The sequence below is a fragment of the Miscanthus floridulus genome, chromosome 16, assembly GCF_019320115.1.
Source record: "Miscanthus floridulus cultivar M001 chromosome 16, ASM1932011v1, whole genome shotgun sequence".
NCBI classification, from domain to species: domain Eukaryota; kingdom Viridiplantae; phylum Streptophyta; class Magnoliopsida; order Poales; family Poaceae; genus Miscanthus; species Miscanthus floridulus.
Window position 1 is genome coordinate 36,063,487 of NC_089595.1, and position 72,089 is coordinate 36,135,575.

The window sequence follows — 72,089 nt, forward strand, 5'->3', positions numbered from 1 at the left end:
TTGTAAGGGACTGTGACGCCTAAGAGGGGGGTTGAATTAGTCAACTTAAAACTCTAACTCTAAACTATGGCCTCTTTTTTTATCCTTAGCAAAAACCTATGCAAAAGATAAATTATCTAAATGTGCAACTACGGTTTTACTAGTGTGTTGCTATCTCTATCGCAAAAAGGAGTTATGCAACCTAGGTTCCAAACCTATCAACTAGCCTATCACTAAGGTAGGAAAGTAAAGCACAATCCAAGATTGCAATGTAAATGTGGAAGCTAAAGACTAAGGTAGAGATATGCAAACTCCCATCGATGACTTCGGTATTTTTACCGAGGTATCGAGGAGCGTGCAAGCTTCCCCCTAGTCCTCATTGGAGCCCCTCATAAGGAATCCCTCGCAAGGGCCAAGATCCTAGTTAAGTAACTCCATGGATAGCCCAAGGCCTTCCCCACATGCAAGTGGGTCTCCTATGTGCCTTTTGGCAAGCTTCTCCTGGAGCGCTCCCCGTTGTCTTCACTATCAAGCTTCTGGCCGAACTGCCACGGGCCTTGTTTCCTTTGGTACATGGTGGCGGCCACACCACAAACGCGGTTGGTGTGATCTCGCAAGACTACAAGCCCCTCTGATGTATAACAATGGCGCATGCAAGCACCAAGTGATAAGAGGTGTGCAAACCTCACTAAACACTAGGCCTAAACCTAAAGCAAGCGCATAAGCGGTGGTCTAATCAACCTAAGCACTTCGCAAAGCACCTACGCTAATCACCTAATGAATCACTAAGCACTATGTAAGTGGAGATCACTAAAATTGTATATCAACACCCTTGGTATGTTTCCTCAGCTCCCCACCTCTTAAATGGATGGTTGCGGAGTTTATTTATACGCCCCACAGAGAAAGTAGCCGTTGGGGGCGCAACCCAACTTTCTGCTATTAAGCGGACACTGTTGTCGTCATGACCGGATGCGTCCAGTCATCCCGACTATTGAGCGCACGCATAGAGATTGGATGCACTGCCGAGTCCGGTGATCATCGACCGGACGCATTTGGTCGCATTTGTGCCGCTCTGGAACCTCTCTGGACATGATCGGACGCTGCACTTTGTGCGTCCGGTCATCTAGTGCCACTGCATCCAGTCCTCACTGAGTTGTTGCCGCGATGATGAACAATGAAGTTTGTGCATCCGGTCACTGCCTCGCTCAGCGTCTGGTCACTACTTCACTTAGCATCTAGTCATAGCTGCTAACACCTGCTATTGCCAAGTAACTGATCAGACACGTCCGGTCCTCCTAGGGCCATGTCCGATCACCTCTACCGAGCTCATTTCTTCACGATCTTGCGTCCAACTTGGTTCCCATCTTCATGCTTGGACTTTGCTTGATATCTTGGGTCTTCTCTTGTGCTTCTAGGGTCTTGCTTATGGTTTTGATCATGGGATCATCATGTCGCCTTCGTCTAAGTCACATCTTGCACCCTATCAAACTACAAAACAATTACTTGCAAATTTATTAGTCCAATTTAGTTGTGTTGATCATCAAACACCAAAATCCAATGTAAATGGGTCTAGGGTCCATTTTCCTTACAATATGGACAAGTGTCTGGCAATCCTCTTGGATCAATCGTCCTCTGCTTTCTAGCTCTCTCAATCATACCCTTATCATGATAGTTCACTCTAGCAACATATGTGGGTACATGAGCATAATGTGTCTGAAGAAGTCCAAGGTGCATCCCCTATGTTGGCTGTCCTCCCTGAGGTGGGTGCTAAACTGGAGGAACCTCCTCATCCACTATCTCATCATCTAAGCTCACATTAGAACCTCTATCAGTGCTCTTCCTCTTCCTTGGCTCTACTCTAAAGTCATGTGTGTCAGTGTTAGAGGAAGGACTGCTGTCACCATCATCTCTATATTGTGGAGCTCTGGTAGCTATTGTAGTGGGCCTCCTACTGCTCTCCTCCTCACTAAATCTAGGGTGAAGGTCCTGCTTCACTTTCTTTTGCCTCTCAAAAGCACGGTGGTCATGCTTGCCCTTAGACCGAGGCTCCATCTAACCATGTCTCATAGTTGTTGCCCTGCATCCAAATAATTTTGCAATGAATCTTAGAAGCATGCTCAATAGATACCTCTCTTTAGTTGAAATATAGAAATAAGATCAATTATCCAATGTTCTGCAAGCACCTCAACCACACCAAGGTCACAAGGTTCACAAAACACCATAGACAAATAATCTTAGCCCAGAGATCAACCATTGGAAAAATTGAAAAATTGGAGCAGAAAACATGCTCTGCTAGCCAATATCGGACGTGTCTGGTACCCATACAGCGTGAAACAGCCCTAACCTAGGGCCTTTGGTTTAATCTCAACCAATTCAATCCAAACTTTGTACATTGCTTCTAGATGTCTAAAGCAGCAACTTGACTAATGGAATTAACAAATGAGGCCACATCCAATAGATCGGATGAGTTCTAGGATTTGAAATACCTAGGTTGAAGAAGATGAGACCGATTTCAAATCCAACAAGGAGGCCTTCAATTTCTGATGGAGAAGACAATCCAATCCTCCTCCTTTCTCCTCTCCCTCCTTCTCTTTACACTATGAGTGGCATAGATGGCAATGCGGTGGTGGCTATGGTTTATGGTGGATGTGGGCAGGTGCTATAGAGAAGGAGTAGCATGCAAGTAGGGAGATGGAGGCATAGAGCACATCGCCAGCGACAAGGAGATGGCTAGAGGGGCTTGATCGGCGGCATGAGCCATGGAGGCATGGCATGGAATAGTAGCATTAGTGGTTGTAGCTGGGAGAGAAAGAAAGGACCATGGACCTGGACCGAAGGGGTATGGGACTTTATCCCCTCGCACATACCAGACACGTCTAGTATTTACGGGCGATGTCCAATTTTTCCAAAACTCAACATCTTGATTCCAAACGCCTTCACAATCATTTTCTCAAAAATATGGGCTAGGGGTACCTACACCACCCATATATATGACTACCACCCAAGCTATCGGCCCAACAACTATCAAGGAGGAGGCCCATAAGGGCTGACGTGATCAACCAACGTGGAGATTAAGGCAAACCAAGGCGGGTGTATCTGGACGATAACAAGGATCAATCTGTTGTAACAAACTAAGAAACAATTTGTTAGCCTGATTGCCCTCTCTGTAACCCTACCACTCCTTCCTATATAAAGGAGGGTAGGGACCTCGGCCTCAGGATCCAATCTTCCACCAATTCCATCTACCTCGTAGCTAGGAGCAACAACCCATATCTCTATGGCACCAGAGGAGTAGGGATTAGTGTGTACCACGCCCTGAACTAGTATAAATCTCTGTGTCTCGTGTGCTACCATCTGATTTCATCTACCCGATTATGTTGCTTGATATTGCTGGAGCAAAACAATTGGATAGTTGGTGCGCCAGGTAGGGGCCTTTTGTGTTCAGACTAATTTTGTGTTTCAGATGGGAGTCATCTTCAACATCGGCGATGAACCGGAGTAAGAGTAGCCAGGTAAGAGGATCAACTTCGGCAAGCTCGACTTCATCGCCGATCGGTTTAGGGACCTGTGCCTTTAGGAACCCGAGCCAACCGAAGGAGAGCAGTCCCTCTAAATCTGTGCTTTCGTCATCAGGCTAGAGGAGGCTATGGATGTTGTACCTAACATCCTCGCAGTATACCTAAAGCATTACGCTCATCTTTTTGTCGAAGACGGACGAGAAGGTGAGGTCATCCCCATTTTCACATCAACAAAACCATAGATCTTGACTCCACATCAGATCTAATACATACGCCTCACCATGATGCCCCTCAATCTTCGACAAGATCGAGGCACACAATGATAACCCATGGTGTGACAATCTCATAGGCTGCAGTGGAACCCACCAAACCTCCACGGAGGAATGCCAACCGCAGGGACTGACGAACCATGACAACGCTAAAGACACCTCGATCAATAAGATTGGTGGGACGATGCCGATGTCTTTGGACTCATTGATCCAGAGGCCTTTCGTTGTTTTCTCTATGGCTACGACCAGCTACTCGAGAACTTGGACTCTAATGGTGACGATGATGAAGCCATCCCATGTATGTCGGACATCAATACCGAATCATCACCGGACAAGCAACCGAGACTCAGACGGTCCCCATCAATGAAAGGGTAAGACCTTTCCCATAGCCGGGAAGGGTAATAGGGTAGTGCGGCTGACTACTCAGGCGTCGACCCTACTTTAGGATACTCCCAACTCAAGCTACACACTCGCATCTGGTGGACCATGACCGTGGGTAAGAGGGGGCTATTGTCCCTCCCTTGACAAGAAGGGAACCCCCATTAGGCTATAGGTCATCAAGCAGAATCACCCGGCAGCACCCCTAAAGTCAAGCAAGGTCGAAGGCTCTATGAGCCAGCCTACACGCATAACTATGCGGCGGCACCAGTCGTCTTGTTATGTTCTTGCCCATCGAAAGATCTAATCATTCTTGACTCGTCCGTTCTTTAGGGTTGGGAACCTAAACGCATCTCCCCTCATCGATAAAGAGGCTACCCTCAAGTGAGACAGATAGTGAAGGGCCACAAGGATGGGTCCAATGGCGACCCCTGCTCCCAAGGACACAGCCTGGCAGTAAGAACTCAACAAGCATTTGGACAATCATCAACAACTATCGGTTATGTCTAATTCACCTTTATTGGTTTATGTCTTTTTCTTGTGGCACTTCATTCTGTAAGAACTCACATATATCCATTTGATGCAAATGTATATCAATACCTCCCGAGCACCCCGAGGACGATATCCTCAAACCACTTAGGGGCAGGCTGTATCAGACTAATCTAGTTATAAACATCTATAGTTGTTATGATCGAAGGTTACACTAACCTACTATTACAATCGTGGAACTACAAAGGCCATCCTATGGACCACACACCTATTCCCCTTTTCTTCCACCAATCAAAGTCTTATAGGCCTTGAAATGGTATAAGTGACTTAACAAGACCTTGCGTGGACTCAACCTAGACATTTCTTTCGGGTCAAATAATCCCCAGGTAGTCAGTCTAAAAAGCTTAAACCAACATCAAACACTAAAGACGAAGGAAGACGAAAAATAAAAAGGCACGCAGTCTATGCTAAACAAGAACTTGCTCCAGGCAATATTGTTCTAGCCCAAACAAGTCAGGTGAACCACCTGAATTTGATCGAAACTCACTATGAACCAAAGCTTCACTCTCTCTCCCTAGATTGAGTAAAGCCTTGGTCCTACATGACAAACTCCTTAAAGCATCTTGACCTTGAGAATACCATGAGATACATGTGGGTCATGATGCCAATATCAACATAGCTATGCTAACCGATTAGCACACCATTTGAAGTTCGACAATAACTAGTCGAATGATGCCTGAGTGAGCCGCTCGGGGGCTATACGTGCACGACAATACTTGTCACAGAATCAAAAGATGGTCTTGGGATGTCAACTACCCTATAGGTTCATGATGATTGTGATGTGACTCCAACCCTCGGGTGCACCATGCCAACCCACCCAAGTGTTCGGGGGCTACATACTATCACACACAATGACCATGCAAAGCCTGAACTTTATTACACCTTCTTTCACAAAGAGGTACAGAATCTTCTCCTATAGGGGGAACACCCTAGTGTTAAGCATTACATTTGGCACTTGCATTTCATGAGCACAAGCATCATCCTAGCATTCATGAGCATGAGCATATGAAATTTCATCTTATTCTTACATATTATCACATGTGATGTTGATTATATACATGCATATGCTTATGACAAGGTGTGACCAATGCAAGAGATGGTTGTGAGGTCACAAAAACACCTTAGACACATCTAGGATGGTAAATGGAACAATGTTTGTATTGATGACATGGGCCAATTTTACTTCTAAGTGTTGGTTCACTTTGAAATGCCTTTTACATGATGCTAGTTTGACCAAAGTTGAACAATAGCTTAGAGTGTTTGCATGGCAGTGCACCCTTAATAAAAGTTGTAGTCCATGACATGGGGAACAAACTTTATTTAAGGCTCATGAGCTAATTTAGTGCCTAGCATGGTTAAATAGAGCCTACAATTAGCAATGAAATGCTGTTTTTAAACATAGAAATTTTGCTAAGGCTGGTTTTCAGTTTCAAAGTAGCCTACTTTGGAGCATTGTAGTTTGAAAACCATTGCGAATTAGGCAAAACTCCTTTAAGTAATCTTGTAGTACTCATGTAGCTCTACAACTTTTACTAATACAGTTTTCAAAAAGTCACCACGGATTAGGAGGTAATTAGGCACAAAGTTGGCCCGTCAGTCGGCCCAAATCGACCCATCGTCGCGCCGTGGTGGCCAACCGTGGACAGGCCGCGCATGCCACATGGCAGATGTATGCTGGCTTTAGCCCACCTTGCCGTGCCACAAAGGTGAGCACTTGGTCGCCCTCATTCTCACATGCTCATTTACTCTCTCGCCCTCTCCATCACGCTCACATGCGGCTCCAGAGCATAACAAAGCGCAGCGCCGCCAACGCCGCATTGTCGCCGGCCAAGTGCGTCACCACCATCGCACCGTCACCTAGTCCACCTCGCACGTAGCTCTACCATGTGCCGCTCCACTAGATGAGCACTGGTAAGGCCACATTATCGTGCCACCATCGCTACGATGGCCACGGTGAGCCGCTGGGCATGAGCTCGCCCATGGCCAGCCATAACCCATGTATCTCCACTCTTTCTCTCCCTCATTTGGTCTTCATTGTAGGTCCTAGAAGCTAGATCCACCATCTGTTTAACCGCTACCACCTCATTGGTGATGGAACACACATCCGCACCGTGCGCGCCTGCCATGGCCACGAGCATGAGCTCGCCGCGGCCAATGCCAACCAGTCACCCTTAGTTCCCTCTGGTGCCTATTATCAAGTCGCCTTGAGCTCTAGATCCATAGCCCCCTTATCGGAATGGCAAGCACCGCTGCCGCACAACCGGGCGCCGCCTGGCTCCATACACGCGGTCGGACCTCACCACCGCTCTGTCGTGGCTTAGACCTAACCCGAGAGCTCTGCTAGAGTCCGTGGAAGCCATAGCCATGCTTACTTTAATGTGTCATCATCGGAGATGGTGAGTCCACCACAGCACGTCACCACCGAGCCACCATGCTCGCCGGTGTGATAGCTCCGATGAACCGCTGAGCCAACCAAGGGCACCAGTCGACGCGAGATGTTGAGTAGGTCATGACGGTGAAGACGCTACCGTCGGCGAGCTCTAGCCGGTCAGCGCCGTCCTCTGATCCTGTCTCGCTAATGGGTTGGACCCATTGACCTACGGGCCTCGCTATCAGTCACAGTGGGTGCACTGGACCGGGTGCACCTAGCAGCTGAGCTCGATTTGAAATTGATTTTCTTTATTTATTTTCACAAATTTGAATGCATACTTCAAAAATTTATATCTTGAGTTAGGAGTGTCCAATTTGGATGATCCAAATTTTGTTGGATTCATCATGAAGTGTACTATTTGATAAAAATATGAAACCTACTATTTTAGATATTTTTCTAGGGGATTAAATTAGGCTAGATAAGTGCTTTCAAAATTGTTTCCATCTTATAAAATGCACATCTTGATCTAAGGAAGTGTAAAAATTGTGATTCCAATTTTTTAGGTCTTGTGTTGGCATGATCTAGCTAGGAAAAATACTAAACCAATAGTAGACATACTTGGAATATGGTCTTCCTATTTAATCTTAAACAATTTCTAGTTTCTAGTACAAATAAATGGGGTAAAAATGTATAACATATGATCATGCAAATTTTTACACAGTGTTCTGATGCTAGGATGAAAGTAAGAAAAATATGAAATGTGTTGTTTGACACTTTTCACTAGGCTAAACTATTTTTCTAAAATAAGTATTTGTAACTTGTCATTTTTATAGAGATGGTTATACTTATCAAATTGGCATGAATTTTGTACAGTAGACTTTTGGGGTCATATGTAAGCTACTATAATTGTTTTAGAATTTATTGAGCACTAAAAATATTTATCCTTTAAATCACCTTATTATATAAGGAAATTAATAAATGAATATAAATAGATTAGTTGGGCTTAACCATGAGGTTTTCTGTGTTGCTTGTGATTCATATGATCCATTGATGTTATTAGTTGAGATTAGAAGTAATTGGTTATAGGCAGCTAGTTAATTATTGCTTTATAATTCAACTAAATGGCTGCATGAGTAGTTTCTATTGTGTTGAGAAATTCATGATGATAGTGCCCTTTTCTATGAATCTTGTTAATAACGAAGTTGTATATAACTTACTCATCTTGATTGTCCTAAAATTTCATGGTCATAAATCTAATGGTTTAAGAGTAACAGCTATTAGAAGTCTGCTATCAGATTTGCTTGTCCTCTGGATAGATCTAAAAGATTGAATTATTTGACCTAGATAGCTACTAAAATCACCTTAAGATGATTATAAGAAAGTTGTATACAATTTCATAAGCTTTTCATAAAGTCCACAACCATATTGTTTGGATGTGTATAACTTTAGTTATGGTCAAAACAAGTGGTTGTTGTCTTGCAGCCCAGAAAATGTTTAAATATGTGTTTGTTTAATTACTAGAGATGAGTTATGCACCTACTCAGTGAAAGAAGTTAATCTTGTTATCACCCTAATACCTTGCTGCTAAGAACACTCATGATTATGCATTTCATTATATCATATCATCCATGTCAGTACCTATGCATCCATGATATCTCATTCGTGCTCATGCATATAGGATCGCTCAAAGGAGTAACCCTACTAGAATTCGAAGAAGAGGTGGAGGACAATCAAGGGACACCCCAAACCATAGCTCCTAAAGGAGAGGAACCGGCCACTAACAAACTTCTAGAGTGCCCTAACCACCGACCCACTTCGTTCCTAAAAGGCAAGCCCCGGAGCATTCTAAGCCTCCTATGTTTTTATAAAATATCACTTGAGTCCTTTATGTTTGATGCATTAGGTTATACGAGTTGATTTGGAAACACTTGATGCATAGAACTACCTTGTCCAGTTATATACACCTTAAACCCTGTGTAGGTCTAGGATAGAATATATGCTTAGCCATGCTTAGACCGGTAGAAGTCAGGTGATTTCCTGTCACCTACGAGATATAGGTGGATACTAGAGCATGATTGGCTATATTTGCTATCATGGAAAATAACCATGGGATGTTATCTAAGTGGAGATCGGGTAGGATCTTATATGCACATAGTGTGGGTTGGCTATGTTGATCATGTCTGTGTCTATTAAGGACCGTACCATTGTTGGCGCTTCTGTTGAAATTGAACGCATGTCTCTCACTTAGCTAGCCGGATAACTCATTTCGACTACGAAGCCGAGTAGCTCAACTCAGGCTAGGCCTTGTTCTATTAGAGTGTGCACTTTGGATGGTAGTAAGGATGTGCAGGGAGCTAGACATGAGCCCAAGGGTAGGTCGGGCCTTAACATCCTATCAGCTGGTTGTCCCTAGTTGTGCGGCGCTGATCGAACCCACGAAATATGGACCTGAGTTGTACCAAAGGTGACCCAACACGACCCAGACGGGGGAAGTGTGGGTTTGTGTTAGGAATAACTTCTCAGCTAGTTACAACTGATTCTAATCATCGTCTCTCCTGAATAGTGAGAAACTCGACTAGTCCTAGCAACATAGTAACTGGATTACGGAATTTTATGGTTATATTGGACATGGGATGCTACTAAAACTAAGAGAGTACAAGTAGAGAGAGGTGAGGTGTAGCTCCAAATGGTGAGCTCCTCCTCTTCTTTATATAGTGAAGTGTGGTTGGTTTGGTGCTAATAAATGAGGAAACACCTGGGAACCGCCTATGCATGGTGGCATGCAACCGCTAGAGAAGCATGGGCCTGAGAGGTGGTGGTGGGGGTGCGGGTGCACCTAGGGTGCAGCCACACCCTGGCTAGCCCCGCTCGCCACCACCTTACTCCTATGGGCTCTTGGCTAGGCCTAGACCCCTCTCATGGTGGTGCTCAGCCCAAGCTTGGCGTGTAGATGGGCTTTTCTGTTTATTCTCTTTGTGCATTTCTACTTTATGTTTTCTGTTCTGCGCCTTTTTCTAGGTTTTCCACTTGTATTCGAATATGAGTCCTATAAAACATGTTTTCTGCAATACAAGTGGAACTAGGTAAATAGTAAAGGCATATGTGTCAAAAGATTGTTCATATCTCCCGTTTTGGACTTTATTTGGTGGTCGGATTTGATCGTTAGTGACCGTCAATAAATCCCCCAAGCTTAACATTTGCTCGTCCCGAGCAAATAGCTAAGTACTTGGTTGTTGATCAGGAGTTGCTATTATGCCGATACAATTCACAAGAGCCATGCCTATAACAAAGTATTCTTCCATAATTTAAATAAGTTGGTATTTTATCCACCCTTTACCTAGATCCTTGTGGGGCGTATAGCTTTTCCAAAGCGGTTGCAAGATAGAACGGTTATAACAGAATCACCAATAATTCATTCTTTGATGAACCATCTATCTAGAAGTTTTATGAGTTTTGTAAAATAAATATAAGTTCCTCAAATAATTCTCTCGATCGCTCAATGTGTATGAAACCTCAATAAGGCATTTGATATTTGCCTCCTTTTTCATATCCTACCACTAAGGCTTTTAAGTGGAGTTTTGGGTAGGTATGAAAGTGGGGCATACTTGCATCAGATATTTTGCTAAGTCAAAAACTAGACCTCAAGGAGATGCAAGTCATACACTTTGATAAAGAAGTGCAAGTGTGTGAAATTTTTCATAAAGTCCTAATTCTAAATATTTTTTCATACTCCTTTGATTCATGAATCTCTTTCTTTTTGAATGAATGCATTTTATTTGAAAGTATAGGTTATCTTTATTTCTTTTCTTTTTCTTTTCTCTTTTTTCTTCATGCTCTTTGGTATGCATATTTTTTTCTCTCATGCCTTTTGGCACGGATATTTTTTTCTTTTTCTTCTTTTTTTAGCACAGCCCATACTATTCTTTTTGGCATATAAAAATCTTTGAGAGAGAGACACATGATAAATGAATGGAGTAATTATTTGGTGGACGAAAAAAGCATGTTATTGCGTAACTCTTAGTGTAAGAGTCAGCAGTTTATTTGTGGGTGTACGTGTGTCTTGATCATGGGTGCATGACAAGAATCTCAACAAGGGTCACAACAATTTGACAAAGCTCAATGCAATAACAAGTAGCATATGACTGAGGTTTTGAATTTAAATATCATGTCATATGGCCTTGGTAGATAGTCATAATCATTGAGGAACTTTAGATTTTAGCATTTTTGAAAGTAAAATCTCCGGATACCAAGTTTCTCTTAGAACAAAATCATAACAAATTCTATTTGTACCATAACATAACTCACAACAACTTAGAAAATGAGCATGCATTTGCAACCCACAAGTTTTCAAGTTTTTAGGATGAGACACTTTTAGCCAACAAACTTAAATCTTGGCGAATACTAAGTTATAGCCTAGGCACAAATGAATTATAGATAGAGCAACTATTCAGCATTTCAACATAGGAAAAACTGAACATTCTTAAAACACATATGAGAGTGGAATTCATATTTTTGGTATTTTCATCATATCTTATTTTTATAAACAAAAATAAATGTAAGAAATATAAGTGATAAATACATGTTACCTTTACGAGGCCCTCCCCCAAGCTAGCTTATGGCTGGTTGCTTGGTGATGACTCTGAGGTAGCTTTATTATTTTTATTTATATATTTTTATTTGGTTTTGAACTCAGCCATGTCTATACTTAGCAAATTTTTTGTTCAATGATCAAACTAAACATCATGTTTTAATTTGATCAAGGTAGACTAAACAACCTAAGCACCATGCTTAAATTGATAAGACTACGAGAGTTTAATTGCACATTAACCATACTTCAAACCAAAATGTACTTTTGTATAAATCATAGAAGAGAAATTTATTCTAGATATATTAAAGACAAACTAATTGTTTTTATTTTTAAGCATAATTTAAAGCATAGTCAATAGTTTTGTAATATAGAAATTTTAAGCAAATTATAAAGTATAGCTACCGATTTACCTTTGGCAAGGGCTCATCGTTTAAAGTCTAATGAGCTGGACTCTTCTCCTTTCACTTTTTGCTTGATGATGGGACATCCGTGTCCAGAGGAGTAGGCGTAGATGATTGCACCTTCTTTGATCTCCACACCATTTTGTTTGATTTTTGTGGTGTGGTGGTGGACTTTGGAGCTTCTTCTTTATGTTTCCACACTGTTTTCTTGGGTGGTGTGGGAACAACCTTTGGCTTTTCTTCTTTTTGTTTTAGGTTGTTCTTCTTTGGCTCCGGACTCTTTTTATTTTCTTTGTTTTTCTTGGCGAAGTTGTCCACCAGTTGAGGTTGTATTTCAACCTCCTTTATGGCTTGTGGATTCAGCCCGTATTTAATTCTTCTCATGGAGCATTGCTCCTACCTAGGCCAAAAGTCAAACTTTTCCTCTTTATCATTGATGTTGAAGCGGATTTCTCTGGCTCCAACATCAATTTGTGCTCCTGCGGTGCTAAGGAATGGCCGCCAAGGATGAGGGGCGACTCCTTTGTTGTTTTCATGTCCAATACCACAAAGTCAACTAGGATGAAGTATCCCTAGATTTTCACCAGGATATCTTTAGCAATCCCAGCTAGATAGCAGACCATGGAATCGACTAGCTAGAGCATCATCGGCGTAGGTGCGAGGTGGGTGAAGTTCAGTTTGTCAAACATGACCTTGGGCATCACACTTACGCTAGCCCCTAGGTCACACAAGGCATGATCAAACTATTGGGTGCCAATGGAGCATGTGATCGTGGGGCACCCAAGGTCTTTCTTCTTCTTAGGTAGATGGTTGAGCATAGCTGTGCTACACTATTCTATCAGCTTGACGACCTCTATGGATGGCAAAGGTCGTTTGTTGTTGATGATGTCTTTGATATATTTTACATAGGAAGGTTCATGTAAGACGTCCATTAGTGGGACGCTCACATGTATCTTCTCTATCATCTCCACAAAATGAGTGAATTGCTCATCCATGGCCTGCTTCCTTTTCCTTGTTGGAAACAACAAGTAGCTTGTATCAACAAAGTCTTGTGGTGTCGTTTCCTCATCTTCTTCTTGATCTTTTTGTGTTTTTGATGGTGAAGGTCTTTCTTCCTGTTGCCCTTGTGCTTTGCCTGCTTTATTGTTAGGATTTGGTGGATCACGAGTGGACTTACCGCCCCTCGTGGTCACCACATTAACTTTTTCAAGGAAATTCTCAGGTTGCCCTGGGATCTTTCCTTCATTATTAATAGGAACAACAGCAGCAATTTGAGCTAATTTTGTTTCTATCATTTTATTAAAGCTCAATTGATTTTTAACAGAGGAAGATAAACCTTCTATTTTAAAGTTAATATTTTCTAGCATTTTGTCATTATAAGTTAGTTTTTTAGTGAGATTTTGATTTATTTTTACTTGGCCTAGGACCAAGTCTTTCAAGGAAGATTGATTCGAATTGAAATTTGAGTTGAAGTTTGAATTACCTCCTTGTGGGAGGGACTAATTGTTCCACCCGTTATTGTTACCTTGTCGGAACCTATTGTTTATGTACGATGCTTCTTCATGGATTTTGGGGCAGTTGTTCCCCAAGTGTTCGACCTCACCACAGACTTCGTAGGTCATTACTAGTCTGTGGCCTGTATAGTGACCTTCGTTGCTTCCTTCTCGTGGGCCCTCTCATTCAGTTGTAATAACAATAAGTCTATTTTTGCGACAAGCATATCCGTCTCCTTCACGGTATGCATGCCTTTTTGTTGTTTGTGTTCCTCTCCTTAGCTTTGGTTTGCCACCATCTTCTTGATGAGGGTTGTGGCATCAGTGATGGTTAGGGAAAGGAATGCTCCTCCAGCAATGGCATCTACATGCCCCTTTGACATGGGCATAAGCCCCTCATAGAAGTTCTGGAGCACGAGCCAGTTCTCCATTCTGTGGTGCGGGTAGGCCTGAATGTAATCCTAGAGCCTTTCCCATGCCTCAGGGATGGATTCGAGTGATGATTGCTGGAAGTTTGAAATTTTCTCCCTTAGGGCATTGGTTTTGCCTATTAGGAAAAACTTTGCGAGGAATGCCGTGAAACATTTGTCCCACATACTGACAGCTTCCTTTTCCTTATAGAACCATTGTTTCACCTTCCCTGTGAGGGAGACAGGAAACAGACTGAGCCTGATGCTCACTGGTGCGATGTCTTTGATGACAACTATGTCACACAGCTCAAGGAAGTGTTGCAAGTGTGCACTTGCATCCTCACTGGGCAAACCACATAATTCGTTTGCCTCTACCATCATGATGAGGCCAGTGCGTAGCTCAAAGTTTCTAGTACTTGTGTTAACAGCGGGCCCAACGGGCACATTGGCAACAGCGGGGGTGGAGTAATCATGGAGTGACTTGGCCATTTCGGTAGTAGCGGATGGTACGGGGGTGACTGGTTCAACTACTAATGGAGTACCATAAGAAGAAGCGGTACAAGACCGACTCTTTCTTAGGAGTGCCTCTAGATTATCGGTGTAGTTGTTCGACAGATCAAAACCACTCATACACTATCCTATTTTCATCCACAATAGGCCTGCACAAACTATGGCTACCATTACATGCATGTGCTCATGATCATGTCCTACTAGAGTCTTTAACCTATGCCCTCCCCGGCAACGGCGCTAGAAATGCTTGTTAGCATTTCTTAGTGCAATCACAAAGCGTGGAGGTTTTATGTCCATCCACAGCAACGGCACCAGAAATGCTTATTGGCATTTCTTAGCGCAATCACCAAGTGTGGAGGTTTTAAGTCCATCCTCAGTAATGGCGCCAGACATGTCTGTTGGTATTTCTTAGCACAATCACTAAGATTGAGTTAACCTTAGTGACGCCGCCAAGAAACATCAACTACGATAGTTCTTAATGATTACAGAAATATCCGCAAGCACACGGATCTATTGTTGTAGCATTTCACCCAGAAGTATTTAGGGTATCATTATTTATATTTTCCTAAAGGTGGGCAAGGTATGAGAGTCCAGCATGAGCATAAACAAGACTATATACTTGAATAGTGGACCATAGTTCATGACAGGGGTAAAAATGGTATATCAGGGATAGTGGACACACATCTAAGCCAACCTCAAGGATAAAAGGAAAACAAAGAATAAAATAATATTCCTACATGGAGCCAGCATGGTCAAATATAGTTGTGCAAAGAACAGTTAATGATCATACAAGTTATATGATTAGAGTTAGAACTAAGTTTAAGATAGATGAGGAAATCTCCGAGCACTGGTCTGTCAGCAAGCGCGAGAGACTTTAAAACTCCTACACAATACCTAAACATGGGGGATTACAAGGGATGGACATTGTCACCACCTACCACCTACCCCTCAACCATGGGGCACCATCATATCCAAAGGTTCCCATGCACCCAAGCACCACGCACATGTATAAAGAAAGTACCCATATTCCCTTAGGTCCCCAACCCTACGGATCAACAGGTAAAGGATATAGGCAAACCTGAAGGAATGACGAACCACCACCTCAACTTAACCCTACTTCTACTCATACAAATCATATGAATGATGAAGCATGAAGTTGAACATGTTAAGATCATAACACACAAACTATATGCTAGTTCATATATCATAATTATAACAAGACAACTATACTCTAGTTCATATGCACTACTATATAAATGATATGAGAGCATGACTATAGAAGAAATCTTCATAATATTATTCATACCAAGATGTCACTCTTCTTCCAAGGAGCCAAGCCATCCTTGATAGCTCTTGCCTTGCTCACAAAAACTACTACTAAAACTAAGAGAGTACAAGTAGAGAGAGGTGAGGTGTAGCTCCAAATGGTGTGTGTTGAATGGTGAGCTCCTCCTCTTCTTATATAGTGAAGTGTGGTTGGTTTGGCGCTGATAAATTAGGAAACACCTAGGAACCATCTATTGTCGACAGAATATCATCGGTAGTCCTCTGAGGGGTAATCCATGAAGGTAGATTGATCGGTAGAGGTGCATGTAATCAAGAACAAGAAGGCAACAGTGACACAAGAGTTAGATAGGTTTAGGCCGCCAGCATGACATAATACCCTACTCTTATGGTCTATTGGTTTGTATTGGCTATCATATGATATTGCATGTGTTTTGAGGGGGTCCCCTACCCACCTTATATAGCTAGGGGTAGGGTTACAAGTCGGTTAGATCTAGGAGATAACCGGTAAGTAATAACAGGTTACAAGAATCATGGGATCGAGCATATCCTAATAGATCTCATAGCATCTTCATGATATCGCCCTTGATGTTTTGCGGTACACGCCGAGCAGTACTGTGCACCGTAAGTCTTTGTCTTGTGGGCTAGACCACCCCTGGCAGCATAGCCCATGTAGTCTATCATGGGTATCCGGGGTTGTACCACCCACAACTAGTCCCCAAGCACCTTGTATTCATTGTGCAATGTCGTCTTGAGCTTATCTGAGCAGGTGTAAACAAAGCTGAGCAGTCAGACTCATAGTCCGAATACTCTAATGAGTCGTCGAGCAGTTGTGGACTGTAATTGACTAGCTTAACTATCCAACCGAGCTCGGGCTTACCCAAGTAAGGCTTGCTAGAAGGATGTAAGGAGCTCAAGTTCAAAATCAAAAATTTCCTCGCTGTGAACCAAGTGTGCCCACTTAGAGTCCGACCACGAGAAAGGGAGATAATCTTCTTCAACTTCAGGAGGCACAGAGTCTTCCAATGAATAGATTAAAGAAAAACACACTCATCGCAAGGTGAAGTGTGCCCACCTAGTCCTTGAGCCTGACAGTAGGTGACGTGGTCATGTGGTGCCAGGGTCCAGTAAGTAGAAGAAAGATAGAAACTAACCGAACAGGCAACCAATCCATGGCCTGAACCCTAAAATGAAAAACGCGCATTCACCGCAAGAAGAAGTGTGCCCACTTAGTCCCTAAGCCTAATAGTAGGTCACGTGGTCACGTGGTGCCAGGGTCAGAAACAATAGTAACCAGAAAAAAAAGTCCCTAGTAAGGTGAGAAACTGAATCATAATGATGACGTAGTCCTCGAGCCACAAGTGCAAATCTTGAATAAATCAAGAAGTGCTGATTACTCAAATCATGGAGAAAAAACTAGAGTAATGACTGTATAGTAGAAATTACTGAGCCTTGATGGTATTGCAGAGAGGTTGACGAATATTAGGTGTGTAGTAACGAGTTGCATTGAAAAATGGGCGATATGGGCCGTAATTGCGTGGAAGCCCAGATAACGGCTCAACACACCGCTTTGGGGAATTCGAAAAGGCGCAAATCAGCATGGTGCGGTCTCCCAAAAACCCTTGAATGCGAAAAGTCGGGAGGGTGTCTTTATAACTATGTTGACGCACTCCATGCTCCCACCTTTGCCACTCTATCACTTAGACTTCCTCCTTGCCCTCGCACTCCCCCATTCACATTCACACACGCTCCACCGCTAGGGCTAAAAAGCTTGCGTAAAAGGACCAATTTCAATCTAGATTTGAGGGATGGCACCGAAGAGGGGAGGTGGTAATGCGAAGAAGGCGCCCACCAAGGCAAGCCGTGACAAGGAATGGGTACCGTCACTCATGGGGGAGATGGAGCTCAATGAGATGGTGGAGGTAGGCATTCTTCTTGATCGTGTCACCGTTGGATGGCGTCCGGCCGATGGTGAGCCCTATCCGATGCCACACACTGACAAACTCATTGTATTTGAAGATTACTTCTAGCATGGATTAGGGCTTCTAGGACATCCTTTCTTGTGGGATCTATTGGAGTATTGGGGAGTGAGCTTATGTAATCTTCATCCGAACACTATTTTGCACATTTCTGTGTTTATCCACTTCTGCGAGGTTTATCTTGGCATTCTTCCCCATTTCAATCTCTTTTGCCACTTTTTCTGGCTAAAGAAGAATGGAGGGGGCAGTTCCAAAGTTGTCGGTGGTGTGTATCTATAGCTCCACAACGGGATGGTGAGCGAATACATTCCTTTGCTGCTAAATACCTCACTGAAGGGGTGGAATGCCAGGTAGTTCTATATGAAGCAAACTAATTCTGTCGTCCGATGTGATTTGACCATATTCTAGAGAATCAAAGGAGCTGGTTAGAGAAATCGACCAGTGCCGATATGGAATAGGTGAAGGAGCTCTTTGAGCTAATGAGGGGCATGAAGATGAGCGGAGTCGTGGTGGTGGTGAACTTCATACTACACCACGTCCAGCCCTGCAAGGAGAGGGCTCATCCGGGCTTTGACTTCAAAGGAGATATTGACGGCACCTGGGAGAGGACGAAGAACCTGATGAAGGAGGTTATGCTACACCGAGCTGCTGAACTATTCACTCCAAACATGTCGGGGCAGCCAAAACCCTTCAACTGCATGAACTCACCTCCTCAGGTAAAAATCTCGACTATTGTTCCTGGTGCTTTTTATCATATGTCGACGCTGAGTAGTGGACTAATTCACTTGTGGAAAGATCTATTGGCATGAATGGGTGGCGTACTTCTCGGGTGTGCTGAGGAGCGATTGGCCAGAGGCAGTGGATGCTAGGCCAACCACTCAGCCAGAGGAAGGTGCCATCAGCACCTCGTTTGAATCTAGAGGCGAAGGTGTTGGTCAAAAGGAGAGTCCTCCCTCGGTATCAAATAAAGTTTGGAGGAAAAGGGCGATGAAAGATGAGCTGGCCCAAAAGAAAAGAAGAACGATGAATGTAGCTCCCCGCAAGCCGGCTGGAATCTCATTTGCCGGCAGTTAGACCGCTCAGACGCAGAGTGCGGCGATATCCGAGTGGTCGCATGATGATGAGGCACTGGTAGCTCCCCCTCCAAGCACCAAAATGTCATCGCATAGAATGCACGCAGAGGTACGATCGAAGGGAGGAGTAGACACCCAGCATCGAGTCCCTGAGAAGTAGTCGGTAGAGAAGATGCTAGAGCAGGGCCTAGGGGGAGGCAGCACCGATTCAGAACCATTCATCGAGAAGCTGACGTGTAAGTATCTTTGCTTTGGGATCGGTGGCTTTCTCGTCTTTATAGTGGCAGTGATCAATGGGCTAATCTGATGTAGAACGGGGTGCGCGGAGGATCTAAATACTTTAGGCCAGGCTGGCGAGCAGCCAGGGGCTAGTCCTAGTGTGGAGACATTGCAGACAGACTCTATCTCAGAGTCCCCGGGCACTCGTCGGTTTGCGGAGGATTCGACCACCACTGCTGATGGAGTTGGAGGTGTAGAGTGGTCAGCGACAACAATGAGAGATTCAATAGAGACACCAATAGCAACAGCGAGAGCTGCTAAGTCTTCGAAGGCGGAAGTGGGAGCTACCAGAGCTATGCCGTAATTGGGGCCATAGGGGCCGGCAGCGTTAAAGGAGCAAGTGGCGCACCCTGAGATGCTGTAGGGCATGGTCAGTTGCCCTGTGCGGACATCGAGCGCCCAAGGAGGGCCACTGGCTATGGAGGAAGAGGATGGGGTCAAGGAGATCGAGCGTGGAGGATCATGACCTCAGACCGTCCGCTTCTTCTACAAGTGAGGGGAGGAAATTGTGGTTGTAGAAGAGGAGGACACCACCAGGGAGGTGAAGAGGCTACAGTCCACCCTTTGCACAGCTATGAAGCAAATTGAGGTTAGTGTTGTGTCAGCGGTGTCCGTCTTTGGCGTTGGAGACTATGGTCTTTTATAATCTTGGCTGTCGTACAACGGCAACAGTTGATCAAAAGGATGGAGCCCCTCGCCGAGGAGAATGAGAAACTGAGGGAGGCAATGAAACTGATGGAGAAGAACATCTAGAGGGCCCAGCGTGACAGGGATCTTGCTGAATCAAACACCAAGGACCTAGAGTACCAAAAGGGGACCTGTTTGATCAGTTGAGAACCATCTCCGTGCAACTGAGGGACATGTTCGAGCAGCTGAAAGGCATCTCCAAGCTAAAAAAGGGTATCCCCAATCAGTGAGCTTGTTCCGCATTGTTGACCGACCATAACATAGCCACTGTTTATGGTATTTACAGAGCAAGATGTGGAGCTCGGCCGGCTACGTCAAGTCATCGGTCGACTCCAAGAGGAGAAGGACAAGGTGTTTGGGTGAGCGGAGAAACTGGTCAAGGATCTGGAAGGTGAGTAGTTCATGGTCAGAGTTGTTGCTGAAATGACTTCTTCATTTGACTAATCCCTTTGGTGTTTGCAGAATACCGTCAAAAAACCAAGGCGAAGTTCGACACGCTGGAGCTAGAGGCAAAAATCGAGAGGGGAAAATTTGATGCCATGGTGGCCGGAGTCAGGCCGGTGCTCGACTGTATCGATATGGAGGTAGCTCCTTAGCCCAACGATAGGTCATCCTGTTCGGATGCCATCATTGACAGGTGCAAGGCAGTGTGGGAGAACTTCAAAGGCTTCAACCAAGATGCCGCTATCTCCGTCGTGTCGCATTCCCTGGCGGTGGTCCGGTCTCACTACCCTGCAATCAATCTTTGAGCGATAGGGGCCGGATTTGCTAGAGGGACGAGTGCGATGAAGGAGGAGGAGCTGAAAAATGAGGTGGAGGACACGGTGAAGAGGCTGGCCAGTGATATCGATCTATTCGGCGAGGTAGACGGTGACAGCCAAGCTCAATAGCCTGAGTGGGGAGGAACCTATATGGAACAACTAGAAAGGGGAGTTAGATGCATGAGGGCCTAAGCAAACATTTGTGTATTTGAATAAATGTTGTAAGTAGATGACATATGCATGTTCAGGTGGCTTGCTAGCGCTTGCGATGAAAAAGAGACATGATTTAACCCTAATGCGTTTATACGTGGTATAAGTAGCATCCGAGCAGTTAGTTCATTAATGGGCTTTTGGCCTTGGCTAGCCCGTATTCCATAACATCGAGCGCTAGAGCCTGTGCACGTGTAGGAGAGATAGACGTGACCGAGGAACCATAGTCGACCACCCATAACGTAGAGCGCTGGACCCTATAGCACATGTAGGGAGAGATCGGAGATAGGGTTTTCTCCAAAGAACACAAAGCGAAATGTTTGTTGCTCGATGATTGGCGGAATATCTTAAAGATATTTTAGTATGGAGAAATGGGGCAAAGCATTTATGGAGATCATGTATAATTGTCGAAGTTTGTTAAGGAGTAGCTTGGAGCTGGTAATCATAAATGGAGATTAAACTGGAGTGGAGAAATAATGGAGACAAATTATGACGATAAAAACTTTATTCATTATGGAGTGAAGAGTATATATCTAGAGTGTTTCAAGGATAGAAACATATAAGGTGCTCAATGGCCATGAATTGGGGATATCGAATCCCTCCAAGTCACATAGCTGGTAAGACCCTGGTCGGGTAACCTCTTTGACCACGTAAGGCCCTTCCCAGGGGGAGGAGAGCTTGTGCATCCCTTCGATTTTTTGCTTTCTACGGAGAACGAGGTCGCCAACCGCAAATGAATGACCTTTGATATTGTGATTGTAGTATCTTTGCAGGCCTTCTAAGTATTTGGCTGTGCACATGCAAGTGATCAGGCGTCCTTGTTTGGCTCTACTGACGTCCTCTGTCCAAACAGCTATGACTTGCTCTTCATTATAATGCTCTACCTAGGTGCTCGGAAGGCAATGTCCGTAGGAAGTATGGCTTCTGAGCCATAGACCAAAAAATATGGAGATATGCCGGTGTTGTGACTAGCTTTAGTTCGTAGCCCCCAGACCATAGCTGGAAGCTCTTTGAGCCATCTGCCTGGATGCTTTTCCTCTTTCTGGTATAGTCTCTTTTTAAGGACATCAAGGATCATGTCGTTCACTCGTTCGACCTGGCCATTGGCTCTAGGTTGGGCAACAGAGATGTATTTGACAAAGATGCATCGGTCTTCGCCGAAATCCCAAAAATGGTGACTAGTGAATGTAGTTCTAAGGTCGGTGATGATGGAGTTCAGTAGACCGAATCTATGGATGATATCTTCAAAGAGCTCGATTGCCTTCTTTGAAGTGGCCAAAACAAGTAACTTGTATTCGATCCACTTGGAGAACTTGTCAATGATGACATATATGTACCAAAAATAGCCTGGTGTAGGCTTGAAAGGCCCGATCATGTCCAGTCCCCAGCATGCAAAAGGCCAAGAAGCTGGTATTGTCTGCAATTCCTGCGCCGGCACGTGTATTTGGTTGGCAAAAAATTGGCATCCTTCATAATGTCGAATGAGGTCTTCTACATTGACGATGGCTGTGGGCCAATAAAAACCAGCTCAGAAAGCTTTGCCGACCAGGTTTCTAGAGGTCGTATGATTGCCACAGGAACCAGAGTGAATTTCAAGGAGTAATTTTGCACCCTCTTCTCGGGTGATGCATTTCTGTAGTATCTCTTCCTTAGCGCTTTTCCTCATCAACCTTACATCTACCAGCATGTAATGCTTACTGCGATGGATGAGGCATTTAGTTTCAATCTTATCGATAGGTGCATTGGCACTGGTGAGGTACTTGATGAACTGTTCCCTACAATCTACAACTGGCGAAGGTACTATAAGTACCGGCTGCTCGACGGGGGGAAATTCTTGAACTTCCTTCTCTTCCTTAATAGACGGCATAAAAAGGTCTTGAAGGAAGACCCTAGGCAGAATCATAGCACAAGAAGAGCCTATCTTAGATAGGTGGTCGGCGAGCTGATTTTGGTCTCATACCACGTGGTGGTACTCGATACCATAGAACTTTTCTTCGAGTTTCCTGATCTCGGCGTAGTATGCGTCCATCTTCTCACTGGAACAAAACCAATCTTTGTTGACTTGGTTGATGACCAGCGTGGAGTCTCCGTATACCATGAGGCATTTTACGCTGAGCTCGATGGCTATACGAAGTCCATGGAGACATGCTTCATACTCCATGACATTGTTGGAAGCTGGAAAATGAATTTGAAGGACGTAACGGAGCTTGTCCTTAGTTGGAGTAATGAATAAAATGCTAGCACCAGCACCGTTGATGTTTGGGGCACCACCAAAATACATCATCTAGTGCTTGGGGCAAGCAGCGGAGATGGGCTCTTGGATCTTGGTCCACTCATCGATAAAGTCAGCCAGCGCCTACAACTTAATGGTAGGCATATTTCTGAATTCTATGGAATAAGTATCAAGCTCGACTGCCCACTTGATGATGTGGCCATTGGCCTCTTTGTTACGGAGGATGTCCCCCAGAGGGAACTTGATGACTACGATGATCTTATAGTACTCGAAGTAATGGCGGAGCTTGCGTGGCGTGACCAGAACGGCGTATAACAGCTTCTAAACATGAGGGTAACGAGTTTTGGACTCATTAAGAACCTCACTGATGAAGTAGACTAGATGTTGTACCTTATAGACGTGTCCAACTTCCTCGCGCTCGACGATGATAGTTGTGCTAACGACACGAGAAGTGGCGGCAATATACATCAATAGGGTTTCGTCTAGTTGAGGTGCCGTCATGATCGGGGGCTTTGTTAAAAACAACTTGAGCTACTCCAAGGCCGTATCAGCTTCCTTCGACTAGGAGAAATGCTCAGAGGCCTTGAGTAGTTTGAATAACAGTAGTCCCTTTTCGCCGAGGCATGATATAAAGTGGCTAAGAGTAGCCATGCACCTTATGAGCTTCTATATATCCTTTACGTAGGTTAGTCGTTTCATATTGGTAATGGCAGAGACCTTGTCAGGGTTGGGTTCGATGCCATGGGCATTGACGATGTAGCCCAGGAGTATGCCAGATGGAACTCTAAAGATGCACTTTGAAGGGTTCAACTTCCATCTGTATCTTTTCAGGTTGGCAAACGTTTCTTCGAGGTCGGCGATGAGACTATCGGTGGTTTTGGATTTGATGACCACATCGTCGATGTAAGCTTTGACATTGTGGCCTATCTGTTGGTCAAGGCACATTTGGATGGCCCTTTGGTAGGCCACCCTGGTGTTTTTGAGTCTGAAAGACATGGTGGTATAGCAATACGCACCGAAAGGCGTGATGAACGATGTTTTGATTCGATCATCCTCTTTGAGAGATATCTGGTGATAGCCAAAGTAATAGTCAAGGAAGGAGAGAAGTTCACAGCCGGTGGTGGAGTCTATAACCTCGTCTATCCGAGGCAGACCGAAGGGGTCTTTAGGACAGTGTTTGTTGAGATCAGTGTAATCAATGCATATTCTTCATTCTTTATTCTTTTTTTTGAACAAGAACTGGGTTTGGCAACCACTAAGGATGATACACTTCTTTAATAAATCTGGCTGCTAGGAGCCATTTTATTTCTACCCTAATAGCCTCCTTCTTGTCTGGTGCGAATCGTCAGAGCTTCTGCTTGATCGGCTTGGCGGTCGGTGAGACATTCAAGGAGTGCTCGATCTTCTCCCATGGTACCCCCAGCATGTCTACAAGTTTCCAAGCAAACACGTCGGTGTTGGCATGTAGGAAGAAGACGAGCACACTTTCCTATTTGGGGTCAAGATGAGCCCCAATCATGGCGATCTTGGTGGGGTCGTCGAGGTTGAGGCCAACCTCCTTCATTTCCTTAGACTTGGCGGAAGCACATGGAGGCTCTAGTGCTGGGATCTCTAGGTCATCGGCGGGCATCGTCTTGGCGTCCGTGACCGTACTAGCCATCTAGATGGAGAGGTCGGTGGCTTTGGTGAGGGAGAGACTCTCTGTTTCACAGGCGTAGGCAATGGAGAGGTTGGCCCGCAGGGCTAGAACTCCTACAAGCGAAGGCATCTTCAATACCAGATAGGCGTAGTGTGGTATGGCCATGAACTTAGCTAGAGCTGGCCGACCAAGTATGGCATGGTAGGAGGTGTTGAAGTCGACGACGTAGAAGTTGATGTGCTCGACATGGAAGTTGCTAACCATGATGAATTATACTGGGAGGGTGATCTCTCCAAGCGATCGGGATGCCCTACCAGGTACCACCCCCTAGAAGGAGGAGTCAAAGGGAGTGAGGTATTCTACTCCAAGGCCTAGCTCCTTTAGGGCTTCGGTGAAGAGGAGATTCAGGGCACTTTCGCTGTCGATGAGTACTTTCCTAAAGAGTACTTTCTTGACGGTTGCATCAAGAATGAGGGGGAAATGCCCTGTGTAAGGGATGTCCGCCCACTGGTTAGCCCTACTAAAGGTGATGGGGACCTTAGACCAGGGGCGATAGCTGATGTCGGCGATAGCGTCGTCTGAGTTGACGGCGAGCACCTGGCAGGCGGTGAGTTTTCGATCTCTTCTATTCTCAATGGTGGTGAGGCCCCCAAATATAGTGGCGACCACTTTATTGTGATCTTGGAAGGCATTATTGTTGTCCCTAAGGGGTTAGAGACCTCTTGCTCCATTGTCGTTGTCGTCGTCCTTCTTTTTGGCCTAGAACTCCTTAGCCAAGCCAAGGCAGTCCTTCATCTTGTGCTTGCTGTTCTTATGGAGGGGGCATAAGGCTTCAAGGATTTTCTTGTACTGCTCATCATAGTTACGTTTGGCGCGAGGTTCGTCAACGGTGGTGATGATGTTGTCTGGTCAGCGACGGCGATACTAACCAGCTTTAGACCCTTCTGGCTGATCACGGCCATCGTCCTGATGGTGGCCACGGTCATCGTAGCGGCATTCACTGTGGCATCATTTGTCAGGGTGGTCATCGCTACAGCGAGCTGAGCGGTGAGTGCCCGCATCCTTGTTGAAACAAACTTCGACCTCTTTAGCGTCGGTGTATTGATCGGTGGTCGTGATCATCTCGCTAATCCACCTTGGCGGCTTATGATTGAATTTAGAGTGAAGGTCACGGTGGTGGAGTCCTTGGACAAAGGCGGTGATGACTTCTACTTCCGTGATGTTGGGAATAGAATTCCCCATCTCAAAAAAACATCTGATGTAGCTACGGAGAAGGTCGGACAGTTTCTGATAAATACGATTCAAATTGTGCTTGGTGCCCGGCTGAGTACACGTATCCATGTAATTGTCGGTGAAGACCTTCTTCAACTGTTCCCAAGATTCGATGGAATCTGGGGCGAGGCTCGTGAGCCAGTTCATTGCGGTCGGTGTGAGCATGATGGGAAGATAGTTTGCCATGACACTGGTATCACCCCCGGCAACACGCATAGTGGTGGCATAAGCTTGTAGCCACTGTGTGGGGTTCATCCGCCCCTTGTAGGGCTCAAACCTAGTGATTTTGAAACCACGGGGCCACTGGAGTGTTTAGAGTACTCTCATGAATGCTCAGGGCCCTTCAAGATCATCACCGTTGGGATCGGGAGCATTGCCGATGTTAAGTGGCTAGAGGGCTACATCTGGATTACTGAATTCTTGCTCGTATTCTTGATGTCGGCGTACTTCCTCCTCATGCCGATAGAAATGGTGCCCATCGATATGACGTCGTGCATCTCGAAGGTTGTTGATGTGTGCTTGAACATCTTGATTGACTTCTTGGTCATGTTGGCGAGGGTTGTTGATATGGGTCCCTCTAGCTCCCCCCTAGAGGGGTTGTCTATCATCACGATGTTGGTTGGTGAAACGGCTTCTGCTGGGGCGGCGATTGGATCTTGGTGCGGTGGATCGGCGATTTGAGCTTGTCGAGTAGGAAGGTCCTTGATCCTAGAGGATCTCGTTGACCTGGCAGTGCATAGCTTTAAGCATTGCGGTGACCTTGGCGACCTCTAGTGTTTGTTCAAGCCGAGCAAGCTCATTAGCGGCCATGGCCAGGTTGGCGCTTGGGGTCTTGTAGACATTGTGGCTGTTGACACAGACAAATTCATCATTGAGGTTGTGGCAGAGTGGGCATGGCCTTCCTTGCGAGTCGAGTTGTTCTCCGTTGTGAGCAGCCTCGGCTAGCACAATGGCAGACTCATTCACCTGCAGAGGGCTATCGATGCTGACATTAAAAATCCCACCTCCATGGAAGGGTGGAAAAGGAGGTTGGGCGATGACGGTTTCGGCGACAATCTCCGTAGAGCCCTAGGACTCAGAATTTGGATTTTCCTCTAGGATGATGTGGAGGGATTCTTTAGGATGTTGGCCAATTTACAGCATATTGATAGTCGGCAAGAGCTAGTCGATGATCGGGTCGGTGAGAGGATAGATGTCTCCAATCTAGTCGGCGAATTTGTCCCTTGGGGCATCCTGATGGATGGTGGTCGTATCCCCTAGAGTTTGTCGATCGGCTTCTGATAGATCAGAACCGAAAGGTGGTCGGCATTGAACTAGAGTGGTTAGAGCCGATTCCATGAGGGAGAGGCAGTCGGTAAGCTTCTGGCTAACTTGATTGATAGATGCGATTAGATCATCGTTGTTGACCTACTTCCTCGAGTAGCGGGGCAATAGGCGATGAGTTGTTGGTGAAGACGACCTCGGAAGTGGTTTTGAGATCAGATCTGCTATTGCAGGCGTTGGTGTGGTCGGCATAGAATCGATCTGTATCGGCTTGATGATCTCTCCGTCTTCATCAGCATTGATGAACTAGGAGATCGATCCGACCGTAAAGATCTAGCCAAGCTTTGGAGAGGACGAAGAGCCTAAAAAGTGTACCATCTTGTTCATCATGGAAATAGCACGCACACCCCTACCTGACGCGCTAACTGTCGATGGAATATCGTTGATATTCCTTCGAGGGGTAACCCATGAATGTAGATTGATCAACGGAGGTGCATGTAATTAAGAACAAGAAGGCAACAGAGACATTAGATAGGTTCGGGCTGTCAGCACGACATAATACCCTACTCCTGTGGTCAGTTGGTTTATATTGGCTATCGTATGATATTGCGTGTGTTTTGAGGGGTTCCCCTACCTGCCTTATATAGCTAGGGGTAGGGTTATAAGTCGGTTAGATCTAGAAGATAACTAGTAAGTAATAACAGGTTATAGGAATCATGGGATCGAGCATATCCTAATAGATCTCGTAGCAACTTCAGGATATCGCCTTTGATGTTTTACGGTACACGCTGAGCAGTACCATGCACCGTAAGTCTTCGTCTTGTGGGCTAGACCACCACTGGTGGTGTAGCACATGTAGTCTACCGTGGGTATCCGGGGTCATACCCCCACACATATGCATGGTGGCATGCAACCGCTAGAGAAGCGTGGGCCCAAGAGGCGGGGGGGGGGGGGGTACAGGGCGCACCCATGGTGTGGCCACACCCTGGCTGGCCCTACTCGCCACCGTCTTGCTCTTGTGGGCTCTTGGCTAGATTTGGACCCCTCCCATGGAGGGGGTCGACCCAAGTTTGGCGTGTAGGTGGGCTTTTCTTTTTATTCTCTTCGCGCATTTCTGTTTTACGCTTTCTATTTTGCGCGTTTTGCTTGGTTTTCCACTTGTATTCGAATATAAGTTCTGCAAAACATGTTTTCTGCAATACAAGTGGATCTAGGTAAACATTCATTTCTCTCGTTTTGGACTTTATTTGGCGGTTGGATTTGATCGTTAGTGACCATCAATATTTGGTTTTGGATAATTGATGAAACCTATTGGACTAATCCTTTATCTAAGTGTTTGAAATTAGAGAGGATGGTCCAAGGCCAAGTGATGGAGCTAGAAGATGATAGTCATGATGATGGCCTAAATGAAGATCAAGGCTTCAACTTGAAAAAAAAGAAAGAGGAAAACAAAATTGGCTCAAGGCAAAGGTATAATTGATAGGGCCATTTTGTTTTTGTCAATCAAGACACCATAGAGGGTGTGATTGGGTTTAGGATAGATAGCCATACTATTAAAAGGGGTGATCAAAGTGCCACTATATGAATTAACTCAATGCATTTGCATTAGGACCTAGTAAGTGCTAACATCCCTTGAAAAACATGTTTGTGAAATGCTAACTCATGTGCACAAGTGATGGAACTTGGTGGAGTTAACACATTTGCACAAGGGATGAAAGAGGAGAAGAAGTGAAGGGCACTGAGGTGACCAGACGCGCCGTGCGAGTTTGGTGGCATACCCTAGCTCGAGAGCACGACCGGATGTGCCCTAGCACTGTTCACCATCTAGCAGTGGGCTCAGAGGTGGACCGAACGTTGGCCAGGGTCCGGTCAGGGGAGACTAGATGGGTCCAGCCACGAATTTGAGGCTCTAGGAGCTCTCTGTACCGCACCGGACCCTAAGGGGAGCTAAGTCCGTTCAGTTGATCGGTGAGTCTGGTCCAAAGACGAAGAGCACGCACGAAGAGCCATTGAGCGGCAATGGTAACATTCAAACAACTAGTAACACGTGGTGATCATCGGGCGACCGGACCCTGGTGACCACTGCAGGAGAGTCCGGTTAGTGCGCATAAATCAGGATGAGGGGGCCAACAGGTATGTGACTTGTTGGGGCTTTTATAAATAGGTGTTGGCCGGCTCTAGCTTACCCTCTTGGACTTTTTGATCATTGATACATCCTTGTGAGTTAAGTCAAACACCTCCCACTCATCTCCTTCATTGATTCATCATCTTTGTGAGATTATGAGTGATTCTAGTGCATTTGCTTAGAGTTTGAGCATCTAGTGGCACTAGTGATCGTGTGAGTTGAGCTCCTCCTTGCTGCTCACGTGGCACTCTCTCTCTTGGATGGGTTGACCACTACAATTGCTCTTTGTTAGTGGTGGATGGGTGAAAGGGCGGCAACGAGCGATTGATGACGTAACCGATAAAGAGCGCGCCACTAGTCAAGGACGACTATGGAGGCCGATGGTAGGAAAAGGCAGAATTGGAAACAAAAATGATTATTTATTTATTTATATTTTTTGTTATTTATGGGTGTACACATGGTCATCCTGCATGTTACGGAAATGTTTGGATCTTTAGCCAAATCTTGACTCACCTTGCAAGGCAAGAAAACCATACGTAGTTGAGTGTTTGAATCTCTTGCAGAGTTTTTTCTTTTCTTTTTTTTGTTATCAAGGATATTCTTGCTATCTCAAGCTAGCCAATTTAGCTCTCACCTTGGCAAGGTAAGGCTAGCCTAGCCTGGCGAGGTAAGGCAAGACTAGTCAAGAACCAGACTGACCCACGAGAGTGTTCGTTTCAGCCGCTGCGAGTGTAGAAGTTGATCGCACGTTCATAAGCCACCCTATATGCCTTCATGGTCGTTGTATTTCTTCTTCTTTTTCATTATTGGCTCCGCTCGCAGCAGCAGCGGCTGCTGTTGTATATCCATACTTGTAGAGTATTGTAGCACATGCTATACAACCACAACCATATTGTATTGATATGCCGATCAGGTTGATTACTACTTATTACTGGAACTACAACTAGAACTAGGGCCTTGTTTAGATGCCATTCAAGTTCCAAGTTTTTTCACTCTCTCTCTATCACATCAATTTTTAACCGCTTGCATGGAGTATTAAATGTAGGTAAAAAAAATAACTAATTACACAGTTTAGTTGAAAATCACGAGATGAATCTTTTGAGCCTAGTTGGTCCACGATTGGATAATATTTGCCAAATAAGACGAAAGTGGTACTATTCATCGAGTTCACTTTTTTTCGTAATCTAAACGAGGCCTAGGTTGGAAAACCGGAAGAAAACCATCATCCCATCCTATTGTCTATTGACCTATTCCCACAAAGAGATCCAACAGGTGCAAAACTCAAGCACACATGGTTTATACCCAAAAAAAAAAAAAAACTCAAGCACCCATCTAACCGTCCATGAAACTTGGCATCAAACCAGCGGCTCAGATGTCTATCTCTGGCGGCGAAGGATCGTAGCACCGAGGGTTTCCAGTCCACGTTCTAGAAGATTCCCGTCTACATTGGCCGACCCCGCGGCACACACCGTATATCACCGCCTCCTCTCCCCCTTCTCGCCAAAAGGAAAGCCCTGCCCGTACTTCCGTTGTGGCGCTACGATCTTCGACGGGCCTCGGTCTCCACCTCTGAAGGTACGATCGGATTCTCCATTCCTCCTTACTGGATGGTTAGGTTAATGTTTGGATGTTTTTTGCGGCGGGTTTGGAGCCGTCGACTGGGACGGCGGTTTGTAGTCGTCGGCTGGGATTCGCATTGCGTTTGGTGAAGAGTTCATAGCTGTTCGTTTTGATGCGTGAAATTCATGGTTTCGGCGTTCTCGTCTTAGATTCACGGAAGAATTCGTCGCTTCTGTGACCTGCCTAACCTGTAGATCTCTGCCTTTTGCGATGCAGTGGCTGCTCGTGATCCAGATCTGAAGCTGTAGTGGTCGGCAGCTGAGTGTGCATCGAAGATGAGCGTGGTGGGGCTCGACCTCGGCAATGAGAGCTGCATCGTGGCGGTCGCGCGGCAGCGCGGCATCGACGTGGTCCTCAACGAGGAGTCCAAGCGCGAGACACCCGCCATCGTCTGCTTTGGGGACAAGCAGCGGTTCATCGGCACCGCCGGCGCCGCGTCCTCCACCATGAACCCCAAAAACTCCATCTCTCAGATCAAACGCCTGCTCGGCCGCAAGTTCTCCGACCCCGAGCTGCAGAGCGATCTCGCCTCCTTCCCGTTCCGTGTCACGGAGGGCGCCGATGGTTTTCCCCTGGTCCATGCACGGTACCTGGGCGAGGAGCAGACGTTCACCCCCACCCAGCTGCTTGCCATGGTTCTGTCCAATTTGAAGGGCATTGCTGAGGGTAACCTGAATGCCGCAGTTGTTGATTGTTGCATTGGTATCCCGGTCTACTTCACAGATCTGCAGCGCAGGGCTGTTCTTGATGCTGCTACTGTTGCGGGTCTCCGGCCATTGCGATTGTTCCATGAGACGACAGCCACTGCCCTGGCATATGGTATTTATAAGACTGATCTCCCAGAGAATGACCAGTTGAACGTTGCATTTGTTGATGTCGGTCATGCAAGCATGCAGGTCAGTGTTGTTGGTTACAAGAAAGGACAGCTCAAGATGTTGTCGCATACGTATGACCAGTCTCTTGGTGGGAGGGACTTTGATGAGGCCCTGTTTAAGCACTTTGCAGCAAAATTTAAAGAGGAATATAAGATTGATGTGTACCAGAATGCGCGTGCATGCATTAGGTTGCGTGTGGCATGTGAGAAACTTAAGAAGGTGCTGAGCGCCAACCCAGGGGCCCCACTGAACATTGAGTGCTTGATGGATGAGAAGGATGTGCGGGGTTTTATTAAGAGAGAGGAGTTCGAACAGATCAGTGCCTCTGTGCTGGAACGCGTGAAAGGGCCACTGGAGAAGGCCTTGGCTGAAGCTGGGTTGACTACTGAAAATGTGCACTTTGTTGAGGTTGTTGGATCTGGTTCTCGTGTTCCGGCTATAATCAAGATAATTACTGAATTTTTTGGGAAGGAGCCAAGACGGACCATGAATGCAAGTGAGTGTGTTGCGCGAGGATGTGCTCTTCAGTGTGCTATTCTCAGCCCCACTTTCAAAGTGCGAGAATTCCAGGTATGCTCCTCAGCTTACCTTTGTATATCTGTTTTCTGTTACTATGGATTGGATCATACCAGACTAGTATATATCTTAAACTTGTTCTTTTTTCCTAGAACTAATGCTGATAGCTGCTGTTGTTTAACCTGAAAATCATGCTTTTGATTACCATCAGTAAGGAGTCTGTTTTAAAGTTTGAAGAAAGTATTTGGTTTGATGTGTTGTCCCTTTTTAGATTACACAATGACACACACTTCATTGCTTGTAAATTGTTATTTAAAAAAAAAAATCGAGTAGTTGATATGTATATTTGTTTTTTATGCCGACTTATACATATTGAAGTTTAGAAAGATGTGTGCTGCTGTCTATGTTCAATTAATAGTATTGGATACTGCAACAGTTGCATACCATCTGGAAACTAAAACTTCGAAAGATGTGCACCACTGGAACTGCTAATTCATGAAAAATAGATCACAGCACTGTGTCAACAATCAAACAGTCTATCACCCTTTTTTTTTCTCTTTCAATGTTATCTTCACCTTTCTAGATATTCTTGTTCTTGTTGCACGCTGGCTTTTATTTTTCCCTGTAGTCTTTTTCCTAGAACTAATGTTGATAGATGCTATTGTTTAACCTGAAAATCCTGCTTATAATAACCGTCAGTACGGAGTCTGTTTTAAAGTTTGAAGACAGTATTTGGTTTGCTGCGCTGTCCCTTTTTGGCATTACAAATGCTACGCACTTCATTGCTTGTAAATTGTTGAAATTGGTGTTTACTGGAGCAGCCGATATGTATACTTGTATTTGATTTAGGTTGGCAATAATTGTCACTTAACTAGTAAGTGGAATTTTTTCCCTGGGTGTAACATTTGCTTGTGCCAATGACCAACTAAATTTGCAATACTATTCAATGAATGTGGTCTGGTTTTTCCTGGTTCGTGTTTTAATATCTAACAAAAAGGACTAATTTGATCTCAGTGATCTTGTCTGGTTAAAGTTTTATTCAAAATGTTCTTAAATTACAGATTCTTCTAAAACAGCCTTTTAAGTTTTTCATGGAAAAATTGCTGTAGTAATTATTGCTGGATAAAGTAGGTGCTTAAGTATTCCATTTTCCCCGCATGCAATAGTGGTAGTAGTGTTAAAAATGCCCTCTGCGACATTTTAGGTGTCCTTGTGACATTCTCACTAACTTTTTTCATTAATTCTTCATTATAGTTTGTGCTGTTTTCCTTTAGTGGTGTATCTTGTGGAACCCTTGCCACATGTTCAACAGTAGCAGTTTGATTCACATCACATACAAGTACATGGTACTGTGTTGTTATGTATTTCCATACTTAATGATCTTAATTAAAACTGTATAAAATGAAAGGTTACTATATGATATGTGCTTTTATGTCTTGCATCCTGGCAATGACGCTGGATTGGTATTTTGCAGGTTAATGATGGGTTTCCTTTCTCAATTGCATTGTCATGGAATGGAGACTCCCAGAATACACCCCAACAGACCCTTGTATTCCCAAAGGGGAATGCAATTCCTAGCACTAAAGCTCTTACCTTCTTTAAATCCAGTACATTTGAAGTTGATGTTTTGTATGTCGACCCAGACGACTCACAAGTTTCACAAAAAATAAGCACTTACACAGTAAGCAATCCTTTTCACAATGGTTATGTTATTCAATAGTAGTTCTGCTGGTGCTATATGTTTGAGTATTACAGCCCTTGCATGTATTGCGATAGTTGATTTGATATGATGTGCTAAACTCTGGCAGATTGGCCCTTTCCAAACCTCCAAAGGAGAGAAGGCCAAACTGAAAGTGAAAGTGCGTCTCAACATCCATGGGACTGTCACAGTTGATTCGGCAATGGTAAGTTACAATAATAGAGAAAATTCCCTTTGTAGCACTGAGAAAAGTTAGCCTTCCTCCTATAGCACTGAAAGTTTTCATGCCTTGTATAGCACCAGTCTCATATTTTGTTCCCTAGTTTGGAATTCTGTCAGTTATGCTGTTAAGTGCCACGTGAAAAAAGATGAATTTGGCCTCCCTCATGCATGACAAGCCCTGTAAGCATGCAGCAGCACGCCTATGACCAACATGCTCATGCACTTAGACTAGTTCTCTAGTAAAATAGGAAGGACATACTTTTTAGAAAAAATGCACTCTGTAACGCTCATGCGGTTTTTAAAATATCACTGTTTCACAATGGCAGAAAAACTACAGGTTCAACAATGCATGGACACAAACACAATCAGCCCACTAATACCACAATAGGTTCACATGACCAATTCAAATATACATAGGTTTGAACACATAACTTGCGCCCAAGTTCACACATGTAGTACATTAGGTTTACAAACATAAAAGGCATACATACATATCTGATACATGAGAGACCATGAAACAATCACAAAATAAGCCTTCTCTTGCTTCTCGTGCTCATAGCAGGACTAGCAGTGTGTATCAGAGACCATGAAACAATCACAAAATAAGCCTTCTCTTGCTTCTCGTGCTCATAGCAGGACTAGCAGAGTCAGTCTTTTTGCTCCTTGTGGCCATTGCTGGGCTGTCAAATGTGACCAAAAGACTCTTGCCCTTTTGCTTGTTAGCAATCTGCTTCCTTTTCCTTGTAGGCAAACTTTCCAGGAGCAGTTGTCGTGACAACAGACATAGCCTCAGGTTGGTTTGAATCAGATCTTGACCTACACCTATACATGTATGGAAGAAATAGTTTGGCACAATAAAATTCAGAAATGCGGTAAACGAGGAATTCAATTGAATACCTCACAGAGCCTCCAGATTCTGAGTTACCTCCTTGTCGTTTAGTTATAGTTGCAGATTGTAGACTTTGGCTATGGTGACATGGAAACTACTTAGAGTTGTTAAGTTAATAAATGAGATATTCAACGGAGCACAATTAAATTTGTACTAACCTTTGTGGAAAAGTCATAGAGCATGCTGGCGCTTCATCATTTGAAGGCACAATGCTTGTCTAAGGTGAGGTGGTCTTTTTCTTCTTTGGTGGCCCTCTACATGAGGAATAAGATAATACAATAATATAATTTTACAACTGCAGCAACAAATAAGATGCTTAATTTTCAGCAAATAAGTTGATTTCGGATCCATCCTGTGCATAAAAAATATCCTTGACCATGAGAAAATTCCTACTACTACCAACATGCTGAAGAAATTGCAAGAGAAAGTAACTGACCCTTCAAGCCATTCATGTCGCCCGTGGCCCGGCTGCTGCCTGCCTTCCTTCCTGCCGACCTTGCTGCCCATGGCCCGGCTGCTGCTCGTGTCGCCCATGGCCGGGGCACCCGCACACAACCCTTGGCAGGCCGCCTTCGCTGCTGTGCCGCCCCTGCCTCCCCTCCCGCTGACCTTGCTTCCCATTGCCGGGCCGCTGCTCGTGCCGCCCATGGCTGGGCCACCGCCCTTCACACTTGTGGCTGAGGCCAGGCCGCCGCCTGTGCCATCCATGGCCAAGGCCAGGCCGCTCCTATTGAGATCTAGGGTTTGGGGAGGAAGACGCCATGGGATAGGAGAGAGGGACGTGTGAGAGCCGAGAGGGAGTGTTGACCTCCCGTGACTCGGGCGACGGTGAGAGCCTGGAAAGGCGTTCTTTTTTCTGGGGGTATTTTGGTCCAAGAGGTATAACTGAGATGGAATCTAAACAGAATATGCACACAAAGCTGACGAAAATTCCTATCTAGGGAATAAAAGATGAGACTTAGTGCTATATAAAAAAAGGGCGTACCCAGTGCAGAGAGCTCTAGCTCTGTGCGGGGTCTGGGGAAGGGTGTTAGTGGCAAGCCTTACCCTTGCCTGTGCAATGCGAGGAGACCGCGACTTGAACCCGGGATCTTCCGGTCACAGGCGGTAAGACTCTACCGCTTGTACCAGGCCCGCCCTTCAGACTTAGTGCTATATAAGGCATGAAAACTTTTTCAGTGCTATAAGAGGAAGGTCAACTTTTTTCAGTGCTACACAAGGAATTTTCTCACAATGATATGTGTTTGTGCAGCCTCCTTTGGGATGGCTATCAGTGTTTCTAACACTTTGTTATATGCTACTTTTGCATGCAGATGCTGGAGGAGGATGTGGAAGTTCCAGTCTCATCTGCAAATGAAGCTCCAAAGGATACTATGAAGATGGACACAGATGATGCGCCAAGTGATCCTGCTGCTGGATCTGATGTGAATATGCAGGAGCCTAAAAGTGCTGATACCACTGAGGCTGCTCCTGCAGCTGAAAATGGAGCACAAGATACTGAGGAAAAATCTGTTCCGATGGAAACTGATGCAAAGGTATGATATGTTCTTGGCAAATTGTTGGATTATAGGATATGAGGATGATATTATGATGAATTAGTGGTTTTTTGTCATATTGTCATGGGTGAGCTGCCAGACACAGTGCTTTCTGTTTATTCAGAGCTGTTTCTTGTATCTTGAGATGTCATCGCAAAGAGTAATTTATAGGCTAGCTTTCTTGTTCTGTCCATGTGTGTTAGAATTATAATAATTGTTTGTCCACGTAAGTTATATTACTTGTATTTTGTTCTGTTTATGAATGCCTGGTTGTATGTTCATAAACTAATAATTTGTTGGTTGACTTTATTGTATTTAGGTTGAGCTGTCAAAAAAGAAAGTTAAGAAAACTACTGTTCCGGTCCATGAGTTGATCTATGGGGCCTTGGCTGCAGCTGACCTGCAGAAGGCTGTAGAGAAAGAGTATGAGATGTCTCTTCAAGACAGAGTAATGGAAGAAACAAAGGAGAAGAAGAATGCTGTTGAAGCTTATGTGTATGACATGCGTAACAAGGTATATTAAGTTACATATACCAATAATAATGTTGTCTTGTGAAGTTGTGAGCCTGATTTTGTTTTCTTCTATTTAGCTATATGACAAGTACAGTGAATTTGTCACACCTGAGGACAAGGAAGGTTTGATTGCTAAGCTTCAGGAGGTTGAAGACTGGCTCTATGAAGATGGCGAGGATGAGACCAAGGGAGTTTATATTGCTAAACTAGAAGAACTTAAAAAGGCATGCCTTCTTTAGCATATTTGCACACTATTCTATGTTGGTCATTGGTATAATGTTTTTCGGTATTTAAGGTTTTAGCAGTGTTGGATCTAGGATTTTGAGCCAATTAACACAGTCATTGCAAAATTTAGGGCTAAGCGTATTTTGGCAAAAGCTCCCCCACTGCTTATGCCTAGATCTGCCACTGGATTTTAGATAGATGATGGATTTTTTTTTTCTTTTCTGATTGCAGGTTGGTGATCCTATTGAGGTGCGCTTCAAAGAATGGGAGATTAGAAGTTCTGCTGTTAGTCAACTGGTATACTGCATCAATAGCTTCAGAGAAGCTGCACTGTCTAATGACCAGAAGTTTGAACACATAGACATGTCAGAGAAGCAAAAGGTATATCTCTAACTAGTAACTTTAAATAAATATAATACAGTGTAGTTGAGCTTTCTCCTATTCCCATGGTAGATTACCTTAACTGCAATGTGATTCACAAGTTTTGAGAAATACTTTGTCATTGGCTTGTTACTAATTTCATTTTGTTTTGCAGGTCATTAACGAGTGTTCAGAAGCAGAGATTTGGCTAATAGAGAAAAGGCAGCATCAGGATGCTCTGCCAAAGCATGCTAATCCGGTCCTTCTTGCTGCTGACCTTAAGAAGAAAGCTGAAACACTCGACAGGTTAGCATATGGTCTATATGCCCTTCTCCCTTTCCGAGTCACCTTATTACGGAGAGGCCTTATCCCTAAACCTTGATCTACAGGTTCTGCAAGCCGATTATGACGAAACCGAAGCCAGCTCCTAAGCCAGAGACTCCACCTCCGGCAGAAACCACCCAGGCTCCTGAGCCTCAGACACCGGAGCAGCAGCAATCAAATGGCGAAAGCACAGCCAGCGGGGGAGCTGCAGAGGAGCCTCCAGCCGAGCAGATGGACACAGACAAACCTGAGGGAGCCACAGATCCCTCGGCCTAGCTTTGCCGTTGATCAAACATTTGTGTGATTGACCCTGTTCACCTGCTTTTATAGTCGGTGGGGGTGTGAACTAAGCGAGATGGTTGTTCGGTCACATTTGAGGATGTGTGTTGGGACGTTAAGTTATTCTGTTTCTTGTTTCTTGACAAAGGAGGTGGTTGGATGGTTGAAGGATTAAGAGCAGTGGGGTACACTTTCTCAGGTTTTCCCCCCCACGCGCTCGATGTATATCTTTCAGCCTATTCGTTTCATCGTAAACGATTGTGGATTACTTACTGCTGGCTTGGTTTGGTGTGTGAGAAAAATACTGTTCCAGCTTATAATCTACGATCATATACGAGTAAGCGAACGGGCTATTTATTGAAGATGGTCCGTAAGACCGTGGGTAAATGGTGATTTTGAATTTTTCGTGTTTTTATTGTAAAGGTCTTTTTTTTGCTGGAAAAACATCAGGGTCTGCACATTTAGTTCAAATTAACATTTAGTTAAGATTGTTCATCAAGTCTCTGCACCAGCTGATCCAACTAAGGGATTGTTCGCTGGTTGATTTCTGGGCTGGTCTGGGCTGGCTGTTGCTGGTTTATTGTGAGAGAAAAACGCTGTTGGTTGGCTGGTTTGGTCTGGCTGAAACTAACAAGCGAACAGGCTGAAGGTCTAATCTGCCACACCTTATCCAGGAGTTTTTAGGAGCTCTTTAAAATTATTAGGTCTCAGGTCTCACAAGGGATGACTGCTAGATAGCTTCTCTTTAAAATCAGTTCCATATTATAATCTTTTTAAAAATATTAGCTTTTTTCTAACTCCCTCTCTCCTATCTACTATAAGAAATTGTTTTACCAACATTTACCAGTGCAGCTGCTCAAGAAGCCGGAAAAAAACTAAATGAGTGAAGCAGAGTTGTACAAAATAGGTAACATTAACATTATTAGTAGAGCTTTGAACACTTCCTGCTGTACCAATGTGGCGAGTGGGAATTGGAGCTGGGTGCTGTTTAGTTGCACTTCATTTTGCAAAAATTTTCAAGATTCTCCGTCACATCGAATCTTTGGATGCATACATGAAGCATTAAATATAAATAAAAAATAAAATCAATTACACAGTTTAGACGAAATTCATGAGACAAATCTTTTAAGCCTAATTAGACTATGATTGAACACTAATTGCCAAATAACAACGAAAGTGCTACAGTACCATATCCCAAAATTTTTCGCGAACTAAACAAGGCCCTGGTGAAATGTAGGGCCTCACTGGAGCTGGTGAAATGTTAGCTTACCAATGTGGCGAGTGGGAGCTGGAGCTGGTGAAATAGCTTCCGTGGCTACAATGGGCTCGTGGGAGCTGGAACTGGTGAAATGTAGGTTCCCTGGCTACTCTTTGCAGTTGATTTTGGGTAGAAGAAAAAAGGTAGGCTCCTTGCTACAGTAGCAATAGTATTGAAGCTCTAGCAGGAGGCAAATTTATCAATAGTTCCGGTAGTCTTGTATATACCGAGCGAGATCATCGTTGTCATTAAAAAACTGGTACTCCTAGTGTTTTAACAGTTGTGCTTATGTCAAAAAAAATTCTCATTTGTATTCATTCGTTTTAATGAAGCATTTAGTATGCAAATAATAAAACAAAGCACCAGTGGTCTAGTGGTGGAATAGTACCCTGCCACGGTACAGATCTGGTTCGATTCCCGGCTCGGGCATGATTTTTATTCTTCCCCGGCCTCGTCGCTTGTCATCGTCACCTTTGGAATGTTTTTCCCCCCCTCCTTTTTCTGAAAAACTTGCAAAAATGACACTCGAAAGATTGATTGATTTTCCATGGTGCTACTTTTGTGAAGGACAGCTACAAACTACTATCGGTAATAGTGACGACGGTGGTAAAAGCAATAGCCACGCCAATGTCACGTTTCCATATCTAGCAAACCTCCGCAACCCATGCACACAAGTGTTGTGAGCCCATGGCCATGGGAAGCACACTCCCACGGGGAAGAACCACCGGCAGAAACACACGATCATGCCATTGCCATGCACGCACGCCTATCTATCTAACCATGCTAAGCTTGCTAACGTACATGCCACCACCAAGCCACAGTTGTTCCTTCCACCTTTCATGCACACTCAGCCATAGCCATGGGCACCCTCCGGAGCTTGGCCCTGTCCTACCCGGAATTCCTGTGGCCGCATTGTGCTTCGTCTCCCTCTCCGCCCTGCGCCTCGCGGTGCACGCGCGGCAGCAGGGCGCCCCCGTGAGCTGGCCCGTGGTGGGCATGCTCCCGTTCGTGCTCGCGAAGCTCGGCCGCCTCCTGGACGCCACCACCGACGCGCTCCGCGGGTCCGGGTGCACGTTCGTGTTCCGCGGGCCGTGGCTCGCCCGCGCGGACTTCCTGCTGACGTGCGACCCGGCGGCCGTCCAGCACTGCCTGGCGTCCAACCACGGGGGCTACGACAAGGGCCGGGACTTCGCGGAGATGCTCAACGTCGTCGGCGACGGGCTTCTGGTCGCGGACGCCGCGTCGTGGGCTCGCCAGCGGCACGTCGCCGCCACCGTCTTCGGCACCCCGGCGTTCCGGTTCTTCGTCCTGTCCACCATGGCGCGGCAGACGGCGCGGCTGCTCGTGCCGTTCCTGGACCGCGCCGCCGCGGATGATCGAGAGGGGGATGGTGGTGGCGTCGTTGATCTCGAGGACGTGTTCATGCGGTACTCGCTCGACGTGTCCTACGCCTCCGCGTTCCTTGCCGACCTGGACACGCTGTCCGTCGCCGCCGCCGACGCACCGGTGCCGCCGTTCGGCCAGGCGACCAGGGTGGCCAGCGAGTCTGCGCTCTTCAGGCACATCGTGCCGGCCTGGTGGTGGAGGCTGCTGAGGTGGCTCAATGTCAGCGCCGAGAGGAGGCTGGCCGAGGCCAAGGCGGTCCTCGACGAGTTCGTCTACCGCGAGATCGCCGAACGCAAGTCACGGCTCGCCACCGGAAGCCAATCAGGAGAAGGCAGCGAACTCCTGTCACTGTACATGGCGTGGCCGAGGGACCCCGGCATGAGCGAGCGGCAGAGGGACCAGTTCCTCCGGGACTCCACCGTAGGATACATGTTCGCGGCCAAGGACCTCATCGTCGCCGCGCTCACCTGTTCTTCTACATGCTCTGCACGCACCCGCACGTCGAGGCCAAGATCCTCGACGAGCTCAGGTCCCTGCAACCCACCGCCACGGTCACCTCCACCGGCAGCGGCGAGCACGCCGTGTTCGACTCTAACGCGCTCCAGCCCGCGTCCTACCTCCACGCGGCGGTCCTGGAGACGCTGCGGCTGTTCCCGCCGGCGCCGTTCCAGGAGAAAGAGGCAGTAGCGACGTGCTGCCTGACGGCACCACGGTGGCCAAGGGCACCAGGGTCATCTTCTGCATCTACGCCATGGGCAGGATGGAGGGGATATGGGGCAGCGACTGCCACGAGTTCCGACCGGAACGGTGGCTGTCCGATATTGGCCGAGTCCAGCACGAGCCCAGCCACAAGTTCGCCGTGTTCAACTGCGGCCTCAGGAGCTGCCTTGGCAAGAACTTGGGGCTCAGCAACATCAAGATTGCCGCAGCAGCGATCTTATACAACTTTCAGGTGGAGCTCGTCGACGGCCAGGTCCTTGAGCCGCAGAACCCAGTGGTGCTCCACACCAAGAACGGGATGAGGGTTAGGATCAAGAGGAGGCAGGCAACATGATGCATCGTGCTACCTTTGCATCAGTTAAACTCCAGAAAATGGCGGAGAAAGGAACAAAAGGTGATAGAGCTTATATTAGAATAAAAATGCAGCACAAATTCCATTCCAGATTAATCTGCTCATGTAATTTCAGACAGGTTGGATACAAGTTCTGAACTTTGATTCTTGTGATCAGGCATATTAGCAGTACAAAAATGTTCAATAGTTTCAGGGGAGAGAAGGAATTGCTGCATATAGTATAGCTTTAAGATTTCCACAAGTTCAGTAATCTGTAATGTACACTCACAGGTGATAATAACGTATCATGCTAAACAGAATCCGTTGATTACCCTTTTGCAGTCCAACAATAAATGGACTGACTAAAGAATCTAAAGAATATTTCAGTTAGTAGTTCAACGCTGATGTTTTGCAATAGATATCTTGCTGCTATCATTCAGGTCATACTGCACAGCTATTCAAGAACCGTTTGTTGGCACAACATATCAGCAGAACAGAAAGGGTTATAACAGTTGCAGCTGTAAAGATAACCGCCTGCACAAATCAAACCAGAGGAACTGTAATAAGAAACAAAATGATGTCCTTCAACATAAACTCAAATGAGTTCAGTGCTAATAGCATAAACTTGAAATTCCCTCATAGGATAAAGAGTTTGTGCAGTGAATGTACAGTAGTTCTGAAACTAACCAGAACAGCAGAAGCAGCGAGTCCAGGCCGTTCACGAGGGTCCCGATTGTAGTACTTGCAGCAATAAAGAAGAGCTGCAACGTACCAAATGATAGGGCACAAGAAACCTAGAAGAAAACTGCAATAGTAATATGTTTAATACAGCATTTACAAGCGAGAAAAAGACTATTGCAGTTCATTGCCAAAGCAGATTGACTCACCACGACCAACCTATTCCACAGCCACAGCAGGGGGGCCGTCTGTCATATATTGACAATCGTGGATTTTCTTCATCTCCAAGTAGTGTGTACTTACCAAGGCACGCCTGGCAACGACAAAGTTCATCTGACCTTCCTGAGAAATTCAGAAGAACCAATGAAGTTAATGCAAAACGGCTCCAATAGATATTTGAAATACTCTTCACTATGAAGACTGAACACACTTCTTCTGAAATGACAGTGAGAGTTTTAAGGTCCAACAAACATGTTACAGTTATTGTGCATGGAACATGAGGATAAAGTATAAAAAAGAAATTACCTCCCCTCATAAAAAACCAAGGCACAAACCCCTGGCCGCAACAGTATTACAGTTATTTGGCAAAGTTAAAACCAATAACCTTGAAGCTTATCAGCATTTGCAGATATCTCACTGCTGTTGTAAGGGCCTAATGAAAACTGGTGCTAAGAACAAGTCATCTCAGGTAGCAGCTGCACAGATCAGACATGAGATGTTAGCATGAAAACCCGATGGTGCCCAATCTGTCAAAAGCAAAATTTTGCAGGAGAAAATAAATTTCAACAAATTGATATCTTAGGTAACTCGGTGTATGCAAACCATGATGCCGTACTGGATTTCTCAATTCAAAAACACGCAGTACAGAAACCTTGAAGGTCCTTTTACCCTGTTGTCAGTGTTTAGCTTTGGCATGAGCATGTAAGCACGAATTATGGATATCTTTTGTGTAAACTTCTGAATGGAGGCCATACTATATTTGTGGTTTAACTATTTGTTGTCAGGTTAAGTGTTTTGTTGTAGCTTTGGTGATCTTTGGCTGTAATGGAATTGGGGCATTTAAATTTTGCCTCACCCTTCAGACTTGAAAGGGCCACCTTCCTCATGAATCATGATGGAAAATATATAACGGATTCACCATCACCATATGAAAAGTTAGTAGGTTAAACCAGTATCCAAACGCATTTGCCTATGCATGAGGAAATGATGCAGTCTATATAGTCAGACATGTGAAAACAAACATAGAAGCCACTCTAACACAACTAGATCTAAGAGAGTACGGGCACAACATGAGTCATCTGTATCTCTCACAAGTTTATGCTTTACTCGGAATCTTAGACTGATTATCAACCTGAACTCACAGTTCTGGTGCTGCTCTAACTGAACTAGATCTAAGGTAGTACAGGCTTGCGATATATACTGACAATTACTCTAGAACAGGAGTTGAGCCCATTGTTTCAGATCTACAATACATATGGTGAACCACACAAAAGTCATTCCAAATCCAAAACTTTAGAGCCAGTCAGGTTACTTGTGCTTTGCTGCCACATTCTAAGACTGCATAAACGCCAAGTTGTGATCCTGGGCCGGAGCCAAAGCAAGCTCTTTCCACACTTTTTTCCTCGAAACGAAGTGGGGAAAACAAGAGTAGTAACAGCTGCAGGTTCACTACCCAAGACTCTACCGAAGCTCCGGTCAGTAATACCGACGAACAGGTTGCGCTCACAGGTCAACGCCTCACAATAACAAGAGACCAAGAACCGATCGGCGGCGCACTACACCAGACTAAAACAGCAATCACGCTGTCCTGAGATTAAGCAGGAGCTACATTCCCGATCCGGTCCAGAATCTCGCAATGCTCCCGCGCAAGAAAACCAAGAACCTTAGCCTCGATTCCGCGGAAGCAAGGGGAACCTCGGTGGCGTCGAACCGCGGGACAGGGGCGGGGCGGGGCGGGGCAGGAGAGACTTACGTGCCCGGAAGGAAGCTCATGCGAGGAAGGAGCAAGGAGGCTATGGAATTTCCTCTGCTTGCGCTGCGTGCGCGGTTTGGTGGTGGAGAGGGACGCGGGGCGTGGGGAACGAGCTGGGGGTGGGGGAGGCGGAGAGCTGGAGGCTGGAGGGCTGACCGGCTGAGCGCGCCTGTGCTCCTCCTTTCCTTTCCCTTTCGACGAAGGGTCAAGGGTGGATTTTGGTTTCGGTACGTACGTTACCAGACGGGACGTGATGTGATCATGTGAATGATCCAGATCTGATGCCTAATTATATATTTTTAGAAGTTAGAACAAAAAAAACAGAGAGATCCGATCATCTGAAGCTGCTTAGGGCAGGGTAGCAGGTACCTGACTGATTTGATGGAGATAAGTTTTCGGGACTACTTTTACCTGAAACTCATAAAGGTAATTAGCTTTTTAAACATATTCCATCCGTCCCTTAATAACTGTCATTGTTAATGTGTTTATCGTAAGTTTGACTTGATTTATAGAAAATACGTATATCATTTGTATCTCCAAATAAATTTATTCAAAACTAGATTTAAAGATCTTTCCAATATACTAATTATGAACTATAAATATTAATATTGTTTTAATATATATGTAGTCAAAGTTGTTTTTCGGGAAGCGAAAACGATATATATTTAAGGACAGAGGGAGTAATAACAAGAGAAGGCATAATCTGTATTTGGTCAATGATAAAAGAGATCAGGGCCTTGTTTAGATTACCCCAAAATTCCAAGTTTTTTCACTCTCTCTCCATCACATCAATTTTTAGCCACTTGCATGGAGCATTAAATGTAGGTAAAAAAAAAAAACTAATTGCACAGTTTAGTTGGAAATCACGAGATGAATCTTTTGAACTTAGTTGGTCCACGATTGGACAATATTTACCAAATAAGACGAAAGTGCTACTATTCATCGGGTTGAAATTTTTCTCAATCTAAACAAGGCCCAGGTAGTTTAGCTCGTGTTGGCCAACAACGCGGTTATTACAGCTTATTTTATATGTGCTGGTAGCTACATTAACCAATAGCCTAACCTAGACAGAAACAAATAAGCATATTTTGACTAAGTACAGCATAGCTAAACACGGTAGAGGTGACATCAATTTTGTCAGCTATATCTTGTACCTCTTTATTTTAAACATAGAGTCATAGACCGTTTTAGCTATTGCTATATTCCTTCCGTTCCAAAATACATGATATTTTTTACTTTTAGACATCTTGTTTGACTGTTCGTCTTATTCAATTCTTTTTGTATAAATATTTTTTATTTTGTTACGACTTATTTTATCATTAGATATATTTTAATAATGACGTATTTATTTTATTATTTGCAAAAAAAGTTGAATAAAACAAATGTTCAAAGATGATACCTATAAAAGTCAAAAGTGTTATCTATTTTGGGACGGAGGCAGTAAGTTAAATTCTCTAACTTTAATCCGAGTTCATAGAAAAATATGTTAATGTTAATTAATAATACCACATAAATACATTATTAACATACATTGTATTGTGGATGTAGTAAAACGAATTTGATGTTAATATGGTGGTTTATTTTCTGCATAAACTATAATAAAATTAAAAATTAACTTAGCATAAAATTAAAACAGCATAGGACACACAATCTCAACTTTGAAAACTAGAAAAATAAGTACTCTCTCCTTCCTAAAATAAATGCTCATCTCACATTTTGAGAAGTGAACTAATTTCAAGTTTGACTATTTTTGTAGAAAAGAGTATTGACATTTGTATCTCTAAATAGGTTTGCTATGAAAATATATGGCATGATAAATCTAATGATATTTGTTTAATATATTATAATAATTAGCGTATTTTTGTATATATTTGAGCAAACATGAGATTGATTGACTTGTTGGCCTAATATATGGTATGATAAATCTAATGATATTTGTTTAATATATTATGCTTTCAGCGCAATGCTAGTATTGGAAATTTATAGGCGGTGATTTGTTGGACTCGTTTTGCTACCTACTAGGGCATATTAGGCCCAGCCCAAAGCTAATAAAACTATTATTTTAACATGAAAAGAAAAATAAAATGCTCCGGCCTCCTAGCCAACCTCAGTCGTCCTGGGCATGAATTTCGTTAGCCCAAGCTCAGGCCCCAAAATGCTCACATACAGAAGTCATTCACATGTAAATAGATCGCCCAAAGAAAAAAAAACACTCATGTGTAAACTGTGGGCAGCAGAAATTTATTCATGGTGAGTGGGTTCGTCGTCGCATGCTTTTACCGCTTTGGTTTCCTAATATCTTTTGTTCTTATAACCGACGTAGCTATCATTAGTTCATTAGTACATTCTATAACGTATAATAAGTTATTTTTCTCTTTTTCATTTGTGTACTAGATAAATTATATTCATATAGGAAAAATCATAAAACCCCGTTTGGCAAAAATTCAGCTCTTTTCACATGGCTTTCGCCCTTGCATCTCTAGCGAAAAAGTTTTCTTTTTTTATGGAGAGGAGTCGGTGGAAGCTCTTTTCTTTTTACCTAGTATTACAGTACAAAAGTGACTTCAGACTCTATAGGTGCTTCTCGTACGATACCTTCTTTCCAGTGGCCATTTGGTAGGCTTTTGCGTTGAATCTAATATTGGCCTGTTAGGAGTAGATTCTAAGTGGATTTTGGTATAAAAAAAAAGCGGCATTAAGCCTCCAAACAACACGCTTCACGATTGGATTTCTCATACGCGAATCTCTCCATAGCTTCTCAAATTTTGACGATTGAGTTGGATCCTCGTTCGGTCGGTTATGATCTTCTCATTTATATAGAGGAAGTTGTCTTATCCCATTAGAAAATAAGTCCCAATCATAATCTCGAAGTTTCACACGTTCAAAATAGGTCGAAAATCGATTTGGAAGTCAAACCGATTCAGAAACAGCAGAAAACTCCGGCTTAGCCGCCTTCCGGTTTCTAGGGCTCAGAGTGCTGTTTTTGGGCTAAAACAAGGAGAGTCGGCTAAGCCGACTTGGCGTTGAGGATTCCGGGTAAAAAGTTTCTGAAATTCATAATTAATTCATCCGACTCCAAATGAGGCGATCCATATATGTTTTCGATCAGCTCGACGAGAGGAACACAATGGTGAAGTCTATTCTTGAATTTGAGAAAGTTGGAAAAGTCAGCTTACAGCCGACTAGCTGGGTCAGCCTCCTTCGCTCGGGTTCCAAATGCGATGATCCAAGTTGTCGGTGTTTCGAGTTACCACCGACGAGTAAATTTCTAGTATTGTGCGTCTGGTTCGGATGGTGTGCTTAGAGGACACAAGGTTTATACTGGTTCGGGCAGAAAGTCCCTACGTCCAGTTCGTTGCTGCTGCTCGTGTTACTAGCACTGCAAGTTTGTAGTAGGGGGTACAAACGGGCGAGAGAGGGAAATGATCCCAAGTCTCTGGTGGAAAGAGTGAACTGGTGCTGAGAGCTCGATCACTGCTCAACCATGTGTTTGTGTCGTGTTCTTGTGCGTTTGTCTCGTGTTCTGATCGGTTCGGGGTGATTCGATCGGTCGTCGATGGGTCAATCCCCTCCATGGGACGCACTGCTTTCTCTTTTATAGGCCAAGAGAAAGCACGAGTTACGGCGGAGGAAAAGAGAAGAATGAGAGGGAGAAGAAGTCCTTCAGGATCGTCGGGTCCTTCTTCTCCTTCATGTGGGTCCCGCCGACTCTATAGATGTCAACAGGGGCAGCTCCATGTCGTGGCCCTATCCATCACAGGTGTCACACGCAGGCGTCGTCTGTCGGTCATGGCGTTCCATTCCGTCCCGGCGGACGTCGTGATGAACTGACGCGCCTGTCAGCATTCGTATGATGGTTAGGCAGAACAACACCGTCATGCCCGATGCTATTCTTGATGTAAACCCTCAGGTATGGCCCGTCACGGCCACGGGTTACATCGGGGTGGGCCGATCTCTTCCTTGGTGTCAAAGTTTTGACCTAGACCCATACACCTAGACTTGGAGTGGTTGGTGGCGGTATGGGACCCCGTCGGGCCAGGCGGTGCCCGTGGCCTCGGGGTCGGGCGAGGCGAAGCCCTCCCCCAGAGGTCGGGCGAAGTAGAGTGCGCGCCCTTGGGGACGGACGAGGCGGAGCCTGTGGCCTTAGGGTCGGGCGAGGTGGAGCCCGCCCCTAGAGGTTGGGCGAGGCAGAGCCCACGGCCTCAGGGTCGGGCGAGGTAAAGCCCGCCCTCCGCAGCCTTGGGGTCGGGCGAGGTGGAGCCCGGCCCAAGAGGTCGGGCGAGGTGGAGCCCATGTATCTAGGGGTTGGTTGGAGCTGTAGTCGTGCTCTTGACTACTCGGATGAATCGATGTTGATGGTCATTAGCTCCTCCTCTTCGGGTACCCTAGTATTGGTCCCCCAAACCTACGGAGGAGCAGAATACTCCTTCGAAGGCTTTTCCGAACAGGAGGACTCTGAGGGCCTTGACTTTCTTTTATCGCCCACGGTATGACCTGGGGACGGTGATTCCCTTTCGTCGAGATCGGACCCCTCGGGGGTATAGCCATGAGATTTGGTGGGTCAGAAAAGGTTTTTTCTGATTCCGACCCCTATAGGTGTCTCCTTGCGAGTCCAACTTTCCTCGAGCCCCCACCCGTAGCAGGTGTCCAATCGAGGGTTGCCTCGTCTATGTGATCATTTTCCCTTAAGTGTTTTTTCCGTTAAAAACGGAGGGGCTGAGCCGTGCCATGATTTTCCTTTATAGACGAATCATGGCGCTCGGTGAACTATTAACGGGCTAGTCCGAATGGGGCCCCGGCATCCCATTCATGGGGGTCCAGCTTGGGTCAACTGGTGACCAACTCTAGATTCTCAGCTGTCAATCCATATAGTTCTCGGGTCTGTTCGACCAATCCCGAGGGCTCTTTGCCTTTCTTCGAGGAAAAACCATGGATCGTATTTGGTCGAGACTCGAACGTGGGCTAGGATGCCGGCGGTGCTCATGCGCTCAGGTTCTGGCCACTAGCGGGCCCATCCCTTTCCACCCCTCACTCTAAAGGTGCTTAGAGCGGCTGTCGAAACCGTCGGTGGGCCAACCTTCGAACTCCTAGGCCTAGACAGGCCATAGGAGACTTTTCAGATCCGTATCCCTTTTACCTATGATGGGTCGTGGCCCGTTTGGGGAGACAAAATGTCTGGCGCGTTTTTCGAGGGGATGACCATAGGTTGCGTGCGCACGCCCCGTGATGAGTCGTGGTGACAGGTCATGGCAGGCGTGGAGATCTAGGTGGCGGTTGGTTTCCTCGCACCCGTCGGCCCTATAAAACCAAAGGGCTAGCCCTCCGTGTTTCATATGCACGCCTGCATCCCTACCTCCACAGCCATGCCGCCGCCACCAACGCTTAGGTTTCTTGCCTCTGCATCTCCGCCGCCGTTGAGCCCGCATCCATCCGCCCCCACCTCTAATGGATCCGTGGTGCTGTTTTGACATCACCTTCTAGCGCATGTAGGGCCTCGTCCATCATGGTCTTCTCCATGCACGGACCTCGGCCGAGGAGTGGTTACTGCTCGGTGACGAGGATTTGCCGTCGCCGCTCGACGGCTACGTGGTGTCGTTCGCCCACTTTCACGAGCGTGGGCTCACGACCCCCGCCCATAAATTTCTTCGGGGGCTGCTGCACTACTACAAGATTGAGCTACAACATCTCAATCCCAACGGGATCCAGCACATGGCCACGTTCGTCATGTTGTGCGAGGGATTCCTAGGATTCAGCCCCCACTTCGACTTGTGGAGGCATTTCTTTGCCATCAACCTCTAGAAGAAGAGGGAGAAAAGCGGTAGACAGGAGCTGCACATGCCGATGGGGTGCGCCAGCATCCAACTTTGGAACAATCGGGTTGGCAAGTTCCCATCCATGGGGCTCTCGACGTCCAACAAGGGGTGGCACTCACAGTAGTTCTACCTCAAGAATGACGCCGCCACGCCTTTGTTGGAGTTCACCGAGCGCCTGATCCAAGAGGCCCTGGAGCACTGGAGGAAGTGGTGTGTCCCAGAGAAGGACAAGAAGAAGATCCGTGACCACATCGCCGCCATCCACATCCTGAAGGAGAATGGCCTAAAGGGGTCCGACGTCATCGGGGCTTACCACGTGAGGAGGGTGGCGTCGTTGATGACGCGCGCGCTCCCGTTATACGCGATGGTGCCCGAGGCATCATTCGATAGAACGACACTCACCGAGGGAATGCTCCCCAACTCCGAGATCGTACAACACATCAAGGAGGCGATGGAGCCTTTGTGGGATGACGTGGGTGCCACCCTCGATGTCGTCTACCCTGTGCTAGGGCATCCTCTGATGCGGCCAGAGCTTGGCTACGTCGCCTTTGTAAGTTTCCCTTTCTCTTGCCTTCTCTTCAATTGATTTCCCAACCCCATGATACTAACTTTGAGAGGGACAGGACCAGCCGAGGGACCTCATCCTCATGGATCACCCGATGCCGATGCCGAGGGATTCGGCCGTGAGGACGGCGAATCACGCCGAGGGTGAGCGGCTGAGAAAGGCCAAGGAGGACAAGAAGAGGAAGAAGTAGCAGAAGCTGTAGGTGTGGGAACAAGGGGAGGACACCGATGATGATGATGGTGACGACGACGAGGTGATGGAGGAAGAAAAATCGGTAGCCGACGATATCGAGTGGGACAACCTAGAGAACAAGGATGTGCTGATAGGTGTCAGTTTGTCCTTGTATGTGTCGGGACCCTTCTCGTTCCATGGAGGGGAGGGCACATTAGGGGAGCCAGTTGGGGCGGGATGTACCGTCAGCCTGCCCCAGGAGCCAACAGAGGCGGGCGGCTCTACTGTCGTGCCCAAAGAGCCAAGGGGAGCGGGGCATTCCACCAGTGTGCCCCTAGAGCTGCTAGGGTCGAGCCCCTCTGCCCAGGAGTAGGGTGCAGGCTCAAAATGGCCTCGTTCCGATGAGGCGGAGCAAAGGTCGGGGGGTTTGCCCCCTAAATGCATCTACCACCCGATGGCGCTGATGTGAGTTATCAATTCCTCTGTTTTTCCACTTTTAGTCTGATTTCATCATGACTTATGTTTTTCGTCCCTTATAGCGTCGGCAGTTAGTAGAATCCTTTGGTGCTGGCGCCGAAGAAGAGCACTGCCCTCCAATCAAGGTGGCAGCCATCGGCTGGTGTCATGCCTATTTCGAGCGGGAGCAGTGCCAGTGTGACAACGTCGCTGGCCGATTAGGCGCTGTCCATGGTGGCACCTATGCCCTTGGCAGGACGTGCAGACACGGGCATTCAAGGGGCGCCTTCGAAGGTCATAGAGTAGCCGGTGACCACCGCGATACCACTGTCGATGGCGGGATAGATGGGGCAGCCGACTTCGCTTGTGGCGCCGACTGTGGTGGGTGCGGCACAGCTAGTCATGACCCCACCGATGTAGGTGGAGGTGGCGGTGGCCGTGATAGATGGGTCACAGACGATCACAACCGCAGCGGCACCTAAGGCACCGGCACGACCCGTGCCATCGGTGGCCCAAGCGATGGTGCCTGGCATGGGCCAGATGGTGGGGGACGTGGGTGAAGGGTCCCCAGGAGTCATGGTGCTAGGAGAGAGGTTGGCGTCCGCACCGCTGACCCCTTCATTGCTGGAGGGGGCATCCCAAAGGGGACGTCATGGCGACAGGGGTCAGCAGCGCTTGGAGCTGGCAAGGAGTCGTCCCTAGCCCTGATGTCAGTGGGCAGTGGCTCACCCACATGGGGGGAGCCCCTGCTCCAGTGGGTGGATCCATAGGATCCAACGTCGACGCTTTTTACCCTGGATGCCGCCACAGAGAGCATGGAGCGGGAGAGCCTCGATGTAGGGATCGCATCCATGCTCGAGGCCCTAGACCATGCTGCAGGCACATTGCGCGATGTCATTGTTCCCTCTGGCTAGGTATTGCTTGGTCTTGCTTCTTGCCCTTATCTTCCTTTATATACTTTTTGTATCTGAACCATCGTCTTTCTGTAGTCCTTATAGCTCGTAGCCGGGGGAATCTCGGTTCCTTCATCAATAGAAGGAAGCCTGGGACCGCCTTGTCGAGGAGGCATGGCTACATAGGGAGGTGACAGCTCAGCTTGTTGCCACCCAGTAGAGGGTGGCTGAGCTGACCCCCTCGATGAGGAGGCGGCCAATCTTCAGTCGTGGGTGGCCGAGGCCCATCGGGATGCTGATGAGGTCGAGAAGGCGTTTGAGGCCCTGTCAGCAAGGTCACAAAAGGATGATGAAGAAGCCGCTAGGGTCAGGATGGAGCGGGATGAGCTGCTCTAGAAGGACGGCGAGACCTGCTAGTGAATCCTTGACCTTCTGGGTAAGGTTGAGAAGGAAAGGGATCTGAAGCTGGGGGATGAGGAGAAGCTCATGGCCCTGGAGAAAAGGGTGAGCTTGGATGCCACGACGGTCGCTCAGCTACGCAAGGAGTAGGATGAGCTAATCCAAACCACGGAGAGGCTCCGCTCAAAACACAGCGTGGCTCACGAGGAGCACGACTAGGCTTTCCGAGAGCATGACCAGGCCTGCCAAGAGTGTGATGACGCATAGCAGAGGGTCAGCTCCCTTCAGGCCGAGCTCGAAAGCACGATGACCCAAAGGCTAGAGGCCGAGAGCATTTCTACTGGGCTAGCTGTGGATCTTGCTGAGGTGAGGAGGAATCTTGAGGTGGAGAGTGACGAGCTCGGTATCCTAGGCACCGCCCTCGGAGTGGTCTGTGATGACCTTGAGGTGGTGCGGTCGGAGGGGGCCAGCTCGCTCGCGGCCCATGCCGTTGAGATCACGGCTTGGGTGCGCCAGCTCAAGAGGAAGGACCTTCGCGCTAGGGTCAATCAGTCCTTCATGATTGCTCATTCTCATTATGGGGACAACATCGATCTAGAGGCGATTAGCCATGGCTACGCGCCCGGTTATGAAGTCAATGAGTTAGAGATGGAAATGGTGGTGGCTCCCCTTTCGTAGGACCTGGTGGACAGGATAGAAGGCATAGTTCTCCCCCAGAGGGGCTAGTTAGTTAAATAGGTTGGGTGATCATTTTTGTAATAATCGGACAAGTTTCGACCCTTGTGTTTTGTTCGAACAAGTCTATTCTTTTATTTCGGTGTGAACAAATTTGTTTTTTCTCCCTTTTTATGTGTGAAAAGGGGTTAAGGCGGTCCGACCCTTCCATTTGTTAAGACCATAGAGTTTGAGGTGTCAGCGGGAAACTTTGATCATGCTAGTAAGCAAGAACGCCGTAGCCGCTAGGGCGTAGGTTTCTTGCAGTCTGACCAGCCTTACTTAGTCATTCATTTCCGCAAACCTTGCCACTAGGTTTTTTAACGTGAAGAAGGGGTCAGGCACGGTGATTGTTTTAGAAAGGGTATATATATACCCTTATTAGCCCTCAAGTAAGGCCCAATCCTTGTCGTTGCTAGGGTCGGGTGTCATTAAAGATTGAGGAGAGGATAGCGAAAATAGTATGAGAAAGTGTCTCTTGTTTTAGAAACATTATTCTTAGTTTTCGCACGTACCCCCTCCCTAGGATCTGAGCCATCATTCTGTGACCATGCATTCGGTCTCCTTACGAGTCCAACTTTCCATGAACCCCCATGCATAGCGGGGGTCTAGTCGAGGGTCGACTCATCTTTATGATCGTCACCCCATCCGCGATTGAGCTAACGTCACTTGCCTCGATGGCTTGAGTGACGCACTCGGCGAGCTCGCTAACGGGCATGTCCGAGTGGAATCCGGGCACGTCATTCATGATGGGGTCGGCATAGCCCTCATGTGGCATTCCCCTACTCCTTAACCCGCCTCCTGGTAGATGCCTGAGTCATTCCGGGGACTGACTCAGGTGGCCTACTGGCCTTCCCTCGATGGAGATTCTATGGGCTTGGCTTGAGGTTAGGATCGAAAGAGAAGGTCAAGTTGACCCTGTCCGCTTCTGAGTGGGTCAGTCAAAGGCCACTAGGGCTCATCTGCGTTTTCTCCCCTGGCTCTATTTGACACGAGGCGGCCTCGAACCCTTCATGGTTTGACCTTCGAACCTCGGTTGGTCGAATTCCCGAGTTGGGGTCGGGTGGCTCGAGCCCCCAAGCCCCATTGGGCTTGGTAGGGGTCGGCCGAGTTTTATGCATCGCGCCGTCTGCGGTTTCCGCAACTGGAGGGGTTGAGCTAACAGCACTTGCCTCGATGGCTTGAGTGTAACGCTCGGCGAGCTCGCTAACGGGTATGTCCAAGTGGATTCCGGGTCCATCGTTCGTGATGGGGTCGGCATAGCCCTCATGTGGCATTCTACTCCTCCTTAACCCGCCTCCTATCAGATGCCCGAGTCATTCCAGAGACCGACTCAGGTGGCCCATTAGCCTTCCCTCGATGGAGATTCTATGGGCTGGGCTCGAGGTTAGGATCAAACGAGAAGGTTGAGATGACCCTATCCGCTTCTGAGCAGGTCGGGCAAAGGCCATTGGGGCTCATCTTCATTTTTTGCCCTGGCTTTGTTTGACGTGAGGCGGCCTCAAGCCCTTCGCAGGCCAGCCTTCAAACCTCGGTCAGTCGCCGCTCATATCGAATGAGACGACTACCGCTTCATGACGCGACACGAAGCGTTGTGACGTAATAATTGCATATGCGATGCTTGGATGTATGAGATGAATGTATGGATAAATGCATGCATGAGAATGGATGAATGAATGCTCATGCACTGGAGAAGTAAAGTAGGGGTTGGTAAAGTTACCTTGATGGCTTGAGTGACGGGTTCGGGGAGCTCTTACCGGATATGTTCATGTAAAATCCAGGTCCGTCATTCGTGACGGAGTCAGCATAACCCGCAGGCGGCATCCTGCTGCTCCCTACCCTTCTCTCGGTAGCGGCCTGAGCCATCCGATCAACTTGGATGACCTGCTGGCCTCTCCTCAATGGAGATTCCATAGGTGGGCCCCTCTAAACCCTTCCTAGGAAGGCGAAGGCTAAAGCTCAGGGTGTGGGGATAAAAACTCTGATCACGCTGGTGAGCAAAAACGCCATAGCCGATAGGGCGTAGGTTTCTTGCGGTTCGACTAGTTTTACTCAGTGTTTGTTTCCGCACACCTTGCCTTTAGGTTTTAGCGTGAGAAAGGGGTCGGGCATAGAGAATGTCTATCGAATAGACACTCTTGCCAGCCCCCGAGTGAGGCCTGAACCCTTGCCTTTCTAGGGTCAGGTGTCACTTAGAGATGACCCATCTCTCGATAGTGGCCCAAGCTGTCCGATCGACTTGGGTTACCTGCTAGCATAGGACTTACCTTGATGGCTTGAGTGACGAGTTCGGAGAGCTCTTACTAGACATGTCCAAGTGGAATCCTGGTCTGTCGTTTCTGACGGAGTCGTTATAACCCGCATGGGGCATCCTACTACTCCTTACCCATCTCTCGGCAGCGGCCAAGTCGTCCAATTGACTTATCTGACCCACTGGCATAGGACTTACCAGATATGTTCGTGTGAAATCCGGGTCCATCGTTCATGACAGAGTCGGCATAACCTACATTGGGCATCCTACTGCTCCCTACCCGTCTCTCGGCAGTGGCCTGAGCCGTCCGATCGACTTAGGAGACCTACTGGCCTCTCCTCGATGGAGATTCCGTAGGTGGGCCCCTCTGAACCCTTCCTAGGAAGGTGGAGGCTAAAGCTTGGGGTGCGGGGACAAAAACTCTGATCATGCTGGTGAGCAAAAACATCATAGCCACTGGGGCGTAGGTTTCTTATGGTCCGACCAGTTTTACTCAGTGTTTGTTTCTGCACACCTTGCCTTTAGGTTTTAGCATGGGAAAGGGGTCAGGCATAGAGAATGTCTACCGAATAGACACTCTTGCCAGCCCTCGAGTGAGGCCTGACCCCTTGCCATTGCTAGGGTCGGGTGTCACTTAGAGATGACCCGTGCCTCGATAGCAGCCTAAGCCATCCGATCGACTTGGGTGACCTACTGGCATAGGACTTACCTTGATGGCTCGAGTGACAAGTTCAGAGAGCTCTTACCAGACATGTTGTTGATGCAAAAGTGGATCTGCAAACACAAAGGGCTAATACCCGAATCGATATCCGAAGCGTGCCAGTCGATTTGACCTGCTAATCGACAAGGATGAAGATACGAACACTTTGGTCTTGACAACAGCGATACGCCCGGAAGTCACGGCCAAGAGGTGCTCACGCGGAACTCGAGAATCGCCGAAGGTCGCACTGAAGCGATGCAGCTCGCCGAATCAATGAGAACTCGTAAAAGAAAAATATGCAAATTGACGAAGTCGCCGAAAAGTAAGTAGATGCAAATAGGAGTAAAAGTTGGTTTTGATGTTGATTGATATATCTTTCTTACATTGCCCCTCACTCCATATTTATACCCTGATCTAAAGAGACACAACCGAACACAACTAGGACACCAATCCCATATCTAAGGAAACACGTGACTCTTACATGAATCATACTCTGACTAATATAGAAAAGGAAATCAACTCCTATCTATTTCCCTGTCCGCCTCAATTACGATGGAAATCTCACCGTCCTCCTTCCCATCGGCATACTCCCTATTTCATCGGCAGTAGTCTTCAAGTCTTCCTTCATCGGCATACTCCTTGTTTCATCGGCAGTAGTCTTCAAGTCTTCCTTCATCGGCATACTCCTTGTTTCATCGGCAGTAGTCTTCAAGCCTCCCTTCATCGGCATCGACAAAAACATCTCCAACCCCATCAGCAACGCCCGAGTCCAAATCAACCTTTCCATCGACCATCACCAGCTATCGGCAACCATCCATACAAGCTGGCTTTCATCGGCTATCAAAGTATTCAATAACTTTCCCCTTACCGATTAGTCCACTCCGATTACTTTGACACGTGCAAAAAACGGTGTCAACACATGCCCCCCAATTCCGGAGTATAGAACCATTAATGCTCCGTAATTTACTCCATATAACGCTTGCCTTCACCCGATTACCGTAACTCACTCTCCAAGCCAAAACTTGATCTGTTATCAAATCCAATCAAATCTAATCTTGATTCACACACTTCAGTAAATATCGCACAATCGCCAACCACTCCTGCCTTGATTATGGTTAAGATACCGAAACAATAACCCATCGGCAAGATCTTAACATGATAATGCTGCCATTTTCAGAATTAAAATATCCTGTCTCGATATCCCTTCCAAGTCATGATTACTTGTCATCAACTCATCTGTACAATCCCCTGATTATCGTGCGAACAGTTACCATATCCTTCTGAACCGTCTCGACCTATATGCGCGCGACATAGAGATAAGTCCAAAATACCCTTACTCCGGGCGGCTTATAAATAGATTTCTCCGGAACCCTCATTTTCTACCTTCAGCCTCCAATCCTTGGCATTTTTCTCTCTCCGGCGGCGACTCCGACGAACAACCGCGCAACCTCAACCAAGAAGAACCCTCCTCCGGCGCTAACTTCAAGTTTCCTCAAGACCATGGCCATCAACTTCGACGTCCCCGCGGTTCGCTCCACTTCCATTACCCTTTACTTTGATCTTTTCGCAAATTCATTCAGTTGGTGATTTTTCCTTTCTTCTATTCTCTGGATTCCATAACCTTAGGAACTGCGCAACAAATTAATTATCCCAACCAATCAGCCGCACGTCCAATGCCTCGGACCAATGGGCAACCCAGATCCAACCGATCTGATCAATGCAGAGGTTAACAGAATCCCCTTTAGAGCCCAAAATTTCTCTCTGAATTTGTGGAAAGACACATTCCGATCTTGGCCCAAAACCACCAAGGGGTGGAAAGATTGGTACTTGAGAGTTAATAGATCGATGCAAGTATACTGGGCAGAACGAAGATTAGACCAATGCATTAGGCTATCTATTGCCGATATGCAGAAAAATGAATCAATGATAATTGCAGCTGCTTATTTCTGGTCAGACACGACCAATACTTTTATGTTTGGACATGGCCCAGCCACTCCTACCCTTGCCGATATCCATATGCTTACTGGCTTAGACATCTCAACTGCCGATGAAGGCTCCATCTATGGTAGAAAGTCTGAATACAGGGTAAATACCCGCAACATCGGCGGTTGGACAGGATACATTCAAGAATACCAGAAGACCGGGACAGTTAACCAAAGGGAACATGCCACATTCCTGAATATGTGGTTGGAAAAATTCATCTTCTGTGGTCGATCAGTAGGACCAACCAACGCCTTCCTCCCTGCAGCTGAACTTTTGGCTAATGGCGTAAGGTTTCCTCTTGGCCGATACCTTCTGAGCTCCACTTATCATCTTCTTCATCAAGTGTCTCAGAAACTTTTGCTCGGCGAACCCATCGGCAACCTGGGAGGCCCGTGGTGGTTTATCAACATGTGGCTGAATGCCCATATGCACAAACGTTTGCAATGGGACTTTTTTGCTCAACAATTCCCACGAGAAATTGCTGAAGACTATGTGCTTGGGGATGATGAATCGGCAACACGCTCACCCCTCAATTTTGGTGAAGCCATAATTGTCCTTCCTGGAACAGAAGCCAACGAAGACCAAATCGGCAGATTCTTTCAAAGCTTCTATAATGGTCTTTCTCGTGATCATAGGGCCTGGGTGCCTTATATTGACGAAGAAAACAGATTCCCCCTTCTTTTCAACTTTGCCGATAACACTCTGAATCAAGATAATGAGCTCATGATGGCTATCATCACTCCCAGGGCAATTCCAGTAAACACATTCGGCAGCGGGAAAAACACCAACATTACGTACGAATTTTACAACCCATCGGCAGTATCCCGCCAATTGGCTTTTGGGCAATTGCCGATCAAACTCTGCTTTGCCGAGGTGATCAAACCCAGGGAAACAATCACCTGCGGAACAGATTGGAACAAGGTAGTACAACTCTCCCCCGATGCCGATACTACAGATGTTGATATATCCACCTGGACACCAATATCTTTCATCACCGAGTCATATAAGCAATGGTGGCGAGAGTGGAAAGAACAACTGTTCGCAACTTCTGCTCACACATATCGGCACATGATTGACCCTGAATACGCCATCCCTGACGACGCGGTAAGTCTCCTTTAACTCCCTTCTGCTTTTCCCTTCATATATCAGTAACCGATTCTCTTATAACAGGTTAACAACCCAGCACCATCGGTGAGCAAAAGTGGGAAACCCTTCAATCTCCGGCCTGTTTCCCCAACATCGCTGATCGGCTACAACGCTCCTACCTTAGCCGCTTTGACCCACCAGAAGATTCGTACCAAGACCATCACTTCCAAGTCCAAATTGGCTACATCCAGAGCTACTCCATCGGCTGCTGCTACAACCTTGGTCAAAGCATTTAAGGTAACAACCTCGTTTATCTTTACTTATGCCGATCACAAACTGTATTAACCTTAATCATCAGGGGGTAAGAGCTGCTACTGGATCATCATCGGCAATTCCGCCGATATCAAGCACCACTTCTTTCGATGAACCTTCAGAGGTAGCTTCTTGACTTTACATTTTATTTGTTAAATATCATCTCTTACACTTGTTTTGCAGCAACAATTGAGTACATCGGCAAACGTACCAGATGTCCAAGCTTCACAACCAACAAGTGTCGATGCCTCCCAGCCCATCGTTGCCGATGCCCAAGCAAAACACAAAGCTTCAACAGATACTGAAGCACAGCCAAAACGACAAAGGTCTATGCCGATCCCTACACCTGCCCCAATGTCATTGGCCGTCATACCTCAAGAACCCACCACTGATGAGGTCACAGAGGATATCCCATCGGCAAGCTCAGCCGATCCCCCACACGACATACTCCAGGTTGCTTCCTCCAGTCAAGCGCAGGAAATTGCCTTGAAACAGGTAAACCGATCAGCCTAGTTGATTCACAATACTCATACTTACCCCTAACTGATCTCCCTCTCTATTTCTCAGGAACAAGACTCCCCGAACAGCCTATTTTCCTTTGCCATTGACATTTCTGACGACGATGGAGAGGAGACAAGTTCTTCCCTTGCACTGGGAACAATATCGGCAGAGACTAAATCCAAGTTGGAAACCCTCCTAAACTTGCTACAACAAGGTACCGCCCAACTGGTAGATGACTCGGACCCCGCAAAGGCAATTTTCAAAACAATTCGGGGCTAGGTCCCTGCCGATGTTGAAGAAATACTCTTCCCAGCAGCTCACCTAGAAAGCCGCCAACTGCAATATCAACGGGCCGCTCAGCGTATTGCCGATAGAGCAGCTCAGGCTCAACTCAAAGAAGAGATGCTACAACTGAAACAGATTGCCGATGAGAAGCACAAGGGCATCGGCAACTTGCAGACTTCGGGCGTTGAACTTAAGCAGAAAATCTTGGATTTATCAACAAGGAAGATGGCTCTATTGGCTGAATTGAAAGAAGTCGAGGCAGCCTTAACTCATGCCCAACAAGAAGAAAGCCAGCTACCCGATGCCATCAAGGCCCTTCAGCAAGAAAGAGACATCCAGGCCCGCAAAGCCTTGGTCATGAAGAAAAAACTCAAGCCTGTGGAGGGTGCTGCCGATGACGATATCAAAGAAATGGAGGAAGCCAACCAGATTCGCCTGCGTGCGATATTAGCTATCCAATCCTTGTTGAACATGTAATCTTATTTATCGTATCGTCACTTTATGAGACATTGACATCCTTGCATAATTCTAGCCGATAGTACTGTTATCGGCACTTATACTTTTATGCGTCTATCCAGATACTAGGGTAATATTTCTTTAAATATTTTCCATTTAACGCTCTGGGAAACACAACCCCTTCGAGGGTTTCTAAAATATATGCATTACCAGGAACAGACTGATTTATCCGATATGGACCTTCCCAATTAGGAGACCACTTTCCAAACTTTGAACTTTTAGTCCCAATCGGTAAAATCAATTTCCAGACCAGATCTCCATCGGCAAACTCTTTTACTTTCACCTTCTTGTCATACCATCTAGCTACTCTTTTCTTATTTTCTTCGATACTAACTAAAGCCCTTAACCGATGACCCGCCACATCTTCCAACTCATCCTTCATAAGGGTATTATAATCATCGGCTGTCAGCTGATTTTGAGAACGTACTCGTCTAGAGCCAACCTTAATTTCCCAAGGCAATACTGCATCGTGTCCATATACTAACTGATAAGGCGTTACTTTGGTTGCACCATGACATGACATCCGATATGACCACAAGGCTTCATTTAATACTGTATGCCACCTCCTAGGATTTTCTTCAATTTTGCGCTTAATGAGTTTGATGATCCCTTTGTTAGAAGCCTCAGCTTGACCATTAGCTTGAGCATAATATGGAGAAGAATTTAAAATTTTAATTCCCATACCTACAGCAAACTCATCAAATTCTCCTGATGTAAACATAGTGCCCTGATCGGTAGTGATAGTCTGAGGAATACCAAATCGGTAAACAATATGCTCTTTCACAAAATCAATCATATTGACCGATGTCACCTTTTTTAAAGGAATTGCCTCAACCCACTTTGTGAAATAATCGGTAGCAACCAGAATAAATTTATGTCCTTTACTCGATGGCGGATAAATCTGACCAATGAGATCAATAGCCCATCCCCGGAACGGCCATGGTTTGATTATAGGATTCATAGCCGATGCAGGCGCTCTTTGAATATTACCAAACTTTTGACACCCCTGGCACCCTTTAAAATATTTAAAACAATCTTCAAGAATAGTCGGCCAATAGTACCCATTCCTCCTGATCATCCATTTCATCTTGAAAGCCGATTGATGTGCCCCACATACTCCTTCATGAATTTCACCCATCAAGCTTTTCGATTCATCATTGCTAACACATCTAAGTAAAACTCCATCTATAGTTCGATAATATAATTCATCATCGAGGAGCACATATTTGGTAGCTTGGAACCTTATACGTCTCTCAACCTTTCTATATGGATCCTTTAAATAATCGACAATCTCTTTCCTCCAGTCATCGGTATCAACTGCCGATGTTAGCACTTCCTGAATAGGCTGATACCCTGAAGCATGCTGAGCTAGTCGATTAGCTTCCTCATTATGCAATCGAGAGATATGTTCAAGACGACAACCTCTAAATCCTTTCAACAATTGTAAACATCTTTCATAATACGAAATCAAAGCTTCACTTCGGCATTCATAACTTCCAGCCAATTGATTTATAACTAGCATAGAATCACCAAAGATTTCAACAACATCGGCACGTATCTCCTTCAGCAATTCTAACCCTTTTATCAAGGCTTGATATTCAGCTTGATTGTTTGTTGTTGTAGCAACAATCGGCAATGAAAACTCATACTTCCTCCCTAAAGGTGAAATTAACACAATGCCGATACCTGCTCCTTCACCACATGTGGACCCATCGAAGAAAAGTGTCCAGGGAGCAATCCCCAGAAAGTCCACTGTATTACAATGCTGAGTGACAAAATCAGCCATCACTTGCCCTTTAACTGCCTTAGTTGATTCGTAACGTAGTTCAAATTCTGATAATGCTAAAATCCATTTGCCGATTCTACCACTTAATATCGGCATCGACAGCATATACTTGACTACATCGTCTTTGCATATGACCGTACATTCGGCAGATAACAAATAATGCCTTAATTTGACACAAGAAAAGTATAAACACAGACACAATTTTTCGATGGCCGAATACCTCGTCTCAGCATCCACTAACCTTCTGCTCAAATAATAAATAACACGTTCTTTCCCTTCAAATTCTTGAATAAGAGCTGAACCGATAACTGTATCATCAGTTGACAAATATAACCTGAAAGGCTTTTCATGTTGAGGTGGAACTAACACTGGAGGATTTGATAAATATTTCTTAATTTCATCAAGGGCTAATTGCTGTTCAACTCCCCATACGAATTCCTGACCAGCTTTTAGTTTAAGTAGTGGGCTGAAAGCTTTGATCTTACCCGACAGATTAGATATGAATCTTCTAATGAAATTAATCTTACCGATCAAAGATTGCAATTCAGTCTTATTGGCAGGAGCAATCACCTTGTTAATCGCATCAATAGACTTCCTACTGATTTCAATGCCCCGTTGATGCACCATAAAACCCAAGAATTGTCCTGCCGATACACCAAATGCACATTTATTAGGATTCATCTTCAATCCATGCTTCCTTGTGCACTCCAGTATCTTTCGCAGATCGGCTAAATGTGCTGTGATATCTCCAGACTTAATCACTACATCATCAATGTAGATCTCCACTAATGTGCCGATGTATTCATGAAAAATAAAGTTCATAGCTCTTTGATAAGTAGCACCGGCATTTTTCAAACCAAACGTCATGACTATCCACTCGAACAACCCTACATGACCTGGACATCTGAAAGCAGTCTTGGGAATATCTTCCTCAGCCATGAATATTTGATTGTAACCTGCATTACCATCCATGAAGCTGATAATTTGATGTCCAGCCGCAGCATCAATCAACAAATCAGCAATCGGCATTGGATAGCCATCCATTGGTGTGGCTTTGTTGAGATTCCTGAAATCAATACAAACACGAAGTTTTCCATTTTTCTTATAAACCGGAACCACATTAGAGATCCACTCTGCGTATCGACATTGCCGAATAAACTTTGCTTCAATTAATTTAGTTATTTCGGCCTTAATGTCAGGAAGTACATTAGGGTTGCATCGGCGCGCTGGCTGCTGATGTGGCCGAAATCCAGGCTTGATAGGTAACCGATGTTCAACTATCGATCGGTCTAATCCAGGCATCTCAGTATAATCCCAAGCAAAACAATCTTTATATTCTTTTAACAAATCTGTTATTCGCTGCTTACACTTGGAATTTAACTTAGCACTAATAAAAGTAGGTCTCGACCTATCACCATCACCAATATCTACTTCTACTAAATCATCTGCCGATGTGAACCCTTGACCTAATTTTCCATCATCGGCAAACCTACCCATTAAAACTCCTCTTCAGAACCGACTGCTTGGATCGGTGGAATTTCATAATCAGCAACTCTAAGGAACTCTTTTTCCCAAGCTTCTCCTGATATGCACTTAGTTCGCTCATAAGTATCTGATTCTGCCGATGCGATGATATAAGAAGAATCACCAGGGACGATCTCAATCTTATCCCCAATCCACTGTACGAGGCATTGATGCATTGTAGAAGGAACACAACAATTAGCATGAATCCAATCCCTCCCTAGAAGCAGATTATATGCACCCTTGCCGTTGATAACAAAGAACGTCGTTGGCAAAGTTTTGCTGCCGATGGTCAATTCCACGCACACTGCCCCTTTAGCCGGTGACACATTGCCTTCAAAATCGTTCAACATCATATCGGTTTTGGTCAAGTCTTGATCCCCCTTACCAAGTTTCCGATACATCACATAAGGCATAATATTAATCGCAGCCCCTCCATCAATAAGTACCTTAGACACAGGCTGCCCATCAACTCTGCCCTTCACAAATAAAGCCTTAAGATGCTGTCTCTCGTCATCGGTAGGTTTCTCAAAAACAGCCATCATTGGATCTAGTGTTAACTGAGCTACTTGATCAGATAGAACAACTTCTTCCTCATTATCAGATAGTGCCAAAAACTCCATCGGCAACATGAATACCATATTAACATCTGCCGATGGACCCTTATTTTTGTGTTTTATCTGCCACTGCTGACGACCAGGCTTTTCATTGGAGGAATTTTCCTCTTGGTATAAATCCTCCTGACGCTCACGTTGCATCCTCCTCCTCTGCGTCTTTGTCAGACCCTCTGGGCACCATCGAGGAAACTTGGTTTTCCAAACCGGCTGATAACAAGTCCTAGTTGGTTCTACACGACGTATATTAGGGTCCCTGTAGAATATTTCCTCATCGGGAACTCTTGCGTTTGCCATTTCCTCAAGCTCCTCTTGATTCCTTGGGAAATATCCAGCGCGTTTACCAAGCCTCTCATGTACACTAAGTCTGCCCCCCAGCCGATCATGCACTGATGCTCTGCCTCTGATCGGCTCATTGATAGACGAACCCTGATTACCAAGTTGAAACCTCCTTTCTGAGCGATTGACTCCGTAATAACCATTACACTCAGGGCAATTTTCAACAGTTGGCAATTTAATACCTTCTTCCCAGCAATGGATGAAAAACGGACATCTCCAATGATCTTTATGTCGATTCCATTCCTCCCGACGTCTCACTTCTTGCTGTTGTCGATATCGGTCATTATGTTGACGCCAACCCTCCTGCTGCCTCCGATGAGTAATCACAATGCCAGGTCGAGGAGGATTTTTGGAACTACTGCTTTCTCCTAGCAAACCCTTACTTTTTGCATCATCGGTAGTTATCCGATGTTGGGGGTCCACTGACGCGTTTTTCTCAGCAGCCTCTGACGTCAAAACCTTGGTCTTTCCTTTGGCATCCAACATATTTGCTGGAAAAGGGTGTTGATCAATTTTCATCGGCTTCTGGGCCTTGGAAGTACCAAACTTAATCCTCCCAGATTCAATAGCCGATTGTAACTGTTGCCTGAATACCTTGCACTCATTTGTACTGTGTGAAGTTGCATTGTGCCATTTGCAGTACAAGATCTTCTTCAACTCTTCTGCCGATGGGATCACATGATTAGGTGACAGCTTAATTTGGCCTTCTTGAAGCAAAAGATCAAATATTTTATCGGCCTTGGTGATATCAAAAGTAAACTTTTCTGGCTCTTTTGACCAAAGGGACATGATATCGGCTTTTTGTTCTTAACCCACTCAGCTAAGCCGATAACTGGTTCTTCATCAGAGTCAGAATCTTCTACTTCCTCAACAAATGATACTTTTTTACTCCAATTCTTTTTAGGTTCAAAAACCCTAGTATCTTGATCAGAGATCCTTTGCACAAGATGACTGAGGCTTTCAAATTCCTGAGCAGCATATCTGTCTTTAAGATGTGGCAATAACCCTTGGAAAGCCAGATCGGCAAGCTGCCGATCATCCAGCACCAGGCTGTAGCACTTATTTTTTACATCTCGTAGCCTTTGCACAAAGCTCTCTACCGATTCATCATTACGCTGTCTCAATTTTACTAAATCGGTAAGCTTCTTTTCATGGATTCCAGCAAAGAAATACTTATGGAATTGTTTTTCTAGATCAACCCAAGTAATAATAGAATTTGGTGGTAATGAAATGAACCATGTAAATGCTGATCCAGACAAAGATGATGAAAATAATCGAACTCTTAATTCATCCCTGTTAGCTGCCTCTCCACATTGAATAATGAAGCGATTGACATGTTCCATTGTTGATGTATCATCTTGCCCAGAGAATTTAGTGAAATCCGGTACCTTGTACCGATTTGGGAGAGGAATTAAATCGTATGCAGGAGGGTATGGAGTCCGATAAGAATAAGTATTGACCTTGGGCTTTATCCCAAACTGATCCTTCATAATTTCTGCTATCTTATCGGCCCAAAAAGCATCAGCCTCCTGCTGACGAACTGGCTGAATTTCTACCGGAGGTGCCTGCTGACATCCCTCCACATATCTTTGTGGCCCACGATCTCCAGCAATCGGCATATTTGCCGTTACTTGTGGTCCATTAGCCTGTTGGAAAGGATTCATCGGCTGGGCTGCCGATGCTTGATTCTGGAAACCAGCTTGCATATGACCTTGTTGGATCCCTGCAACCTGCTGATTTTGCTGAACTGTATGTTGAACAGGTAACTGTCCTGACCAATCATTATTAGAACTCATCGGTACAAAACTTACCGATGGCTGGTAATTTGCTGATATTGTTGGATAATTATAACCGGTTTGAGGCATGAACTGAACCCCAGTTTGATTCATAGCAGGGGCTTTCTGCTGCATCGGCAGTAAGCTTGCCGATGGACTTGAATTGAATGTTTGAACCATAGGCATCTGGAAACCTCCTGGAGTTGGTTGCACGGAAGTAGCTGCGACATATTGAGGCACTTGAGCTATCGGCGAAACGGCCGATGGTATAAGCGCTCTTCCTACTGCATCAAACCCTTGAGGTAATCTAGGATTGAAAGCAGATGACTCCGGAGGCATGCCATATCCCCACCAATTAGTAGGAATCTGGCTATTCTGAGACACAGGGCCTGACATAGCTGATGCCGATAGATCTGTATTAAGCTGAATTCGCCCTCCTGGTAGTACCTGATCTGATCGTATCGGTGCAGATTGAATATTAGGTGAGCCTGCCGATACTGGAGGGGAAGTAACTTCTGTACCCACAACGGCCGAAGGAGCCGATGGAGGTTTAACAGATGTCGGCTCTGGTTGATGATAGGCAGGCCCAACGTAATGTGGTGCCGCTTGTCCCTCTTTGAGAGTTCGAACCACAGCATTATGAACAGTATTGGACAGCACATTGGAATGATTAATCAAAGCATGATTTACTGCAGAATTAACCATCTCTTGAAGTTTACCAGGATTGGAGTCAAAGGTAACCTGCCGAGGCAACGGTAAATCTTGCTTCTGGATGACTTGTCCACTCTTGTTCAAGCTAAACGATCTCAGACAAAGCTGCTTGTATTCTTCTACAGCCTTTTCCATAGCCTGCCTCTGTTCTTCCTTGAGATCTTCTTCTGATACCGCGATAATGTTTCCCGAATCGATCTCGGAATTGAACATATTGATTGATTGGTCCCACCGGGCGTGCCAAAAGATGTGTTGATGCAAAAGTGGATCTGCAAACACAAAGGGCTAATACCCGAATCGATATCCGAAGCGTGCCAGTCGATTTGACCTGCTAATCGACAAGGATGAAGATACGAACACTTTGGTCCTGACAACAGCGATACGCCCGGAAGTCACGGCCAAGAGGTGCTCACGCGGAACTCGAGAATCACCGAAGGTCGCACTGAAGCGATGCAGCTCGCCGAATCAATGAGAACTCATAAAAGAAAAATATGCAAATTGACGAAGTCGCCGAAAAGTAAGTAGATGCAAATAGGAGTAAAAGTTGGTTTTGATGTTGATTGATATATCTTTCTTACATTGCCCCTCACTCCATATTTATACCCTGATCTAAAGAGACACAACCGAACACAACTAGGACACCAATCCCATATCTAAGGAAACACGTGACTCTTACATGAATCATACTCTGACTAATATAGAAAAGGAAATCAACTCCTATCTATTTCCCTATCCGCCTCAATTACGATGGAAATCTCACCGTCCTCCTTCCCATCGGCATACTCCCTATTTCATCGGCAGTAGTCTTCAAGTCTTCCTTCATCGGCATACTCCTTGTTTCATCGGCAGTAGTCTTCAAGTCTTCCTTCATCGGCATACTCCTTGTTTCATCGGCAGTAGTCTTCAAGCCTCCCTTCATCGGCATCGACAAAAACATCTCCAACCCCATCAGCAACGCCCGAGTCCAAATCAACCTTTCCATCGACCATCACCAGCTATCGGCAACCATCCATACAAGCTGGCTTTCATCGGCTATCAAAGTATTCAATAACTTTCCCCTTACCGATTAGTCCACTCCGATTACTTTGACACGTGCAAAAAACGGTGTCAACACATGTTTGAGTGGAATCTGGGTCCATCGTTCGTGACAGAGTCAGCATAACCCGCATGGGGCATCCTACTGCTCCATACCCATCTCTCGGCAGCAGCCAAGCCATCCGATCAACTTGTGTGACCCACTGGCATAGGACTTACCTACGGAGATAGAGGATGAGATCATCCCACCCAAGAAATTAGTTAGGTAGATAAGCTAGGCAGCGAACTTGTAATAAATGGATAAGCTCTTAAATTTCGTTATGGCTAAACAACTTTTTAGCCCTTCTCCCCTTTTTATATAAAAAGGTTAGTGCATTCTGTCCCTTTTTGTCATTGAGGCCATAAAGCTAGGGGTGCAGGTGAACAAACTCTGATCGCGCCGGTGAGCAAAAATGCCGTAGCCACTAGGGCATAGGTTTCTTGCAGTCCAACCAGTTTTACTCAGCGTTCGTTTCCGCAACCCTAGCTTCTAGGTCTCAACGTGAGAGATGGTCAAGCATAGAAAATGTTTGCCAGGTGGATATACTCTTAGCCGCGTACTGACTCTTTCCGTAGTTAAGGCTAAAAAGCTCGGGGTGTGGAAAAAACTCTGATCACACTGGTGTGCAAAAACGCCATAGCCGCTGGGGCATAGGTTTCTTGCAGTCCAACCAGTTTTACTCAGCGTTCATTTCCACAACCCTTGTTTCCAGGTCTCAACGTGAGAAAGGGTTGGGCGTAGAGAATGTCTTTTAGATAGATATGCTCTTATTAGCCCCCAAGTGAGGCTCGACCCCTTATCATTGCTGGGGTTGGGTGTCAAGAGTCAATAGGAAAACTAATATGAGAAAGTGTGCGTATATTAAGGGTAAAAGCGATGTAGCTACTTGATGTTCTAGGCATTAATGAAGACTTCACTGTCGATGGTCTTTAGCTTGTAGGTGACTGGTCGGAGCACCTCCACAATGACGTATGGTCCCTCCCACGGTGGAGAGAGCTTGTGGTGGTTCTTGTTGCTCTGGATGAGGTGGAGCACCAGGTCCTTGACGTTGAAGGCCCGACCCCACACTCGACGGCTGTGGTACTAGCGTAACGCTTGCTGGTACCTAGCTAAGCGGAGGAAGGCAACGTCACACGCTTCATCTAGCCAGTCCATGGCATCCTCGAGGGATGCCTTAGCTCCCTGTTCATCATACGCCCTAACCCTTGGCGCTCCATAGTCGAGGTTGGTCGGGAGGATAGCCATAGAACCGTAGACCATGAAGAATGGCGTGTAGCCGGTGGCCCGGCTTGGAAAAGGTTTTAAAACGTGTTAGAGCACCGTGGGAAGTTCCACGACCCATCGTTCGCCAAACTTGTTCAACCGGTTGAAGATCCTAGGCTTGAGGCCTTGTAGGACTATGCTGTTCGCGCGCTCGACTTGCTCGTTTATGCGGGGGTGTGCCACGGCAACCTAATCGATGCGGATGTGGTATTCATCACAAAATCAGAGGAACTCCTTTCCGGTGAACTGCGTGCTATTGTCCGTGATAATGGAGTTCAGGACTTCAAAGCGATGGATGATGTCAAGGAAGAACAGCACTGCTTGCTCGGACTTGATCACAGAGATCGGTCGAGCCTCTACCCACTTTGTAAACTTGTATATGGTGACAAGCAAGTGCGTATATGTCACACCTGGTTTTCCAAAAAATACCAAGCGCTAACTATATGTGTGCCCAGGATGTCCACACAACACATATAGCGGCAAATATGGAGAATATCAAGAACAATGCTTTATTATATATCGAACATAATTACAACAGAACTTACAATTATTACAGAAGCATAGCGGAAACCATTCTTAATCTTCTCTTTGGGACTCCATACTCCACAGGGACGGTTGACTGGGGAAAGCTCTCTCCTATTACTCTTGGACTCATCTTGGATGACTCATCACTTGAATCCACCATCTGGCACCCATCTAGGATTTTTGTTGATTGTAAAGCAAGTGTGAGTGCACCATACTCAACAAGTATAACATGAGGGGATGCAAGGTTCAAAAGGCTAGACACTATTGAACGGCGGTAAGCACTTTTAGTTGGTCATATTTTATTTGTTAAACCTGTGTTGCTAGGTTATGCTTAAGCTCCCAAGGTGAAAGTATATTTAACATCAAGGTTGATCATATCCCAAACCATCCATAGAACCATCTATCTTGAAAAGGATCCAGGCCGCTCGTGTCCGTGAGCATGGCTGATATATCAGTTTTATACTCTGCAGAGTTTGTATACTTTCACCACGGGTCGTGATTGCCCTTTGCCCGAGGTGATCAGCCTCTTGACTCACTTCCAAGATAAGTCGGCAGGGATCACTATGAAGCTTTTCACCAGTCGTTCTAATAAGTAGCAGCCGCTAAGGTTTTAGTCATCTAGCCATATGTAGCCCTCCTCCAGGAGTGGCACTTATGGTCGCGGCATAGTACACACCTTGGTAGGAAAAGAAACATACCAACTAGTGCCCCCTCTTGCCCTTTTGGAAAGCTGCTGGCGAACTAGAACAAATCAATATACTAGGCTAAGACCAGAGCCATGTAGTTCTCGTGGCTGTATGGTAAGTTCTGGTTTGCCACTTTAAGATTTAGTCCTTACGAAGGGTAGACTAGAGCACCCAAAAAGGCCCAATGCTCTAGCCCCCTTCTGTCCATGTTGCTAAAAAGCATCTTTTAATACCATGTTGCATATATCTTTAATTGTATTCCTTAGTCAATACTAGTTGGAGCAAACTGAGCATACTACCCACATGCAAAACCCATAGGTAAATCAAGGACATGATAATCAATATCAAGGTAAATAGACTCCAGGCGGTTCATTAACATATACATATGAATTGAGATTGCATTAAAGTGAATAGGTAACAAGGAGCCTCATATTATACTTGCCTTAACTTTCTTTCCCCCCAAAGCAATACGCTCA

At 45.8% G+C, this 72,089-nt stretch overlaps 2 protein-coding genes and 1 pseudogene across 3 annotated transcripts; 2 read left to right on the forward strand and 1 right to left on the reverse strand.

The window, feature by feature from the left end:
- The first annotated feature begins 30,696 nt into the window (after positions 1-30,696).
- On the forward strand, positions 30,697-38,669 carry LOC136511792 (heat shock 70 kDa protein 15-like). The gene is made up of 10 exons (XM_066505814.1): positions 30,697-30,846; positions 31,108-32,336; positions 33,757-33,963; positions 34,091-34,186; positions 36,406-36,627; positions 36,947-37,141; positions 37,218-37,364; positions 37,597-37,746; positions 37,901-38,031; positions 38,115-38,669. Exons 2-10 carry the CDS (start codon positions 31,167-31,169, stop codon positions 38,323-38,325), a joined length of 2,529 nt encoding a protein of 842 aa, XP_066361911.1. The 5' UTR covers positions 30,697-30,846; positions 31,108-31,166; the 3' UTR covers positions 38,326-38,669.
- Positions 38,670-40,445: 1,776 nt separating this feature from the next.
- On the forward strand, positions 40,446-42,027 carry LOC136513185 (noroxomaritidine synthase-like; annotated as a pseudogene).
- A 153-nt stretch (positions 42,028-42,180) lies between these two features.
- On the reverse strand, positions 42,181-44,827 carry LOC136513186 (large ribosomal subunit protein eL20z-like). Of its 2 annotated transcripts, XM_066507174.1 has the most exons (5): positions 44,674-44,827; positions 43,227-43,396; positions 42,911-43,043; positions 42,711-42,828; positions 42,181-42,557 (listed from the first exon to the last, which is right to left on the reverse strand). In XM_066507174.1, exons 2-5 carry the CDS (start codon positions 43,234-43,236, stop codon positions 42,465-42,467), a joined length of 354 nt encoding a protein of 117 aa, XP_066363271.1. In that variant the 5' UTR covers positions 43,237-43,396; positions 44,674-44,827; the 3' UTR covers positions 42,181-42,464. The 2 variants fall into 2 exon arrangements, with proteins under 2 accessions (XP_066363271.1, XP_066363272.1); XM_066507175.1 differs by lacking the exon at positions 44,674-44,827 and having other exon boundaries at positions 43,227-44,648.
- Positions 44,828-72,089: the final 27,262 nt, after the last annotated feature.

Coding starts and splice junctions, on each gene's coding strand:
- LOC136511792 (XM_066505814.1), top strand. CDS start 31,167: ATGAGCGTGGTGGGGCTCGACCTCGGCAATGAGAGCTGCATCGTGGCG. Junction 36,628..36,946: donor CGATGGAAACTGATGCAAAG/GTATGATATGTT, acceptor TATTGTATTTAG/GTTGAGCTGTCAAAAAAGAA. Junction 37,747..37,900: donor ACATGTCAGAGAAGCAAAAG/GTATATCTCTAA, acceptor TTTGTTTTGCAG/GTCATTAACGAGTGTTCAGA.
- LOC136513186 (XM_066507174.1), bottom strand. Junction 42,829..42,910: donor TGTGGAATAGGTTGGTCGTG/GTGAGTCAATCT, acceptor TTACTATTGCAG/TTTTCTTCTAGGTTTCTTGT. Junction 42,558..42,710: donor TCGCTGCTTCTGCTGTTCTG/GTTAGTTTCAGA, acceptor TGATTTGTGCAG/GCGGTTATCTTTACAGCTGC.